Genomic DNA, 60,948 nt, shown 5'->3' on the forward strand with positions numbered 1-60,948 from the left:
TCCTAAAATTCGTATGCTTTCAATAATTGACCACTTCTATTTAAGTGGGAGAATGTGATACTCATGAGTTTGATTTTTACTGGTAGGAAAATAAAACATAATCAATTGACGATTTTTTTACTGGACTTTGTTCTTGATAAACTATGATGAGTTGTCTTGTTCAATTAATACCACATCAAAGATCATTGTCATATTTTTTTCTTCTTCTAACAAGCTAACAAAATATGAAAATCAATCTAATAGAGAGCAGTATTCTCTCATCTAATCTTTATTGTTCTCTAACACTATAATTATTTTGTGGGGGCCATTCAGGTATCAAGCTGAAATTTTTAATTCTCCCCAAGTATATGATACTTCCTCCGTTTATATATATAAACTCTCTTTTATCTTTTTCACATTTCTATTTAATATAAGTTAGTATTATTAACTAGGGTATGCTATACATCTTTTTTGGTGGTGTCTGAGGTATGAACCCCGAACCTTGCATATATTATGCATTGTCCTTACCAACTGAGCTAAGCTCACAAGAACATGAGTATGTCATGTCTTCTAGGTCCCTGAATGTTGTGTTTGCGAGAATTGGTTTTGCCATCCAAAAAGGTCTAGCGGCGTCTTATTGCCCGCTTGCCTTCTATTCAAGTGTAAATAATGGTTTATATAATTATATTTAGATACATAATTTTAGTCAAATATGTGCTTATATATAGACACGGAGAGAGTAATATAGAACGAGCCACAATCTAGCAGTAACTGTTTGATCTTGTTATACTATGTGGTCTATAGAATTTCAACAATTAAAACATTGTCAAAATTGCATAACTGTCATATCCAGAAAACCAAAACCCAATTAAACCAAAAAAGAATAAATTCAATAATCAAACGTGTTGTTAGTATTCATTCAATAAAGTATTCTTCTTTTTTGTTTTGGAAATTAATTCTTTGTTATGATTTTCAACTTGATTCTTCGAGCAGCAATGTTATAGCCCAACATGAGAAGTGGGTGGAGGAATCTGTTGATAATGATCATTACCTCTTTGACAGTCCCCCACAGGAATTGGCATAGGATGTACTTGTTGTTACCCGTGCTTTTAAATAATAAAATATAATAATATAATAATGTTCTTACTTTTGCATTAAAAAACAGATTATAACAAAAGTTAATGGAGAATGCTTATGGTAATCTTTAAGATGTTCTTACCCAAAAGAAAATCTTAAGATTTTGATTATGGAATCAAAAGATGCAAATTTATATAAAATATGGAGTATTGAAAAAGCTCAGATAAATTATTGTATTATGACTTTGATAATACTATAACGTCCAAGGAAATGGTAACAAGTGTTATTAAGATATTGTTTAAACAGTAAAAAATTAGAAATTTTAAATATAAAATTGTGTAATTTACGACCTATTTAGGATGGCCTCCGATACACTAGTTAAGAAAATTAATATAGAAATTTTACATTAAAAAATTGTGAAAAGTTGTTTTTTTTATTTCCTCCGATCTTATTTACAAGAGAAAGTTAAGTCAACAAAAGTTGATGTATCTAGTTCAAAACTCGGTCTAAATACATCAATTTTTGTTGACCAAACTTTTTTTTATAAATAGGACCGGAGAGACTACTTTCTTAACTAATGACTAGGATGCATCGGTTCCTGATAAAATGACCATGACACCATGATGATACCACAAATTTAACAAAGTTTTAATGGGTAACTTTTACCAAAATTATTAGACCCAAAGAAAGTGATTTTACCAAATTCAACAAGCATCCAAACAAACACCAACTTAGCACAAAAAATTTAGGATTAATTAAGTAAATGGTCCCTATAAATATTTAAAATTTTATTTTTAGTCCCTACAAAATAAAATAACACTTTTTAGTCCCTATAAAATTTTCCATCAACATTTTTAGTCCCTATAAAATTTTCCATCAGCATTTTTAGTCCCTATAAAAATTTTCCATCAGCATTTTTAGTCCCTAAAATGCTTAAGGAAAATGTCACAGGGACTAAAAAGTGTGATTTTATTTTGTAGGGACTAAAAACAAAATTGTGAATATTTATAGGGACTAAAAACTTAATTAATATTTAAGCATAAAGAATAGGTGGAGTCCACAATGAATAGCATCAAATGCTTATTGGGACTCGCACTGTTGCTGAATTCCAAGATCCACACCACAACCATCCATTATTATCTCACTCACTCACACTCACCTTTTTATACTTTCTTAATTTTATTTTAAAAACAAAACTTTGATTTTCCTTTTTCCCTTTCTCTGCTTCCTTATTGGTAGAGTTGTAACCCATCTCTTGTCTCTCTCTTTTGAGAGAGAGAGAGAAACACAACAAATAACATATGTGTGTGTGTGTGTCACAAAGCAAAACAACACAGAAAGTTGCAAACAAATGCCAAATTGTAGTGCAGTAATAGCATTGTATATAGTATAGTGATAGAAAGAGAAAAAAGAAACACTCTCAGCTCAACAACTTGGTCGGAAAGTTGCAAATAAGTAAAAAGGTTTCTCTTTCTCTCTCTCTCTTCCCTGTTGTTGTTCTGTTACGACACGTTTGATTTTGCTGTTATTAAGGCTTTTAATATCACTTTCCTTTGCTTTGTAGCATAGCATCATAACATAATTGACTCCTTAAAAACATCAACTTTTCATCTTTTTTCTTCAACACTGATTTTTGTTTTTCTGGGTTCTTCTCTTTCTTTTTTCTAGGCTCTTTCATTTTTGAGCTAATGTTTGGATTTTTAAGGGTTTTTCATCGTGGGGTTCTGCTAATTTCATCTGGGCCATGACCAAATTCCCTTGATTACCTATAGTTGCTTGAATAGAGTCCAAAGGGTTGATTTTGATTTTGATCTTGGTTGGATACACTGAATCAGTGAATTTGTGAAGAATTTTTGCTATTGGTATTGTTATATTTTTGTTTGGAAATGGTGGTTGGTGCTGTTTTTGGATTATAGGAAAATTGTTGATAGAAATAATAGGAAAAGGTGATAAAAGATGGAGGCAGAGTCAAACAGAGGGTTTCATAATGAAGATATAAATTCATCTATGAGTAGACATGCAATATCATTTCAGCACGGTGCTATGAATAATAGCATGTCAGAGATGGTCCCAATGGGTAATTATTTTGGGTTTAGTAGTTCTTCTGGGATGGTATATTCTGGAAATTCAACTTTCATGAACAACAACAACCATGTTGTAAGTCAAGGTGGTGCTGGTGGTAATTCAGCTGGGTCTTCTTCTCTTCTTGTTGATTCAGTTCCAGGGCTTAAGCATGACACAGGGTTGGCTGTTGAATGGTCTCTTGATGAACAGTACAGATTGGAAGAGGGTCTTGCCAAGTAAGTCATTTGTTTTTATTAATTTTATTTATTTATTTATTGCTAATTTGGCATCTATGTGTTGCCTATGAAGTGCTGAGACGAACGCTGACAAGTTGACACCGATAATAATTTAAGTGTGTCTTGCATGAATTGATTCTAGCTAAAAATCAGTTGAAATTTAAGTGTGTGTTTTGCAAGAATAGATTCTATAAAATTGATTCTGGCTAAAAATTAGTTGAATGTAAAGTGATCTATGCTTAGATACCTTCATATAAATGTAAGTTGAACAATAAATTTAAGGCTAAAATTCAATTTTAGCGGCAAAAACTCCAAACACTAGCTTCAAATTAGAATCAATTTTACTTGAAAACATTCAAACATGTCAAAAGAATTTTATACCTCTGAAATCAATTTTACCTCCTTAGAAAGTGGAACCAAACATAAACTAAGAAAATAAATTAATTGAATGTAACCACATGTGTTGTGCCAACATCAAACACGCCTTCAATCAGAAGTGTTGGTGCTACAGGGTTTACATTTGTCCACATGGCAACTTATTTTCTGTTTACTTTCCCATGAAAATAATTTAGGTTCTTTGAATCTGTGGATTAATTATGTTGTCTGTCTGCAAGTCTGATCAGGAAGCATGAGACCAACCTGTCTTTTTATCTGTGGACTACATGCAATGTTTTCTTACACTGACCACCTTGTTTTGCAATCAATTCCCACTTAAAAATACTACCTACCAAGTATTGTTTTCTTTGCTTGTATTCAATAATTTGATTGGTTTTATGCTACTATCTTCTTCTAGAGTTACTTATGTTTAAGTAATGACTCTGCTAAATTTGTTTTTCATGGTATACTTATACGTGCTAAAGCTGATATTTCTTTCTCATACTATAGTTTATATTTCAAGACCTTTTAATTTCATGATTGTTATGTTTTATGACTAGTTATGCCAATGAACCAAGTATCATGAAGTACATCAAAATTGCTGCTGCGTTGCCTGATAAAACTGTTCGCGATGTTGCTTTGAGGTGTAGGTGGTTGACAGTAAGCTCTTTTCCTTTCAACAATTTTCCCGATGTACATAGTTTAATGCTGCATCTCAACGATACCTGTGCTGTGTGCATGAATCCATTAAAGTCACTTGAATATGCTGCAAATAACAACTTGAAAGTTGAATATGCATAGTGGAACTTCCACTTTGAGTCCAGTACAAATTTGAATTCTAAAAGCATTAAAGCCACTTTAATATGTTGCAATTATGTACTTGCAAATTGAATATGCATAGTGGAACTTCCACTTTATAGTTTCTAAAGCATTCACTATTAAATTCTAAAAGTATCGAAGTCACTTTAATATGTTATAAGTTATGGTGATATCAGTGGTTAAAGGCAAGGTTTTAGGTTTCGGTTGTTATCACGGTAACAGTTCCAGCAATTGCAGAAAAATGAAGAAAATAAAGCTGATGGAACTTTCAATTGGGCTAGAATATGGTTGTGGCTGCAATCGCCGCTGCAGATCACAACTTGTAATCCTATTTAAAGGTTATGTTTCATCTCATAATCGCATAGACTCTTAATAAAATTAACCAAGATAACCTTCCTTGCCTTTTTTCCCCCATTTAAAATTGGAAATTTATCAGGGTCCAGTATAACATATTATCCACAAAAATGAAAATTGTGCACTTCATGAACATGATGCATTTTCACTTCTACACTTGTTTTCGGAAGATTAAAATACCGTTTAAACCATTTTTGCAGAGAAAGCGAAGGAAACCAGATGAACACAGTTTGGGAAAGAAGATCAATTACAGAAAAGTATGTAAAATTTTGGAAGCTTCTGTACACACTATTTTTCTTATAATGTAGTGTTTATTGAAGAGTTGTCTGGTTAATCATGATTCTCACCGATTCTCCTCCTAATGTTTTAAGTTGGTTCTGAATTTCAAATATATTTCCATAAAAAATTAAATATATTTTACCTCAGTTTTAAGATCTATGAAAAACTCTTTTTAAACACAGTGAGAGATCAACAAGCAAATTCTTACGCAATGTTGTTGATCTGATTGATACTGTTGTATGAAATCATTTGCGTTGAGTCTTCTCGATATGCTTGAATTTCTTGTCAAGGATATTGATAATACTCAAATGTTATGTTAATAACAAAATATGCTTATGTTGCATCCCATAAATGGGATTCCAGTTTTGATATATTGAATCAATTAATGTCTTTAGGATCTAATGTTGATTGAAGAACCAGTATTCTAAAGTCATGCTTCTTCAGGATAAGTCGTTGGAGTTTGCAGCACAGTCAAATTTGCATTCGGCGCTACCCCCAAGCATGGGGTCATATTCTCACATGTCACGCGTTATGGAACAAAGTCAACGGACACTATATGATGGTTAGTATATCCATTTTCTTAAGTTTTTTTAATTGTACTGTCAAGCTCTCATTATGTTTGCGGCTACATTATTTCGGAATTTTAAATTTTCTAGTCTGTTAAGACTGAAATTTAGTGTTTTGACTAGTAGTCTAAGATTTTGTTAGCAAATTTTAAGTGCGTCGTTTTTGTAAGTGGAACCAATTCCACATTTCATTAAATACTTGTGTATGTTCAGGAATTTGTGGGCCCATGAAGCAACTCATGGAGCAGAATGCTCAAGCTTTTAATCAAATCAATACCAATTTATCGACGTACAAGGTGATAAGCTCAACCATCATATGTTTCAGCTTTGTTTTTGTAAATATTGGTGCAGCTTTTGATTTTCGTCCTTTTACAAACTTGGAACATCTTAAGTATTTGTAACAACTAATTTAGTGGCTAAGTATAAATACATGCGGCATTTCACCTCTATAGATTGTCTAGTGGATGATTGATTCTTATCCTGTTTAGGAAATGTTCAAATTGTTAGACATAGAAGAAAGATATCATATTCACATTGGTTATCACATTACTGGACTCATGGTCTGAAATTCCATATAAATTAATGATCATATTGTCTGTCTAATTACTATGGTTAAACTTTTTAATTAATAGAAATAATGCTTAGATGAATTTCCAAATTTTCATCTTTCATTATAGTATGAAGTATTGCATTGAAATGGTTTCCCATATCAGTAGTTAACTAGGTTCTCTATTCACTTCATTGTACTCTGAATTTATTTATCTAAGTTCTTTCAGTTATGGTGTCATCATATTATTCTTTTATATATGATTTAGTTTTCAGTCTCTAAGCTTTTTAATAATGATCATGTTCTTTGATGAACAGTTGCAGGACAACATCGACCTCTTTTGCCACACAAGGCACAATATTAATTCCATTCTAAACGAGTATGTGGATTTTTAATGAAGTTTACTTGTATTTGGTTTTTATGTCTATGAACTTTGTGAAGATCACTAGTTAAGTTTGTGCAGCATGAGTGAGATGCCTGGCATTATGAGCCAAATGCCGCCACTGCCTGTTGCCATTAACGAGGATCTTGCAAGAAGCATTTTGCCTAATAGAACTTAGGTAAGTACTTGGTCAGATTTAACTGTTATCTTGCATTTTTATTTTGAATCTCTACAATCATGTTTCCATCTGTTTTGTTTTGTGTGTGCAAGTGCATTATTTAATGAAATTCATTGTCCAATTAACAATAGAATAGATTCAACCAACCACACTATGTTTCAATTTAATTGATTTACCTAATTAGTTTGGAAGTTTGAAGGAATCCTTGCTGTCACACCTCTCTATCCTTCCTAATAAGTTGAAATTAGTGAGGTTTTTCAATTTGGAAATGTTCAAGTGCACCCATATTTTTGGCTGCATGAGATAGTATGAGCTAATAATCATGGTTTCTATATATTAAGTGTAGTTGCCATCAGCCTGTCGCCACTCACCGAGCATCTTTCTCGACGGTGACGTCTTAATAATTCTCAACTTTTTTTAAAATGATTTGCATATTCATTATACATTTTGGCCATACACATTGTATCAGACTTTTTTCTTTGAAAAAATTATATAAGAAAACATGAATAATTTTGTCATTATAGTTGAATAGAATATCATATACAAATGTTGATTGGTTTATGTATTGCCAATTCAAGCATGCAAAGTGCTGACTTCATCAACATTGCCTTTCACAAATCGATGTACATCAATCGTTGTAGAGGGGATGGCATCATTCATCATTTGGAAGTCTTGGCTGCAACTGTTTTGGTGCTACATGCAATTGAGGAGTCAGGAAGTTACTCACAAATACATATATCATGACTTTCCAGAGATTCTAATCCATCTTTTGATCTTACTGTTCCATGGTTGATTATTTTCATTTGAAACAAAACTTGGAACTCCTGTTGTATAAATAAATCAATCTTATAGGAAAGCGATTAATATATCAATGGTTTGATCTGAATGCACATTTATAGATAACAGAATATTGATTGGTGTTTTACTACCATGTCATAGAAATAGTTGGAGATGTGTATGAGACTAGTTTGCTGTAAGATGTGAAGGGAACTCATTATGTACATAATTTCTCTGTTATAAATTAAGCTTATCTAAAATAAATAGTAGTTCATTTTGTAGGATAAAATAACATATTTAATGGTTTATATGACATGTGTACATAGTAATGTATGGATATGTTGAAATATCAACTGTCAATTTACACTTTAAAGAACTATTCATATTAAAAGTTAAGGAGCTAAATCTATTGATTATATACGAGAGGATCATGTTAGTGTTGATTGTGATTCTTTCTTTGGGTATGATAGCTTTTGCTTGGAGTGGTTATAATAATTCTGGAAAACTACCCGAAGGGTTGGTAACATGATTCTTTCTCGCAAAAATAACTTGAATTTGATTTTTGGAGTTTCTATTTGGGAGATAGATCAACTCCATATAAGGAAAAAGAGAAAGAGGAATTGATATTCCTCTACTGACTCGAGAATTAGTCTCATAGTGGATTCAAAGGATGCTAGTTGTGGGAATATCAGAAAAAATGATGATGCTTAATAAGACACTAATATTAACTGTTAGCCATGTTCTAATTTGGGAGTCTGCTTTCTCCCCTCTTAATATCAGTTTGGAAATATGAGAAAGGGAAGAAAAAAATGGCATGTCGTGACGCCTACTTTTGAAAACTTTGTGTAATCTGTGAATGTGAACTTTTAGAAAACATGGAATGCTTTTTTGTAGGACTAGTGAAGACCAGATACATAGTAGCACTTTTATGTCTCTAAGGTCTAGTTCAATTGACAATGATGATATTGTTAAGTTGAACACACACTTAAGTTTGAATCCAGAACTTTACTGTTGTATGTGTGAGTTTTAGATACTATTTATCACTTTGTTTATAGATCCCCAAAAATCAAAAGAAATGGATTATTATTTGCACTTCTGTTTTTTTTTTCTTTTCTAATACAACCAAGGCTTAACACATTTCAGGGTCATGCTAACCAATTTAGCATTTCCCAACCTATTTTCTCCAAGAAAATCGTTCGTTGCACTTCAAAAAGACCAAAATATACCTTCAACGACTTCGCTCATAAACTAAATGTTAAGGAGCGAACGGTAGTTAACTGTCGTTGAAGGTATTAAACGTATTTTAGTTGTCAGAGAGCAGTTTTGTTGGTGAGATGAGCAATCATCTTTCACCAAAATACTCTTCATAAAGTTTTAACTTTTGAACATTTTCCCCTTCCATTTTCCTTCCCCTGATACAACTTCCTCGTATTAAAATCAAGTCTGCACCCCCCCACCCTACATCAGTTCTGGTCAAATTGACCGATCCAACAGTGACTCTTTGAATGCACATGATATTCTACTGACAATCTTTGTCTGATAATAATGACATTGAAACGAAACCTTGTAATGGCCTCCAGCTCAACTGAATTGTTTTTCAAAATATTGATAAACAAAACCTGAAGAAAATTATATTCGGGCAAAAGAAAAATACTAACAACACATTATCCATCATATTTTATAATATTTGAGAGAGAATTTGTTGAAAATTATATGTTAAAAGTGTGATGTTAATACTCATTTTGCTAAAGTAATACAATTTTTAGATTATTGGTAGTACTATTATGTGATCTCACGCCTCTTAAACTTTTTCATTCTCTATTTACCAACAAAAAAAAAAAATCACAAATATTGTTTATGATTTGTTTAGTATGGCTAATTAATTGGTATAAATTAATCGTTTGACTACAGAAATTGATCAACTGGCCTGGCCTGCTTCAACTTTTGACTTATGAGTACGTATAACTTGTCTCCACATGCAAATTCTAGCTGATAAATTGGAAACTTGTCCAATAACAAGTAACTTTTGCATACGTACGTCTTTATTGAAAACAAATAATTCAAAACTTAAGAAAAATATCAAAATTATTCCATTATGAGTTTTGATATTATTAGTTTGATGTATTTTGAACTTTTTTTTTGGTTACAATGTATTTTGAACTTTTGATTAGTTGTACCTAATATATATATATATTATGTATACAATATTTGTATTCAAATGATACATAATGAACGAAAATTATTTATCATTAATCAGCCGGGGGAGCAAGTAACCAAAATATTGTCATTTATCAGCCGTTTCTGCAGATACACGGTTATATGAATTGAAGACGAGTTAGTAGAAAATGACATTAAGATAATAACAAATTTTGCAACACATTGAAGACAAAATAATTTTAAAATTGTAAAGACAGATCAACTACTAAAGGGAATTGCAACCATCTTAGTGCACTTTTGAGGGAATATTCTGTTGGAAAGCCTTGTTTTCTTTCGATACTTCCAAATAGTCAAACCTCAAAAGTGTAAATAAATCAAATATAATATGAGAGGGTCGAATTACAACATTTGAAAGAATAAGTTTTGTGTGATGGCAAGATTTAGACACAATATTTAAGCACACATACAAAAAAGTTAAAAAGTAGAGTAAAAAAGAATTGAATAATGCGTGTTTCTAAAATATTACATACTAATATGTAATTGTATGTGTGTCTAAATAATATTTATTTGGAGTTGTGACCAACTAAGTATTTCTTCATTTGGATAGCGTTTTACTGCTCAAATTTTTTTTCATAATATATTTTTACAAAATCATTCTTAAATTAAAAATTTATATCATATAGATAAGTTATGTATGTGTGTATATAAAAATAAAACTATTTGATATATGATGGATGTTGTTTGGTAAAAACACTTGACACGTTAATTTTGACATACCTCAATGACATTTCAAATGACTTCATATTTACTTGAAAATTTATAGAGATAATCTATGTGATATATATTTTCAATCCAACAATTAGTTTTTAAAAATATATATTAGATAAAAAGTTATAAAACGGTGTAACAATAACGATATTTAGATGTTACACCGGTTTAATTTGATGTGTCATGTTAACTCGTGCCCCGGGGGCACTAGTTAAGAAAGTGAAAAATAATTTTATTTACTTGAAAACAACAAACTTTTGACTTTTAAAAAGTTAAGCATACCACCTTTTAACAATTTTCAATATAAAATTTCTATATTAGTATCCTTAACTAGTGCCCGGGAACCCTAGTTGTAAATGAATTTAAAAACATGTGATTCTGTCATTATCCTTGATTATAAACTCACACCGATGCTCACTACAAGGATTCTCCCCTGCGTGGAATCAATATTATTTATGCATTTTAAAATTTGTAATTTGCAAAGTCAAAAGAGGAAAAAACATGTTTGAAGCCTTTTTCGTTCTTATTTGACAACTTCCCTTGTGTTGGTGACCTTTTCACACTATTTTTAGTATCCATGGTCTGTTGAGAGAGTCCCAAATCAATATCCAACTGACATTTGTCATGGTTTGGACAGCCTTAATTGTCCTAAGTGATTGTCCATTTCATGACTTTCTAGACCACCTTATACCTTAGTGCATCCATTCTCCAAATCCAACCTTATAAATGCACTCTCAACCTCAATCTCCAACACCTTTCATTCTACTTACCAAACAAACTTTAAACACTTCATAGCTAGCTCTCCCACTTTAACATACACAACAGCTAGGTGCAACAATGATTGACTCAAATCCACCACTCTTGAACCATTATGGAGCACTTTTGAGAAATTCAGCTGAACCTCAAAAGGCTAAAAGTTCCAATGGTCAAGATAATACTGTGGTGGAATGTGAACTACCATTGATAGACCTTAATGGTCTTAAAAGTTGTAATGTAAGAGAAAGATTAGCTTGCACTGCAGCAATATGCAAAGCAGCATCAGAATGGGGATTTTTCCAAGTGATAAACCATAGTATAAACCCTAACTTACTAAGAAATATGAGGGAGGAGCAAATGAAGTTGTTTAGGGTACCCTTTGAGAAGAAGGTCACTTGTGGACTTCTAAACAATCCATACAGGTGGGGGACACCATCAGCTACTAGTTCAAATCACTTTTCATGGTCAGAAGCTTTCCACATTCCTCTCACCATGATTTCAGAAGCAGCTTGTTGGGGTGAATTTAATACTTTAAGGTATATATCTATCTTAGTATTACACTTTAGTTTTGACTTAGTTTACTTCATTGAAAAATTTTAATAAAAAATTTAAAACATGAAAACAGAACAAAAACAAAGTCGAATGATGCAGAACAAAGACAGAGACATTTATTTGTGTAACCGATTTTGTCTTGGTGAGGAAGTCAGTCACCATCACAACCCTCTTTGGAGGTGTTATTTTCATTGTTCATTGTTTATAAAACATGTTTGCGTACATTAGGTCCCTTCAGGTGATTGTTTAATCTCAGGATTGAATCCTATCCAAGCCACTTCACTTATATTGACATCATAACCTGATTTATAGGCATGGCACTAACCATGATATAAAACATATTTATTCTATTTTTTATTTCTTTCTGAAGAAAATCATACTTGGCACTAAGATTTCCCTAAAACAGATAAACTCTATTGCCATTTGTCACTATTCATTCTTTAATTTTTCACTAGACTCTAACGGTTTCTATGGTCGCTGTACTAAGCAGTTGCTGTAGAGGATCAGTGTCTCCATGTCCTACAAGATAGGCACGCACATCCTTTCGAACTCCAAGGAACATTTTCTTTCTTTTTTTTGTTAATTGAAGTATGAATTTATGATAGTATCAACTTTAGGATAACTAAAATAAGAACCAAGCTGAATAATTATCGAATTCTGGATGACTAAAATGAGAGCCAAGCTAAATAATTATGTAGTAGCTGTCTCCTCTAAAGTGAGTTTAAGGATTAAAGTAAGACCAGGACATGTTAATCATTAACAAGAAAATGAACTAATATTTCAAGAACCCGTAATTTTTATGTATGTAATGTAATACAGACAACTAACACTTTTCATTAACTGTCCTAATTACTTACTTCACACTGAAGAAATATCAAATTATTTGAATATGGATAAAATGACCACTTGTTAGTTTATTATAGATCTTGACAGGTTGGCTTCTAGAATTTATGCTCAGACAAGCACTGACTAGTCCTTCTGAGCAAAATGTAGTTGTCTCTAGAACCAACCTGCCTCATTTGACAGGACAGTTATGTTGTGCATGCATGATTTCACCCTTAGAAAGAACAGCAAGTTAATTTGTTTCTAACCCTTTCTGCAGAGAAGCAATAAATGAGTTTGCAGCAGCTATGCTAGAAGTCTCTAGGCTACTGGCAGGAATTCTAGCAGAAAACTTGGGCCACCCAACAGATGCAGTTGAAAAACTCTGTGATGCCAGCACATGCTTTCTGAGATTGAATCACTATCCTTCCTGCCCAAAATCTAAAGAAGAAATTTTTGGATTAGTACCTCACACTGACAGTGATTTCCTCACAATCCTTTATCAAGATCAAGTTGGTGGACTCCAACTCATGAAAGATTCCAAATGGGTCGCTGTAAAACCAAATCCAGAGGCTCTTATTGTTAACATTGGAGACCTTTTCCAGGTAAAAGTTGGTCTCAATGTTAGTTGACAAATTAATTAGACATTATTGATAAAATTAAGTGACAATTGATTCACCATGAATGTATCATTTCTAACATCTACAGCCACTAATGGAGGAAGTAAATTGTAGTGCTAAAAATAATATGATGCATGCAGCATGCCAACTTTCAAAGGAATCTATTTAAACTATTCATAAGAAAATGAATATATTTAAACTAACAACCAATATGATGCATGCATCATGCCATTTTTTTTCTCCAAAGGAATGTGTTTTGCATGCAAATGAGACAACGAAACAATTTTTCATCCTTGTAAGTCAATAAAGTGGTTATTTGTAGCATGTTTCAACTAGAACTATGGTTCTTTTCATTGACTTCAAATGTTAAAAGTCAGCCCCCCTTTTCAGTCGTTAGCATTACAAAAATGATTAGTAAAGTGATGATCAAAGCAACTGCAGCAGCATTCAATTATTGACTCAACCACATAATCAGAGATGCATGTATCATCACATCATTTGTACTAAAATATCCTTTGACTACAGAAATAATTTAAAACTAGCCTGTTACGTTTATCAAATTACTGCCAATGGTTCATTCGCTAACAAGTTCTTTACTTTTGGAAAATCACAGGCCTGGAGTAATGATGAGTACAAAAGCGTAGAGCACAAGGTTGTGGCAAATGACAAAGTGGAAAGATACTCCATTGCATACTTCCTATGTCCTTCTTATACTACTATGATAAGTGGCTGCAAAGAACCTTCTACATATAAGAATTTCACCTTTGGAGAATATCGACATCAAATTCAAGAAGATGTCAAGAATATAGGACACAAAGTAGGACTGTCAAAATTTCTACGTAAAGACACATACACAACGACCATGGCTTAGTTAAACTGGAGCCACTAATAGTTAACACTATAATGATATTCTTTATTTCTGAAGAAAGTTTTTTTCAGTTCAGATATAATATGTAAAAGTCACTCGGATTATATGTAAGAGTAATGAGAATAAGAGATAAGCAACAAAAAAGATGGTGTTTACAATGCACCCACTTAGCAGCACCAGAATTTAAAAGGCTTTTATCCCCCCTACCCCAGTGGAGCTTTCTCCTTTCCTTTTTTTACTACTATTATGATTTCAGCTTCAATGGTAAAAAATATTGTTAAACAACTACCGATGTACGTTCTACCAAAGTACCAATTACTGATGATCACATAAGATTCCTCAAAACAGGCAGATTTTTCATAAGATTCCCCAAAACAGGAATTTTTTTATACCAAAGGCCGGACAAAATTCCGGTACCTGAAGGCCTGGTTGATCATGCTACGTAAGGGCAGTGGAGGTAGAGCTGGTAGATATGAAGTAAAAATGCACAAAGAGAAGGAAGCAGAATAAGCTATCCTTCTAGAAAGTTACTATAAAGAACATGCATTTATTCAAACAAATACACCAAAACAAATGAGCTATCTAGTCCCTCTTCACGCACATTAATGAAATTTGTAGAAACACAAGTGCTGAGCACCATATAAAAAGGGTGTGACTGTGAAATCATTTCTGAGAAACATGGCCAAGATTTAAAAAACATTCACATTTCATAAAATATTGTATGTTTATTATCCTTCATTCTGATAGGGACTTAGGTACTATGGGGTACCCAAAGTCCCACATCGATTAGGGATGCTCATTGGAGTATTTAAGTGGTTCGATTCAGCCCCCTTGATAGCTATCTTTTAAGGGAGGGTTCGCCAAGTGCTTAGATACTTATCAATTGGTACTAGAGCTGGTTGTCGGCAGCTTGGAAAGGGCTACCTACGGATTGGCTGACCAGAAAGGCTGATTAAAGCGTCTTTGGGTGCCAACCGCTGGGATGTCGGCTCTCAGGGGAAGTGCTGTGATAGGGACTTGGTTATTACGTGGTGCCCAGAGTCCCACATCGCGTAGTACAGGATACTAGTATTTGAGTGGCTTTGTTCTTCCCCCCCTGATAGCTAGCTTTCAAGGTAGGGATCTCCAAGTGCTTAGATACTTATCACATTCATCGTCATTATCAAAGACAAACTGAATCGCTCTAGATATCATGGAGATACAGGAGCTGAGATGTTAAGGTGATTTTTTCTTTCTCTTCTATAGATTATGCGATGAATCTTAAAAAAATAGCAATCTTTGATAAAGTTTTTCTATATGATACATCAATGAAATACCCCACCACTGTTGTGTAAAAGATGAGCATTCTCAAGCCTCCCTAGCAATGGGGTGATTTACATCCAATTTTGTCATGTCAGAATTCAATCTACAAATAACTAACACATCAAGTGTAGCAATTTTATTGAGGAACTTTGACCAACTAGGGTGAGATTACAACTATCTACAATAACTCCATCAAATACAGCAATTATTGTGTGTCATGCAATAACTAATTCATTTCCTTGCCACGGCATGTGCATTTTTGTTGATGAATCTACATATCTTACTCATGGAAATAGCCACCTTGTCTTTCGAAATGTTTTTCTTTACTTTATCAAGGGGTCATTTCTCCAACAAGTTCATTTTGACTTTCTCTAGTGAACTTGAAAATGAACTTGTGAGTAATCTCTAAACTTTCTAAGACAAAATTTCTCTTCTCCAGTTCTCCTCCTTCTCAAAGGTTTCTCAGTAATGGACCCAAGAACACGTCCAACATATCTTGAGCAGGATGACCTATTTGAGATGTGCTTGTAGGAATTACCTCCCCAGTTGTTGGAGAAGAATTATATAAAGCTTCCCTTACCGAACTAGACGGTTTTTTGTTCTCATGAAGGGAATCAAGCGTTGTTCCTGCTTCAGCTGTGGCCGGAAATTGCCAATTTGGCTCACACTGTCTGCTTGACGTTTCTTGCAGCTCTTTCTCCTCATAATCTTTGACATACTGCACACATACGACAAAATTGTTCAAGCGATTATAGGGTGAAATTAAAACCTCCATCACATCAACCATTGTCTTGGGAAGCAATATTTTAAATTCAATAGATCATATGATAATATGATGTATGATGATACAAAGAAATGCTATAGTGACAAACATTTCAATTCAGCTTATTCAAGCAAAGCAAAAGCTACCACTGACGCTTGAATTATCAGCTTATCGGAAAAATAAAATTACCTGTTCTGCAATGGCCATCAAATCTTCAACCGTCAACTCCATATCATCGTCACTAGACACATGAACTGGACATACATCATCACTACCACCACGGCTAAGATCCTCTAAATTTCCGCGTTTCTTTATAGAACGTCTAGGAGCTCTATCCTTCGATTTGATGGCTTTTTTCTTCTTATTTTCATTAACATCATCATCGCCCATTTCATTCCGTTGGTCTAAATTTGTTTTTCCCTTAACCTTAAATTTTGCACTAGAATTCGACTTCCTCTTTATCCTTTCCTTCTTGTTATCAATTTTCTTCACATCTGCTGCACTGATAGCTTCATTTTCCGTAGAGCGGTTAGCTTCAATAACATTGCCGGAGTCACTTTCATGGCTTGCATCATCGACCTTTGGCATCATCCATGATGGACCATAAGCGATGCCATCAATGACGCTGACGCTAACTGGCCTTTTCATCCATGATGGTAACTGGCGTTTTCTTCCCTCAACACAGTTATTCATTCCTATTGATAACATCAATCAAATTAAAGTTAAGTTACACTCTCAAGTGGAATCATGAAAACATATAACAATAATTTTTCAATTACATAACAAAGTTGATTTTTTTATTTTTAAAGAATTGGAAATTTGGAATGAATAGTTTAACGGATTTAATTGGGGTTAAAATTAGGGTTTAAGAGAAGAGGGTTAAATTGGTGAAAAGAGAAAGCGAATTCTAAACTAGCATAAAGAGATTGAGAAAATGGGAATTTGGATTCATACCTAGAATTATTGGGGTGCAATTCGACACACGCTAATTCAGTGTTGAATTTGAATATGAATGATAGGGAGTTTCAGATCAGAAGGGAAAAGAAGTGTTAATTGAAATTCAAGTTGAATTTATAAGAGTTAAAATGACTAACTTACCCTCTTCACCCGTTCATGTACAAGTGGTTCTAAAAAACCAACTTTGTTGTGTTTCTGTCTGGGCATGTTTGGAATAACCGTGAGTATTGTTGTTAAGTGGGATCGGCAATATGAATTAAATTAAATCAGGTTTATATTGGATTGCTGTAATTCCATCAAATTCAATATGAATTCAAACATATACTTATGTAATCTCTTTGTTATGTGTCTTGTTGCATGGGATGTCTCTAACTTTAGGTTAGCTTAAATAGAAAGATATACACGATGAATGATAAATGTTCTTTAATTTAGTTTAAGTAAATCGACACATGATGTATGATAAACGTTTTAAGAGTGCTTGCTTAGTTTCAAGAGCTAATGATGGTCGCCACAAAAATCCTCTTCATGCGATAACTGACTCAGTCCCTTGTATACTTTGCATATATGAGTCCATTAGAGTAAGTGTTTGATTTTGCGGCAACATAATTGTAGCTTCTTAAAAATCACGTTTGAAAAATGTAGTTCCATATATGTTAATTGTCAATTTGTGTTTTAAGGAGCCAAAAATATATTAGTGAGGGTGTGTTTGTTGTAAGGTAAGAAATTACATTTCCTTGGAATGATATTCCCATGGTAAAATTTTATATTATGTGTAAATGTTTCAAAAATTTATATAATTAGAAAAAACGTTTTATTAACAAGTGTCTTCGAGATACTCTTTAAGCATTTTAAATTAAGAAATTACTTATTCTATTAAAAAGTTAAATATTTCGACTTTCAATGTATTGAATACATAAATTTTCATAAAACTTATTGTTTACGATCTTTAAAGAGTGATTCGGAGACACTCGTTAGCATTCCTCTTAAAAAATGCAAATAAATGCGAGTGATAGACAATAGTGGGAATATAGAAAGTTGAGTTTTATTCTCATCCAAATGTTAGATTCCATATTTGAAAGCATGAGAATAACAATGAAAAGATCATGTGTAACTTCTCAACAAAAAAAAAATATCATGTGTAATTATGCTCAAATGGTAATGTGTTCCACAAAAAAAACATATTATTCACTCCGTTCCTTATTAGATGACCCAGTCCACTCTGACACACATATCAATGCATATTTTCTATTTTTAATATCTTTAATTATCTATTTAAAAAATTACAAAAATTTAATATTTTAAAAATATTCATCGAGACGAATTCAACAATATTTTATATGATTTGTCAAAAAAAAACAATATTTTATATGATATTATTTATCTTTGTATATTAGTATAAATATACTGTCAAAGTATCTTTGTATATTTGTATATTTATCTTTGTATGTCAGGTCAAAAATGTGAATTGTCAAACATGTCGTCTATGTATTCCAGATTACGTCTTGGTGGAACTCCAGATTAAGAGCACGTTGACAACAACAAAACACTCTAAAGATTCTATATTTTCCTTTGCCGCGCGCGCGACCACCAAACCATGCTATGGTTTTAGTTTCTCTGCGCAATGCAATTGCATCCTTTTCAAAGAACCGCCAAAACCTGAAACAATGGAATCAAATTCAATCCATCATAATCACTTCCGGTATCTACTCATTCCAAGACGCCATTTTCGTCACCAAACTCATCCATTGCGCACCACTCTCTCAACCTCAAACTTCATCTCTTCACCTTCTTCTCAACACAATCCACACTCCCAACACTCGTCTCTTCAACAAACTCATCGCATCTTTCCCTAAAACAACACTTCTTTCTTATGCCAAAATGCGAGAAATGGGTGTTCAACCAAATAAACACACCTTCCCTTTGCTTTTAAAGATTTTTTCAAAGAATGGTGTACCGAATGATCATGGCCCTTTTATGGTTTATGCTCAAATTTTTAAACTTGGGTTTGATTTTGATTGTTTTGTTTGTAATGGTTTGATTTCGGCTTTTGGGTGTTCTGGGTTTATGAAAAGTGCGTGTAAAGTGTTTGATCAAAGTCCTGAAAGGGATATTGTTGCTTGGACGGCTTTGATTAATGGGTATGTTAAAAATGGTGCTCCTGGTGAGGCGCTTAGGTGTTTTGTGGAGATGAGGTTGAAAGTTGTTGAAATTGATGGTTTCACTGTTGCTAGTGTTTTACGTGCTGCTGCCATGGTGGGTGATGATTGTTTTGGAAAGTGTGTTCATGGGTTTTATGTGGAAACTGGGAGAGTGGTTTTGGATGGTTCTGTTTATTGTGCTCTTGTGGATATGTACTTCAAGTGTGGTTATTATGAAGATGCGTGCAAAGTGTTTGATGAAATGCCTTACAGAGATGTGGTTGCTTGGACTGTGGTTCTGGGTGGTTTTGTTCAATGTAAAAAGTACCAAGATGCACTTAGTTTTTTCCGGAGAATGCTGTTAGATAATATTGTGCCGAATGATTTTACACTGACTAGTGTTCTTAGTGCTTGTGCTCACGCGGGGGCATTGGATCAAGGAAGGTTGGTGCATCGATACATAGAGCGTAATGATTGTAATTTGAACGCAGTGCTAGGGACGTCATTGGTAGATATGTATGCAAAATGCGGGTGCGTTGATGAAGCTTTAATGGTATTTGAAAACTTGCAAGTCAAGAATGTGCACACTTGGACGGCAATGATTAACGGGTTGGCTGTGCATGGGGATGCCTTAGGAGCATTGAATGTCTTTTCACGCATGTTGGAAAGTGGTCTTCGACCTAATGACATTACCTTCCTTGGTGTTCTTGGTGCATGTTCTCATGGAGGTTTTGTAGATGAGGGGAAAAGGTTATTTGAAATGATGAGACATACTTATCATTTGAAGCCAAACATGGAGCATTATGGATGCATGGTTGATATTCTTGGTCGAGCAGGATATTTGGAAGATGCAAAACAAATTATTGATAATATGCCAATGAAGCCTAGCCCTGGTGTCTTGGGAGCTTTATTAGGTGCCTGCGTGAGCCACAAAGATTTCGTAATGGGCGAACATATAGGGAACATTCTGGTTAATCTACAGCAGAACCACAACACTGGATATGCACTCCTGGCAAACTTGTATTCAACGTGTCAAAACTGGGAAGCAGTAGCGCGTGTCCGGAAGCTCATGAAAGGAACGCAGGTTGAAAAGACTCCGGGTTATAGTTGGATAGAAGTGGCCGGCTCAATTCACGAGTTTAAAGCATTTGATCATTCACATAGCGAATTTTCATGTGTTTATTTGATGTTGGAGAATTTAATATTGCAAATGAAAATGGTCGATCAAGCTCAATGGAACGAAGACGACCTTGTATCCAGCACCGATGTAGGTTAAGACTTGAGAATACCACAATGTCTTGAGTGATTTAATATTACAGCTCTCAATGCGTGATTTGGTTAGCTGTGAAGGAGCGGTTAATTCAATAAACAATTGGACAAGAGAGCATGAAGCATGCTGCATGCGGATGGCTTGATGAACTGGAAAGGTAAGTTACTTAGTTTCTAACGATTAAACAGCTGTGCACTACTATGTATTTGAACTAGTTGTTACATCTGAGCAGTTGTCCCAATTTTGCTTGCACAGTTAAAAGCAACATAATGATTAATCCACATTAAGTGTCCCTGATCATTTGCATTACCTCTAGGGGAAGAAAAATCTAGAGATTTTGAAGCCAGAAATCATTAACATAAACACCCTTAATACCCAAGGGAGTTAAAATTAAATGTTTTGGTGTGAAACCTGTGTATTCTCTTTTTCATTAAGTCAAACTAGAACAAAATTATGTTTCACCAAATACTTCTTCATCCTTTCTTGAGTATTGGTTCCAAGAATATCATTGACATGCTTTATTAATTATCACAGTTCAAGTATTTCTTCCATTTTTTGCTGTGGAAATAATCTTTGTTTCTGACTTTTCTTTCCCATTGTCGTTGGTGTGTGTTTCTGTGTGCATCATGTTGATTTCAGCATATTAGAAATGATTGGTTGTTTCAAAAAGGCTATGTTCCTGTCTGTCTCCTCGATTTCTAAGATAAAATGCGGCACATGACAACTTAGAGCTCTGTAATTATGTCCTGTTGAATAGTGTTAGAAGATACGAGTATATCTTATATCTTAAAATAGTGTCTTAGAGTATCCTAGACTAAACCACAATCATATTTCGAAGTCTAAACTTTCTCTTTGTTAAAGGACTAATAGTTATGGAATGCTTGAGTGAAATTCCACTCAGCTGATCTGGTTTATATACACTCTAGAGAGTAAATACAATATGGGAGTTACAAGAATATTAATCAGCTTTCTAGTTCCTAAGTACATGAATGTGATTTACTAGGCAGATAATTAACTATTGATCTTCTAGCTACATCAATAACTGTACATATTAATAAGGTATTTATTTTATAATTCCAACACTCCCCCTCAAGATGGAGCATATAGATCAAATGCTCCAAGCTTGGAACAAATACTTTGAATTCGCGGTCCCCTTAAGGATTTTGTGAAGATGTCTGCCAATTGATCGTTAGAGCTAACCGATTCGGTGATGATTTCTTTAGAAAGGACTTTCTCCCGGATGAAGTGACAATCAATCTCAATATGTTTAGTTCTTTCATGAAAGACTGGATTGGAAGCTATATGTAGGGCTGCTTGGTTATCACAACAAAGTTTCATTTGTTGAGTATCTCCAAATTTCAATTCAAGAAGAAGTTGTTTAATCCAAATGAGCTCACATGTAGCTACAGCCATAGCTCTATATTCAGCCTCTGCACTAGACCTGGCAACAACATTTTGCTTCTTGCTCTTCCATGATACAAGATTTCCTCCAATAGACACACAATACCCTGAAGTAGAACGCCTGTCGATGGGTGAACCTGCCCAATCTGCATCGCAAAATCCAACTATTTGAGTGCTTCCCTTGTCTTCATAAAGCAGTCCTTGTCCTGGTTGTTTTTTAATGTATTTCAGAATTCGAATTACTGCATCCCAATGATCTTTATGAGGGGATTGCATGAACTGACTTACCACTCCAACCGCAAAAGAAATATCTGGCCTTGTAATAGTGAGGTAGATGAGCTTTCCAACCAATCTCCGGTACCTTTCAGGATCGGAATAAGGCTCCCCTTGGTTGGGTAACAATTTTTGATTTGGATCCATAGGACTGTCAACTGGTCTACAGTCCAACATAGCAGTTTCTTTAAGTATATCTAATGCATAACTCCTTTGTGAAATGATAACCCCGTTCATTGACTGAGCAACTTCAATACCAAGAAAATATTTCAGCTTTCCTAGATCCTTGGTCTGAAAATGTCGGAATAAATGTTCCTTCAGTTGAGAAATTTTTTCTTCATCATTTCCAGTTATGACTATATCGTCTACATAAACCACCAAGTAAACACATCTATTAGGAGAGGTATGGCAATAAAACACTGAATGATCCGCTTCACTACGTTTCAATCCAAAAGCCTGAACCACTGAGCTGAATTTCCCAAACCAAGCTCGTGGGGATTGTTTGAGCCCATAGAGAGAGCGCCGCAATTTGCAAACCAACCTAGACTCCCCCTGAGCAACAAATCCAGGTGGTTGCTACATATAAATCTCCTCTTCTAAATCTCCATGTAGAAATGCATTTTTAATATCTAATTGATACAATGGCCAATGACGGATGGCAGCTATGGCAAGAAATAAACGAACAGAAGTAATTTTTGCCACAGGAGAGAAAGTATCACCATAATCGAGGCCATAAATCTGGGTATAACCTTTGGCCACCAAACGGGCTTTGAGACGATCAATCTGTCCATTAGGTCCAACTTTAACAGCATAGACCCATCGACACCCAACAGGTTTCTTTCCTGGAGGAAGAGGGACCAAATCCCAAGTGCCATTATGCCCCAAAGCTTGCATTTCATCAATCATGGCTTGTCGCCATCCTGGATGATCAAGTGCCTCACAAACATTTTTAGGAATAGAAATAGAGGATAAAGATGCTATAAAAGAATGATAAGAAGGAGAAAGACGGTGATAACTTAAGAAATTATAAATAGGATGAGGATTTCGAGTTGACCGATTACCTTTCCTAACCGCGATCGATAAATCAGGGATTTCGTCAATCAGGTCTGTAGTAGGGTTGACGCCTGGAGTAGGACATGATTCAGTTGGTCTTTCAGTGCCTTCCAATTCGGTATTAGGAACATGTGGTCGTCGTTGGTATGTAATGAGTGGTCTATGAGATGGTGCAGGTGGAGGAATAACTGGGGTTGAATCTGTAGCTGAAACTGATTCATGAAAAGGAGAAAATGATGGACCAAAATAGGGAATTGGAAAAACTTCTTGAGTGGTGTTAGATTCAACCGATGATGGTAAAAAATATGGTTTTTCTTCGAAGAAGGTTACATCTGCTGAAACATAATAACGGTTGTGAACTGGAGAATAACAACGATAACCTTTCTGCAACCTAGAGTATCCAAGAAAAACACACTTGATTGCTCGGGGGGACAACTTATCTAAACCTGGTGAAAGATCATGAACAAAACAAGTACTTCCAAAAACACGTGGATTAATATGAAACAAAGGTTCTTTAGGAAATAAGATGGAGTGAGGAACTTTGTTATTGATAGAAGAAGAGGGCATCCGATTAATCAAAAAAACAAGCGGTTAAAATTGCCTCACCCCAATGACGGACGGGTACATTTGCATGAAGTAACAATGTCCGGGCAGTCTCAACGAGATGTCTATTTTTCCTTTCAGCTATTCCATTCTGTTGAGGGGTATGAGGACAAGAAGATTGATGGAGAATTCCATGTGATGTCAAAAAAGAAGTAATAGCAGAAGAGAAATATTCTTTTGCATTATCACTTCTAAGAATACGAATTGTCTTATCAAATTGGGTTTTAATTTCATTAACAAAAGAAGTGAAGATGGACAAAATTTCAGATCGTTCTTTCATTAAGAAAACCCAAGTACATCTAGAAAATTCATCAATAAAGGTAACAAAATATCTATAACCCATAGAAGACACACGACTAGGACCCCATACATCTGAATGAATAACTGAAAAAGGTGAGTCGACACGACTTTCAACTTGTCTAACAAAAGAAGATCGAACATGTTTTCCTAATTGACAGGATTCACAAGAGAGTGTCTTTATTTTTTCAAGACCTGGAACCATTATTTTTAGTTTGGATAGGTGAGGATGTCCAAACCGTTCATGAATAAGTTTTGGTGAATTGGAGGCACTGCAAATCCAAGAAGAATCAGACTTTAGATAGTAAAGACCATGTGATTCATGTCCTACGCCAATCGTCCGACCCGTACCACATTCCTGTATAACAAATGAGTTAGCATCAAAGGTTACTGAACAATTATGAGAACGAGTAAGTTGACTGAGAGAAACCAAATTGAAAGGGCAACCAGGTATAAACAAGACAGAACTTAAGGACAGAGAAGTAGTGGGTGACACATGACCTATACCCTTTGCTGCAACTCTAGAACCATCGGCTAGAGTAATAAAATGAGGATTTTTGTTAGGAGAGATAGATGAAAATAATGAACCATTACCAGCAATGTGATCAGAGGCACCTGAATCAATTATCCAAGAACTTTGATCATGACCAGATTGAGAAATACAAGCAGTGGAGTTATGAGCAACTACAGCAGATGAGCTTGGAGATTCCTTGGCAGCTTTTAGCTGAAGGTATTCTTGATAGTCAGCTTCTGAAAATTTCATCTCTGATGTTTCAGACTTGGAAGTATTCGCAGATTTTCCAGGAAATCCATAAATAGAATAACAAGTGTCTTGTGTGTGGCCCATTCTTTTGCAATAAGAACATTGAGGTCGACCTCCTCTTCCACCTCGTCCTCCACGACTTCCACGGCCTCCTCGTCCCCCTCGGTTGGAAACCAAGGCAGAAGCTTCAACAACATCAACTGAATTTACTTCTGTTTTAGGCGAAGGGACTCGAAGGAGACGAGTTGTTAAATTTTCTAAAGAAGGAACTTCTTGTCCAGTTAGGACTTGATCACGAACATGATCAAAATCTGGGTGCATTCCTCTTAGAACCAACACCATATATAGATTATCAAGTTTTTTCTTCATTTCTTCAATTTTGTCGGCTTCCAAAGATAATTTTAACTCCTCTACCGCAGATTGAGCTTTGGAAACATAGGAAACCATGTCATGGTCTGTTTGCTTTAGAGTGGCCAATTTTTGTGCAGCATCATACAATTGTTGGATGTCATTAGCAAAGACACTTTGAGCCTTCTGCCAGAAAGAGTGGCAAGTTTTAAAGGCTCTAAAGTTCGTCAAGATGGTCGGCTCAACAGATTGCCATAGGAGAGAACAAAGCTGATAATCAAGCTTTTTCCATTCATCACGTTTTTCTGTTGAAATACTTTCTGATGATTGTTTCAGATGTTCCTCATAGCCTTGGCCAAGAAACCAAAGTTCTACAGAGGAAGACCAAGCTAAATAATTTTTTCCATTCAATTTTTCTGAAGTGATTGTTGGTGTTCCAGAGAAAGAGAAAGTAGGTCCATTATTTTTTTGAGAGCCTGAGGCCATTGTGAGAAAAGCAAGAAAGAACTAGAAACAAAGGACCCAAAAAAAAAAAAAAAATAAATAGATCCTGGAAACCAGAAACTGAGGACCACAAATGGAAGAGAGTGTGAGAGTGACTTTTGGACTAGTGGTACTGCAGGACCAGAGGCAGTGACCCTTCAAAGAGAACCTGCTCTAGATACCATGTTAAAGGACTAATAGTTATGGAATGCTTGAGTGAAATTCCACTCAGCTGATCTGGTTTATATACACTCTAGAGAGTAAATACAATATGGGAGTTACAAGAATATTAATCAGCTTTCTAGTTCCTAAGTACATGAATGTGATTTACTAGGCAGATAATTAACTATTGATCTTCTAGCTACATCAATAACTGTACATATTAATAAGGTATTTATTTTATAATTCCAACACTCTTCATTCTTTATCTAAAACCCTTGGAGATTTTTACAGTATCTGTCAGTCAGGTGACTACCAGTTTAACTGGACATCAGAAAAATATTAAAGCAAAAACTACAAAACTGAAAATCGGCCAGGATTTCCAATTGGATCTTGGCAATCGGATTTCTTGTTCAGAACTTACAAGTATGCATGTAGTTCAAATTCTAGTCATTGATTAGCCAGACCATGCATTATGCAATTTGTGTTGCATTTTTGTGTGTTTGGTTTGGTTTTGTCATTTGACCCATCTAATTTTTTTTCATTTTCACCTTGCAGCATGTCTGGACCTAAGAGGGGTATTTTTTAGCAGACTTTTCACCCGGCAGGTATTGACACCCAGCAAAGTTTATGAGAGATGGATAGAAATAAGGGCCAGTTGTAACTACATTCTTATGGTTTGGAAGGTTCATGTCAGATTGTGGAAGCCCTGACCTCATCCCTCATCTGCAATAGATTGTAATTCTTTACTTTTCACTTTCAAATGTGCACCTGAAGTGGGAAAGAAATTGAACAATACTTCTAAGTTTGCATTTGAATTTTTATCATTGTCTAAACTCTAAGATTGGATGTAAGCATATGGTCACGACTCACGAGTTCAATTATAGGTCCTAGCCTTTGCAGCTGATGTGGAGGATACCCTAGACAAAAAAAACTTAAATATAGATCAAGCGAAAGTTTAGATAGTTATTTTATTATTAATGTTATGATATATGTTTTATGTTCAAAAGTTATTATATTCAAATTTGGGGTGAGGGGACGGTGCTCCAGTATAAGACAGGAAAGACCTTCGGGTTCATAAAGCATTTACAAAGGCCTTTACATTTATCTCCCTCCAAGGGCACTAGCGGGTCTCGAGGTCCCAAGTTCGTAAATATAAATGCATTTGTAAGTGCTCAATGAGCCCGAAGGTCTTCCTTGCCTTTAATTGAGGCACCATCCCCTCACCCTATTTTTTTTCCATAAGAAAGTTATTATTGAAAAGGGAACAACGTTTTGCACCCTCATTTTTTGATACATTTTTGTTTAACTTTTTTTCTTTATGATTTTTCCCATTGTCCTAAAGTATATATCGGAAATTTGTTCGCAGTATGCCTCCCGTCCTTAAATATGCTCTTATTTTGTTACAATGGAGGCAATAAGATTTTAGTCTCTCAAACCCTATGAAGCTCGGATACTCCAAAATGGAGACGTACCTATATCGGATACCGATACTCCACGGATACTCGCTGATACGTACCCACGAAGTATCGGAATTAATTATTTAAATTTTTAAAAAATATTTTATCGGATACTTATATGATACTCTACAGATACGCAATAATACTTATAAGATACTTCACATATACGTATCCTAGAAAAAGAAGAAGGGTAAAAAAATGAGACAATGTTGTTAAAAATTCAATAAAGATGTAAATGATTCAATTTTAGATATGCATTGGTAGAATTGTTTTTCAATAAACCACTTAAAATTATACTTCTTGTGAATGAAGGTAACAAGAGAGGTGATTCACTTAATCAACTTATGTTGAGTTTTTATAATGATGCTTCTCACGACATCTCGCAACATATGAAAATATAACATGATTTATAAGAAAACTTTACATTTTTTTTTATTTTGATCACATGTATTATTTTTAAATAATTGTGATTATAATAATATAATAATGAAGAGTAATCAATGTTTATTTTTTTCAAGTATTTTGCATATATGTAAATTTTAGTATAAATTTTTTGTTAACGTATCTTAGTTGTATCGTATCCTAAATTTAAAAAAATTTGTGTATCCGCATACCTGTATCGTATCGTACCCGCATCGCATCTGTATCCGTATCAGGGCTTCATAGCTCAAACCCCTCGCCACTAGACCAATCCCAATAGCTTACAAGTATACTTTCAAATATATTAAAAACAATTGTTTTAAAAATTGTAACAAGTATGTCTCTATTTCATTGGATCTCACCATGTTTCAAACTGAGTACCTTATGGTGGAGGTGATAAACTTCCAATCAAGAGATCTTTATTTCATCTGCCTCTCTTTACATGATCGTTCACTCTAAATCTCACCATGTCTCTTTACACTAATTGAAAAGGGTAAGGAATCATGGTCCAACATACGTTAAGATCTGATAAAAGAATTATACTCGAGCGATAGAGATTATGTTGAACTATATAAGTTGATATATTGGTTAGAGGAGATCAAAATTGTTTTATGATCTACAAAAAGTGTTTTTCTCGCACCATATTCAAAGTTGATGACCTTTCTTTACATGAGGTTTTACTTTGTCGACAATATTATAGGTTTTGGCGGTTTTATTTTACAGGACCAAAAACAAAATTTTAAATATTTATAGGGACCATTTACTTAATTAACCCCATTTTTATTAGAAATTTGCAATACCCCATATTATTCCCACATGCTTATCTAGGAACAAATCACTCTCTTGCAAAAAGCAATGGTACTAGATAAATGTTTCCTTCCAAAAGTATACAATGAAATATAAGTTGGCGGAGTTTCCCCTCATATGATAATTGGATGAGTGTCACGATCAATGAAACATACGATCCAAATAACAAAAACTAAAAATTAGATCTAGAATGCCTTGTGTGACTTGGAACAAGAAATTTGATCTGGGTCTGGTTTGCGAGACAACAAGGATTTCTGGGTTGTTTCATGTGGAGGTGTTATTGTTGTTTGGATTGAGAACGACGATGCGTTCACAAAGGCGTGAAGGCATAAGTATATTCTAGGTTTTTGGTTTTATTTGTGATTAACATAATGAGCTATGTGAGACTCAGGGTATTTTCATCTTTCCAATATATTGTTGGTTTTATTGATTGATTCATGACGCTTAAAATGTTTCTTTCATCGGTTGTTGTGATTCAAACAAGTATACATATAACCTAAGTCATTGAAAACGTTAGTGTGATCAAGACCATCCAAGGTATCAATGAAATCATAAACAATTAGTATACTTTTTTTTTTATTCAAAACTATTAGTATACTAATACCTACATGCTTTGTCTAAAAATATACTTCCTAATAATAATAGTCTGTTTGGATACACATTTGACACTAATTTCTCGTTATAGTCGTGACTTTCTAACGCCAAATATCCTAATTTTGAGTCCTCATGCGTTTGGAAAAAATTTCACAGTAAAAACAAACAAATACTAAATCTTACTTTATTCTACTAGACAAATCCCATTTAATCTAGACAAGACAAAAAACAAAACAAAAATTAAAAACCTTATGTCTAATAGCAAAACTAGGGGTGCAAACAACAATCTTCAAAAAGAACAAAGGAAGCCCAAGCACTAGACCCAACAACAAGAGCCTAACCAAAACTAGGGTTTTATCTCAACAAAAAAACACACACAGAGGTTGTTTATTTGTAGGCATAAAAAGCTCACTGAAACAGAACAGACCCTTCTTGCCGCTTCCATAAACCCTAGTTGTTCACAGCCAAAACCCATTTCAAGGTTTTGTGGCTATGTCTTCCATCATGTCCCCATCTCTCTCTGAAGGCAAGAAGAAGAAGAAAAACACCGAAAAACATACAAAACCAGATGAACCACAAAACCAACAAGATTTCATGATCAAACCTGAAAAACTAACACCTACAATCGACACCTCAAACTGGCCCATTTTGTTGAAAAACTATGACCGCCTCAATGTCCGTACTGGTCACTATACCCCCCTTCCAGCTGGTCACTCACCTCTCAAACGACCCATTGCTGATTATCTGAAATATGGTGTTATCAATCTTGATAAGCCTGCTAACCCTAGCTCTCATGAGGTTGTTGCTTGGATCAAGCGTATTCTTCGTGTCGAGAAGACGGGTCATAGCGGTACTCTTGATCCTAAGGTTACTGGGAATTTGATTGTTTGTATTGACAGAGCAACGAGGTTGGTGAAGTCTCAACAAGGTGCTGGAAAAGAGTATGTTTGTATTGCTAGGCTTCATTCTGCTGTTCCTGATGTTGCTAAGGTAGCTCGTGCTCTTGAAACTTTAACTGGTGCTGTTTTTCAAAGACCACCTTTGATTTCTGCTGTTAAGAGACAACTTAGGATTAGAACTATTTATGAAAGTAAAATGCTTGAATATGATGCTGAGAAACATTTAGTTGTGTTTTGGATTTCGTGTGAGGCTGGTACTTACGTTAGGACTATGTGTGTTCATTTGGGTTTAGTTCTTGGTGTTGGTGGTCATATGCAAGAGCTTAGGAGGGTTAGGTCTGGGATTATGGGTGAGAAGGATAATATGGTTACTATGCATGATGTTATGGATGCTCAGTATGTTTATGATAAGGAGAAGAGCGATGAGACTTATTTGAGGAGGGTTGTTATGCCTTTGGAGGTTCTTTTGACTAGTTATAAGAGATTGGTCGTTAAGGATTCAGCTGTGAATGCTATTTGTTATGGTGCTAAGTTGATGATTCCGGGTTTGCTTAGGTTTGAGAATGATATTGAACCTGGTGAGGAGGTTGTGCTTATGACTACCAAGGGTGAAGCTATTGCCCTTGGTATTGCTGAGATGACTACTGCTGTTATGGCTACTTGTGATCATGGTATTGTTGCTAAGATCAAGAGGGTGGTTATGGATAGGGATACTTATCCGAGGAAATGGGGTTTGGGTCCTAGGGCTTCTATGAAGAAGAAGCTGATTGCTGCAGGGAAGCTGGATAAGCATGGGAAGCCGAATGAAAGTACTCCTCAAGAGTGGATGAGGAATGTTGTTTTACCTACTGGTGGGGACGCCGTGATTGCTGGTATGGCGGCTGCTACTGGGACTGAAGATGTGAAGAAAGAGGTTGCTGATGAAGAGGGTGAGAAGGTTAAGAAGGATGATGGGGAAGGGCGTAAGAGAAAGAAACATGAATCTGTCGATAGCCCTGCTCCTGCTAAGAAGTCCAAAGTTGCTGAAGTTGATGGTGAAGAAAAAGTGAAGACCAAGAAAGTAGATGAAGCGGCTGTGGAGGTTGAAGATGAGAAGAAAGAAAAGAAGAAGAAAAAGAAGAAGGATAAAGAGAATGGAGCTGCTGCATCTTCTGATGAGGAGAAGGTTGAAAAGGAGAAGAAAAAGAAGCACAAGGAAAAGGGTGAAGATGGTTCTCCTGAAGTGGAAAAGTCTGAGAAGAAGAAAAAGAAGCACAAGGAAACGAGTGAAGTCGGTTCGCCTGAGGGGGACAAGTCTGAGAAGAAGAAAAAGAAGAAAGAGAAAGAAGCCAAAGATAATGCTGCAGAGATCAGTAACGGAAAGGATGAGAGCAATGCTGATAGAAGTGAGAAGAAGCACAAGAAAAAGAAAAACAAAGATGCCCAAGAAGAATAGGTGAAGACATGGTTTTGTCGTTTTGGTTTAATGGACTAGACATGTAATGCTATTTCTTCTTTATTTATAATTTCACTCTGTTTAGTTTGTGGTTTTTTCTTTGAACTTTTATAGTTTAGCTCTTTTGCTCCTTTTCTACCCTCCTTAATTATCATGTTTTTAGTCCCTTGTAGTATGCCATCTATAAAAGACCTTTGCTAAAGATTGTTCTAGTAGTTTTAATGAGACACTGTATTAGCTACTCTTGGGTAGCCTGTGATCATTTACCCTTTTCATGATTTGGTGCATTTCTGTTATGTAAGAACTATATTGGGTCACTGACTAATAGAAATCTTTACATGTAAGAACTATATTGGGTCACTGACTAATAGAAATCTTTACAGAGGTTCAGCAACCATTCACAGTTAATCATTGAATATATGGTATTGCTTAGGTGTTTATCTTTAAGTTGCCATGGCAGGAAAACCAGTGAAATCATTCCTCATTTATAGAAGAGAAAAGATGACTATCTTGTGTTTTTTTTTTTTTTTTTTTGAAAGACTATCTTGTGTTCTATACAAGATACAAGATAGCCATTAAATTTTAACATTTTAGTTTTTATTTTTATTTAAAAAAAGTCAATGCTTGCCGATAAAGTGATGGATCACATTATCACAATGAACTTCTCTTCTGATTATGCAGTGCATTTACATATTAAAAAAAAAAAAACAAAACAAAGGGTTGATGCTTGACTTTACTTTACTTGCCTCTCAAACTCCAGTTACTAGGATCCCTTTCCCCTAGCCAGTATCAAGTACACATGTTGGCGCTTTTGCAAATTCAATCAGTTCACTTATCAATCAGTTACTATGTGATGTTACACAGAGAAGAATTGTTATGCAGCACAAGATTTGAAAGAACCGTTATCATCCCTGCCACCAGCGTTGTGTATTTTGTGATTGAACTTTTGCACATAACAAATGTTTTGAAAACACTTTCTCAGATGAATAATGAATTTTATATTGCTAACGCTAAAACATGAAGTTTATGAATTAACTTTAGAATCTGCATCTAAGTTGGTTGTATAGTAGTATTTTTGTCAAATATTAGAAGGTGGGAACGTAAAAATTGGGTAGTGTATGTAACATTGTTCAAGTTAATTCCAACTTCCAATCAGCTAACTCACACTAAATACAAGCTTATGTACAAAATTATTATATGATTTTTTTTTTTGAAAAAGTCAAAATGAAAAATATTAAACCCAACAAAGAATCTCAACCATGTGCAAGGATAAAATTCAAGTGCCTACAATCAAATAAAAATCACAACAATACAAAAAGAGGAATAGGTGATAAGTGATGAAACTCAAGCACATACCGAGACTAAACCACCATTCATGAAGATCAAAAGCAACAAATGCATCAAATGAATGTCTAATCATTGTTGAATAATAGACCAAATACTTCTAAATTGGATGGGATGATCAGAAAGATGCAACAAATGTGCCAAATGAATGTCTAACTATTGTCGAATAATAGACCAAATACTCTGAACAAAATTTCACGATCCAAAAATATTATATTACATGAATTTATTATTTTTTCAAAGATATATCTTATTGATACTACTAATTTATCTTAAAAGTTGAAAAGTTAAAGTTTGACACATCAATATACAAAAGATATTTTAAAAAGATCTACCCATAAAATGAACGCATTTAAATTTTCTACATATTTTCTTAATACTATATATTATTTTTTTTAAAAAGAATAAAAATAAAATGAAACTTTTATCACGAAATGAAAATAAAAATGTGTTTTTTTAATCAAAAAGTAAAATAAAATGAGTTTTTTTAGACATATATAAATATTTGTATCCCTTCAAAAAAACAAAATTAAATTATAGTGACGTCAGCCAGCTGCATCTCAAATCTTTGAATAATCGAACACGCATGTGATAATTGATGTGTATGTTATGTTAATGTATGTATGTATGTATTGATTGACATGGGATCTAAACTCTAACCGAGCTTCACCCAACAACAACAACAACAAAAAAACAAGAACATCCAGCATACGAGAGAGATCAGACAGACACAGCAATGGCATCTTCTTTCGTGAAGCTTGATGATTCTCCAATGTTCCAGAAACAGGTTCCTATCTTCATTTCAATTCACTTTCTCTTCAGATTCACTTTACTGTCTCAACATTATTTTTATTTTATTATTATATTATTATTATTATATATCACCATAGCCAACTTTTTTATTCCCCATTTTCCTTGATTTGATTGAAATTGAAATCAGCAACAAGGATTTAGTTACAATTAGCTGTGCCAATACCATTTTCTTTATGGCCTATGCAACACCAACGCTTTTGATCAAAGACATGTTTTTCAAATAATTAATTATTATCACGTGTCAGTGTTGTGCTTCATTTCATAGCTGCTCTAAAGTGATTCATGATTCTTAGAAATTGTGGTTGAGCTTAACACAACCTCGCAAAATAAGTTTGTGAGGCGAGGATTGCCCCCACTTATAAATACATTGTCACACCATCTATTATCCGACATGGGACTCTTTAACAGTGATGAGATTCAATAGACAAGCTTTTCCCTGGTGAATAAATTCTGTTCTTACTGTTAGTTTGATTGATCATTGTTTCTTTGTGTGTCCCCAACGACGATTCCTTGTTATCTACTTTTGTTTCTACCCGTGTGACTGTCCTTTTCAATTCCTATAACTGTTGCTATTTTCCCCTCAAACAAGCATGTGCATTTCTGTTATTTATACTTTTTGTTCCTATCTCATAGGAATCAATCGGGTAAAGTATCTACAAAAAGGAATGGAACTTGAATTCTTGCACAATGCATTTTTGTATTATGCGTTTAGTAGTTTTGTCGATATCCATCTGTCAAAATACCTTCATCAAAAAACAAAATCCAAAAATGAGATCCGTGCCCTTTTTCTTAATTGAGTTTAATAACTCTATACGGATGCAAACAAGTTTTACACAAACATCTAATCATATTTCACCATCTTTTCACTTTGTAAGATTTCTAGAAGAAATATAATGATATGGCAAGAATGTGAAGTATAGTTTTATGTATGTGCAAAATTTGTTTATATTGTCTGTGTAAATAGTACTATTTATATTGATCATTTATCTTAGATTTGTAGCTTTTTTGTTTTTGTTTTGGAAAACAAATAGTACCTTTTTTTTGGGTTACCATGATATTGGTACGAAGTTTTCACTGCCACATAGCAGTGACTAATCTCCGTCGGAGAACCTGTGGGGCACACTAGCTGGGTTCTCCCCTCCCAACTGGATTTTTCCGTACGCATGTGTCAGGAATTAAACCCTTGACCACATGCTTAAGGGGCCCAAGTCCCTTAACACTTGAACCAATCCATTTTTGGTGTAAAACAGATACTCCTTTACCAGATTAAGAATGATGGTACCTTGCAGTAATTTATTTATTTTCCATGGAACAGTTATTTTCTATTGAAGAAACAGCTGATGAGTTAAAGGATCGGTGTCAGAATCTATTCAAAGGGTGTAAGAAGTTTATGTAAGTGCCTGACGGTATTCCTATATAGAGTATTAGATGTAATTTTGAATTTACTAAATCAATCCTGGAATTTGAAGCTATTTATTTTTTATGAATATTTTACTTGGGTACAATAGAATGAAGTACATGGCTTATTTTTTGCCGGCTACTCCTGGTTGTTTCAAGGGGATTTCTATTATTGATAATTTGGACAGCCCTGTTGCATTTGTGTACAATTTGGCTCACTGTTAGTCTGTTACCTTTTCATTATACTTTTTAGGATAGTTTCTTATCTTACTCCAGTTGTAAACTTGTAATCTCCCCCTTTCTTTCTAATAGGATTATTTCATAATTTGTTGTTTTAATGTGGTTTTTGAAAAAATTAATTTGTTTAATCGAATACAAATGTGTTCAAATATAAAACAGTGTCAATGCCACTGTGCCACCAAACTAGACCTCGAAGTGGTGAATGTGGAATATCTAGATCTAGATATTAACGTTCTTCAAGTTTAATTAAATTAAAATAAAGCAGAGCTAATTTTTCATGGTAGTATGTCAATTTTGGGTCTAACTGTAGAAGTGTTGGCTAAAAGACACAGTTTTAAAGTTCAAACAAGCACCGCATTTTGGTTGATAACTTCACCAATCAATTTAGCTTATTAATTTTTAAACCATTTGTTGGAACCACACCAAGGGCAATTTATTAATGCTTTCTTCTATATCTCCTCAGGACAGCTATAGGGGAAGCATATAATGGAGAACTTGCCTTTGCTGATTCATTAGAAGCATTTGGAGGTGGCCATGACGATCCTGTTAGTGTATCGATTGGAGGTTGTTAAAAATTTATTGTAATATATTGTTTTACTTCCTCTTCGTACAAGTTGACAATTTCAAATGGCACTTCTTTTGTACTTACGGAAGAAATATATTTTCATTTTGTGTTAAAATTGTTATTGGTTTAGCATTTAAAACACCTAGTTTGTTTATCAACATGGTCCATTTTAGTTATTTGCAGCTTAATTTATTTTTCCTTGTTAAAGGTTTTAACTTCACAGAACTTTTCCCTAATTAGTGAATGGACTTTTGCCGGTTACATAATGGTATAGTTGATTTTTTTACCATATACTTGGGGACAGCTTTGTCACCATTCAAGCTGTGCATAAGCTGCTTTGTTATTTGATGTTAAGTGGGATATCTGATATCCACTAAAGATAGCCTTGACCATTACTAAGAGTTAAGTGTATTTTGCTTTCTAACCAGGACCCGTCATATCCAAGTTTATCACTGCACTACGTGAATTAGCTACTTTTAAAGAGCTTCTTCGCTCACAGGTGAGTCCTTGAACCAGAATGCTGTACTTTTATCGTGGAGTTTCAATAGATAGTAGTGACTGTGAGAATTACCTTAAGACATGATTTACCTTGAAAGCAATTTTGTTTGGTCCTTGTATTCAGCTTGTTCAAATTTACTAAAGCAAACATCAAGAAAACAATCTTTTTTATTTCTCTTTGATACTAAGTTTGACAGGGTAAGGCTTGACTCAACGGTAAAGTTGTTGTCACGTGACTGAAAGGTCATGGGTTCAAGTTCAGGAAACAGCCTCTTGTGTAAAAAACAAGGCAAGGCTGCGTACAATACACCAAATGGTGGGACCCCTTCCCGTACCCTGCATATGCAGGAGCTTTAGTGCACCAGGCTGCCCTTTAGTAAGTTTGACAGGCTAATGAGTTAGATTTGGGTATTCATGTACATATTTTGCTGATGATATTCAAATATCTTGCATAGAATGTGTATATTTTATACTTATCATTCATGTAGGAATAGAATGAAAATTGTTTGCAAGTCTCGGCTCAACTGGCAATGCCGAGATTGTTAGACTGGACATTTTTCGTGGTTACTCGGGTTCGAACTCGGGATCTCCTCTTTGTGTGTGTGAGTTTTCAGGTGGTGCTTGGCACTCCGTCTATAGACCCAAAAAAAAGAAAGAAAATTATTTGACTGGTTCTGTTTATCTCCATTGTGCTTTGTTGCGCACAAGTTCTGTTTGTCGAAAGACCTAACTTGAATGGGTAAAATAATATTCAGTTGCCATTTCGTTTAATCCACATAAATTAAAGTGGAACATAAACTATAATTTCCGCATCCAAAAACTTTGAAGTAGCGTGTAAATGACGACTTAACCTGTAGAAGTTCCTAGTTTACCTTTTCACTGGAAGAAGGAAAGTTTTGAAGGCTCCAATTTTTGTTTGATAAAAAATGAATTATAGTTTAAAGTTCCTTCCTGGTTTACGATCTTCTTTTCACGAATCCTTGCTCAGCGGGTTGGATTTATTAGGCTGTATACTAAAGGAATAGAGAGAGAGAAATAGTTGAAGAGCGACATTTTTGTACTTATTTATGGTTGGCATTTTCCAAAGACATATTCAGTCTTATTAATCATTTTTTTTTTTTTGTGGAGAAATTGACATATTTATTGTATAGGTAGAGCATGTATTGGTTGACCGGTTGACAGAGTTTATAAATGTTGATTTGCAAGATGCCAAGGTATTTATCTGTATTCCACTCTCAAGTTGGTGTTTCTTTTGTAAAAGTTCTTTGTTGCAATTTTTTATGCACATAATATGTTTAGTGAAATCTCTTAAACTTTCTCTCTTATGTTTCCATACATTTTTGCTTACATCAGGAATCTCGCCGTCGTTTTGACAAATCTGTGCATTCTTATGATCAGGTATTGAGAAATTATAATATAATCAGTAATTTTGGTAAATCAAATCGGCATTCATAAGTCAGTGTTATATTTTTCCTGTGTTTACAAGTTTAGATGTTCTTCTTACAAATCAGTTCTTGTGTTGAACATAGATTAACTGGTATTTTTTTTTTAACGCGTCTATTTTGGGTGTTCATCATATTTATTTGACTCTTTTTCCCTTTTTAAACCATTATTTACTGTTTAGCTTTTAGGATTTCTCAAAAGAGTTACTTGGATGCATTTAGTCTTTTGATGTGATGTTAAACTTGTCTTGTTTGTATTGTTGGTGCATAAGAATTTTTATCTCTTATGGTAATTGGCTGTTGTTTATTTGGACTTGCTTATTTTTGCAATTAATTCTCAACCCTTCACTTTATTTGTCTCTTCACTGAACTTGCAGTTATTAATGATAAATTATATTTTTATGAGAGCCTAGTTATTCCTGCAGTGGTAGCAATCCTTGATATTTTGAGATAAAATAAATTTTAGAAAATAAACCAAACTGCTATTTTAGCAATCAAAGTACTCGTGTAACCATCATGAAAAGACTTGCGTAAGTTCACAATGGCTTAAGTGCTGATTTAGATCATTTAGTTTTATCTATAAATGCATTACTACTTTGTGCATGAATGGAACTTTTGAAAGCAGTAATCTGCTTGCATCCTTGACTTCAATGTTATAGATCTTCCATTTATCTGATGTATTTTTCATTTTTGATTATTTTTAACCCATATACCCAGTTGCTTAAAATCGACATCAGTCGTGGTTTCTAACAGTATTTGTGTATCTCTTTCGTACAGTCACGAGAAAAATTTGTTTCTTTGAAGAAGAATACACCGGAAGATATTGTTGCTGAATTAGAAGAGGTTTGCCATATCAATTAGTAAATGATCAGTTGCTTCTCCCTTATATTGTGCTGTGCCATAGATACAGATTGCAGTGAAAAATTTGTCAGTTCTAAGAGTTATGAACGTGCACTTATTTTGCATGCTGGAGTTTATATCGAGATCTAGTCTAGAATGTATTCATCATTTTCCTGCTTAAATATAAATTTTTGCTGTTATGGTAATGAATGTTGAAGTGATTTTGTCCTCTGTCCCTCTGAAGGCTTAGTTTTGTATTTAGTGGTAAAAGGTTGAAAAAGTTTCATCACTTTTATTCTTTTCATCATCTGTCCTTTAAAATTAAAAAACCTTAATCTTCAATAGTTCATTATTCTTTCTTTAATAACAACTTCAAAGAGACAACCTTAAAATGATATTACTGAGATATATCTCTTAAGACTGAAAATATGTTTATTATATCATATTATGTGGGGAGAATGTACATTTATATAGGGCAGGAGTCTCCTAGTTAATCCCCAATTAATAGGGAAGATTAGTCAATACAACCAATACAATAAATAGTGAAGATAAAACTAGACAGTCACAACTTTCCAATATCTAAACAATATCTTCTGAAACCTTGATGCAATGATTGACGGTGCTTCTTTGTGACTAATAGCTCACAAGTTTGAGTTATGAAATCAGCTTCTTGCAAATGCAGGGGAAGACCGTCTATATTGATCTACAAGGGATTTGATTTTTTCTTGGACCTTGCCATGGAAAGATCTTTATAGCGCGCTACATTTCCCTTTTTAATATCCTGTGAATTCAGCAATAGCCAATAGGTCTTAGGAGCTTCCATATCATCTGGAGGAATTTTTTACCTTTCTGAATGGTCAATTTCTAATCTATAGCAGTTAGGTCGATACTGTCACACTCTCAGATCAGCATTCTTTTTGGAGAGCTTGGCATCCTGATATCTCCATTGGTTTTAAATCTGAAAATTAAATTGCAGTACTGGAAATATAATTTTTAAGGGATGGTATGACAAGACACATGCATGCCTTGTATTTCTAGTAAAAGCTACCTTGTGTTCTAAAGCCTCTACGTGGACACTGATAAAACTATAGGACAGACCATTAAGTGAGACATTGAGGAGTCTATCTGTAAACTTAATGGATGATAGGGATTTATGGTACCATTCAATCAATGTAGCCAACTCAACTAGTGTAATAAGGCTTGGCTCGGCTTGTTATTGTTGATATTGATTTATGGACGACTCTACACATTTGCTCACATTTATAATCCATTGCGTTTTTTCTTTAATTGAAATATTCTTTCATGGCTATTGATAAGTCCAATATTTAATCAAATATATGATACTCTGATTAATGGCAGGGTTTACAAAATTCGAAGTCATCATTTGAGAAAAGCCGCTTCAATCTAGTATGTATTTTACAATTATGGATGTTTTTTGCTGACAAGTCAACAACCTTATTTATGATATGAATTTGGCTATTGGGTTTTAAGGAGTGCAGGTACACTCTCTCATGAATATTGAAGTGAAAAAGAAGTACGAGTTCTTGGAATCCATAAGTGCAATAATGGATGCCCATCTGAGATACTTTAAACTGGTCTGTAAATTGGTTGCTAATTCTTCATGAGTGAACTTGAAGGTTTTTATTATTATTTTGGACTTAACAAGTCATCTTATGCTTTAGGGATACGACTTACTGAGCCAAATGGAGCCTTATATTCACCAGGTAACTAATAGTTTTGTTCAATTCTTACAAGGGAATATATTTTTAAGATATGATTATGAGTAATTTGATCATGTTAAGATTTAGTATAAAATTATTCATGTCTGTCTCTTTGCCTAAAAACTTAAGCTTTTAGGTTCTGGCTTGGTATTTACTTCCAATGTTACTTGTGGGTAGCTAAAAATATTGATTAACCCATGGCCAAACAAAAATTATTATATATCCGATTAACAAAGTTCGTGGATGTACTAAATAGAGGCATCATCATTATGCGTGCCCAGTGTTTTGTCTCTGTTCGAATTTCTTGCATTATTTATGTAATTTGAAACCTTTGAAGCTCGAGATGATATCTATTGCGAGTTGTTGTCTTATACTTTAACCAGGAATGCACTATTCTGCTCGTTTTGTTTATTCTATACTGTTGATTATTCTAACTGGCTTGGGGCACATTATAAATAATTTTAATTATACATTGTGACTGTTGAATATATAAACTTTGAGTAAATTTTATTTTAAACAATGATCAAATTTGAAGTAATCTCTTTAATATTTGATGATGGTGGCTTAGAACAACTCAAATCTAGATTGCTTCATGAAGAAAATTCACTATCTATTTTATTTTTGGTGACTGTCCTTAACTTAGGTGCTAACATATGCTCAACAATCTAAAGAACAAGCTAATATTGAGCAAGATAAGCTTGCAAAAAGGATACAGGAATACAGAACACAGGCAGAGCTGGAAAACATACGAGCTTCTAGCAGCAATACTGAACCTATGCTAGGTGCTGATGGCTCCCGTCCTTCAGGTTTGAAACCTTACAAAAGCTTTGAAGCAGGGATGCAGTCTGCAACCAAAGGCGAGGCAAGTAATTGGCGTTTACCGGTTAATATGTGATGATTCTACAGTTCAAGATACATTGTCTTTTATTTCTATTTTGATGATTTATTTTGTCTTGTAGTAAAAAAAAAATTTATCTCTGATTTTAGATTCAAACAGTTAAACAAGGCTATCTGTTAAAACGATCATCAAGGATGCGAGGAGATTGGAAAAGGAGGTTTTTTGTACTTGATAACCATGGGAGTTTATATTATTACAGATCAAAAGGACCCAAACCCGCGGTAGGAATACTTTTTTTATATTTGTTTCAACTCAAGCAATCTACTGATGTTTTTCTTTGAAATCTGTTTACAGGGATTTCAGTCATATAATTATAGTCGTTCTTCGGAACAAAATAGTGGCATGTTTGGTAGATTCCGTTCAAGGCATAATAGGGCAGTGTCACTAAATGAGGATATTTTGGGTTGTTGTCCAGTCGATCTGTGCACATCCACCATAAAGATGGATGCAGAGGATACAGATCTACGGCTTTGCTTCCGTATTATTTCTCCGTCAAAAACATATACGCTGCAGGTGACCAATGGACTTATTTTATATATTTGAATGAGTCATATAATCAACCTCTGTAATGTGTTAATTATCTTGGCGACATCCAACCAAACATAGTTTCTTATCGTGTACCGATCTCTCATTTGTTTGATATTTTTTCAAACGTAAATATTGAAAATGGACATCCTGTTTGTTAAAGTTGTCAAGGTTCCTTGTTAGATCTTTCGGATTATTTTTTGTTAGTTGATTCTTTAAAGTTGTTTCACCAGGCTGAAAACGAAGCTGATAGGATGGACTGGGTAAACAAAATTACTGGAGCTATCACCTCGCTTTTTAATTTTCAGTTTCTTCAACAGGTTATCTACTCAACTTTTTTGAAACATAAATTCTTGCCATTATGTCCACATTTGATGTCATGTCAACATTTTTCCGTTTGTAATTTTTGCAGCCACATTATGGTAAATTGCATTTAGAAAATAAAAACTCAGTGGGTTCTTCTTTGACAAGTCAACAAGAGGATAGTAATAAATCTTTGATGGACAATGCATTTTCCGAAGAAGCGGGTAGTGTCTCTAATATTTTAAGGGGAGTTCCTGGGAATGATAAGTGTGCTGAGTGCAGTGCTCCTGAACCAGACTGGGCATCTTTAAACCTTGGTATACTGTTGTGTATTGAATGCTCCGGAGTGCATCGCAATCTTGGAGTTCATATCTCAAAGGTGCATTCTTTCAGACAAATGCAAACCATTTCTTCTTTTGTGTTTATCATGTAGAAATGGTACTTTTTATTAACTGGATTGAAATTTGTTTTCATTTTTAACATTGAAGCATCCATGGGTTGAGATTTAAAATTTTAGTTCTAAGTTTTATTGTTCTAGGGTACTTATACAGTACAAATTGCTTACTGAATTTTCCAATTCTTATTTCATGGGTATAGGGCTTTCACTTTAAGAATCTTATTACTTTTCACTTTTAATAAATAATATGCACTTCTGTTTGTATTTATAGTTGAATTGAATCATTTTTCTTAAATAATGTGATTTCTCACTTAGTATTTGTGATCGTTATCCATTTCCTAAGGTCATTAAATTTTGTCTGCCAACTGCAGGTGAGATCTATAACATTAGATGTGAAGGTTTGGGAACCTACCATTTTGGAGTTATTCAATAATTTAGGTAATACTTATTGTAATTCTATTTGGGAGGGCTTGCTTCTACATCGTGATGAAAGGTATTCTTTTGGCTCTCTTTAAGGCAATGTACAGTATGCACTTCATCTCTTGTTGAGTTATTTCACTTATTTGGTAGTTGAGCTTGTAATCCTTTATTTTTGGGAACAATTATTTGCAGTGTAGGGGAATCAAATGTGCCTTCGAAACCATGCTTCACAGATCCCTCCCAATTCAAAGAAAAGTACATCCAAGCGAAGGTAAGCATTTTCAGTTCAATTTCACTTTTCTGTAGGGAAGTTTTCATGGTTTACTGCAATAAGGAAGCTTGATTATTGGTAATTATATTGTATTTAAGATATCTCACAATAAGACATGAGTGAGATAGTGTAATTATATTTTTTAATTTGTCCTTTAAATAAGGAATTTTTTTGCATTGTTTAATGATTCTTCTGGCCACTGAGGAATATTTTTTCTTAAAGGCTTAAATGCACTTTTGGTCCCCCCCCCCCCCCCCCCCCCCCCCTTTTTTTTTAAAAAAAAAAAAATGAAGTTTTGCTCCCCTCATTAAAAAACCTGTTTTTGGTCCCCCAATTTAACTTTTCTTTTTCTTTCTGAATTTTGGTCACTGGTCTCATTCTTGGGTAATTTTTTATGATGTGGCCTATTCATTTATGACGTGACAACGCTTATTATGCATAGTTTTGCTGACATGGATAATGATGGACATAATTATCATTTATCAACTATCAATTTTGAAGTTGTATGGTTTGGCCTTTCTTTGAAATTGAATAGCATTTTGTGGATTTGACTTCACCATTTTGGACATAATTACTGGTTTTCACTACTAATAGAATTAGCCATAGGACATTTGACAGTGTTGCTTTTATCGAGATTTTGTACCTGGATCACTGCTCTTAGGGAAAATAGAATTAGATTGGCAACCTATATAATCTAATTTATACTTTTGGTCTTGATTTTATTGATCCCTCTCTTTCTCTCATATATTTTGTCTCTTCTAATCATATGCCAGGTTTACGTCTTGACATTATGATTCCTGTGCTGTGTTATCTGATTATGAAGCCTCTGTTTTCTTCACTATTTTTCTGAGGTTGATATTGTTGTAACTCGTGTTTTCTTGATCAGTATGTAGAGAAATCACTAGTCATCCGGGAAGAGGATATACCCGAAAATCCTTCAGTTTTCACAAAAATCTGGCAAGCAGTCCAGGCTATAAACGTACGAGAAGTATATCGCCTTATTGTAACATCAACTTCAAATCCGATAAACACGAAATATGAAGATGTGGTTCCCCATGATGATACCGAAGGAGATCAGCATGATCCTGAAGCCTGTTTGAGGATTAAAGAGGCTAATGAAACAGAAAGTTGTTTCCGTGGTTGGTCTATATTACATCTGGCGTGTAATTCTGATAGTACATTAATGGTTGAGTTGTTGCTCCAATTTGGTGCTGATATAAACATGTGTGACTATCATGGAAGGACTCCATTGCACCACTGCATTTCCAGTGGGAAAAATCCATTGGCTAAGTTTTTACTAAGAAGGTAATGATTTATTTTAAACCAGTTTTTTTTACTAAGTTCTTTTGGTTCAGTAAGCAATCATACATTCTTCGTCTCTATCCTGCTCTTTTTTTTCCCTGTTAAAAAAAGGTGTTGGGAAGAATTTAGACAACGATGTCTGAACAGCATTTAAGGCATCCTTAATTACATTAAAATATTAAAACCGTTGGAGACAGCCATAACACCACAAAAAAGCTAGAAGTACAACTTTACCCCACTGAAATCCAAGGCAGGAATTGTTGATGAAGATGCTGGCAACCAAATGCAGTAGATAAGCATATAAATCAAGTCCTCTATCACACTCATGAGTTCATTTTTTTCAGACACGAGTTCCTTTATCATTTTGCTCCAATAAATGTCAATGGGCATCGTGCCGTCTTTAAGCTTTTACGAAGAAAGAGAAGGGTCTGATATCTGAGTATATTAAGTTACATCTGAACAAAATAACCAGTGCAGAAGGGTTCTGTCCATGTGCGTCTATCCTGTATTCCCTTGAAAAATCTTAATTCATAATTATCTCAAAAATACCATTCATTTTCCTTGGTAAAGCCTTACTAATTATACTGTCTATCAGTTCCTCAGATAACTTCTCATCAATGCACAGCCAGCTAAGGTTTTCTATATATCGTGAATTATTTTGCGTCATGTATCTCTTTCTACATTGTTTTATGCGTGAGAGACACACTTGTATTGCAGCGTGTGTCTCTGTCTAATACATACTACCAATTGAAGCATAAACTAACATGCCAATTTACCAGGGGCGCAAAACCGTCAGTTAAAGATGCTGCTGGACATACTGTGCTTGAAAGAGCCATGGAGATGGGAGCAATAACTGACGAAGAGCTATTTATCCTGCTTGTTGAATGCCAGTAAGGTGGAACCGGCATACATATTATACTATTTAGAACTGTGCAAAGGACAGGGAAATTATTGTTGATTGTAAGAGTTTATAGCATGGCTCCTGAAAATGAAGATCAAGGTCTGTTTCTACTGTTACACATGGTTGTTGTGCGCATGAGCTACACTTGTATTAAACAAATTTTTATAGAGAAATATTTGGATGAAGTGCAGAATTTGTATTGCCAAACATTTGAATGTGTTTATTATAGTGTTATTACGGATATTGTGGATAAGCTGTTGTTCAACAACATAAAGTTTGATGTATTAACTCTTAATTGTATCACGCCCAATTCACCAAAAGGTACTTCATTGACTTTTAAATTTATCTGGATCCATATTTCTTTCAATTAGAACCAAAGTTGTTATATTATTATCCACCAACAGAGTTTTTACAACGACAGCAAAACTCGTATTTAATAATTTTATGAGTTGAATCCTTACCAGCTAAACAAATTTATGTCGGAAAAAATTTTAATAAAATAATTTCATAAGACATCTAGGTTTGGGAGAACGTTTTATCTGGCACATACTCTACTAATGACGCATATAAGTGGCTATTCGAAACTTCTATTGACAGGCATGGTGTTATTGTAGCGAGATTATTCTTTGGAAGATTTGTTGTTCTAGAAATAAGTGTTTGTTTGAGGTTCTAAGCAGTTTAAGCCAGATCTCTCTGCTCCAGTTGTCATTATGCATTATCATGTTCGAACTACCTTTGAGGACACTAATTAGCTTCATACTCATGGTTTATAGCCATAAGTGTTTCCTGGAAGCCTCCCTTGGGTTGGTATCTCTTGTGTACGATAGAGTGTTTAAACCAAGTATGACAGGGTTTGACGATATCATAAGGGATCACAGGGTTTCATTTTTGTGTGGCTTATGTGGTAGTATTGACCACTGCTGTATTATCCATGAGATTCTTGCTTTGTATCATAGTATGAATTTTTGTTGGTCTACTGGTCATCGTTATGTTGTTTGCTATTCAAATTTCCTTCATGTGCTTTATTTGGTGTGGGATCCCTTGAATGTTTTTTTTATAGATTTGACTAGTTGATTAGTTTGATTAAGAAATTATTGAGTTAGGATTGATCCACTGAGTTTCTTCATAAACTCTAGGAAGGCAATGTTGTTGCTGATTGTTTGGCTAGATCGAGTGTTATGAGTTGTGAGAGTTTGGTGATCTTAGATGCATCCATTCCGGATTTGTCTTTTGTGTTGTTTGTTGATGTTCTAGGCGTTTTTTTTTTTTTTTTACATGAAAAATTTAGATGAGTTGAGTTTCGGAGGCTCACCAGGGTTAGGGCAGACTTAAGGGTTCAACGAGCGCTAACAAAGGTACTTACATATCATCCACTAAAGAGATTGTCACATCGACAACGAGAGTTGAACTCGTGACCGTACGGATAAGTTAACTTTTTACGAACTGAACCAATCTTCATTGGCTAGGAGTTTCTTTTGTCATGTTCCTTTTTCTTCTTTTTCTTTTTTTTTTTTGTTCCCACGTGTTACCAAAAACAATAAAGTTTCTAATAAGTAATTTTACATTAATTTATATTTTTATACTAGTATAATGATTTATTTTTTTATCGCTTTCAAATATATTTTATACCTACTTTACTATGTCCCAAATATATCTTTTTACTCAACATATGTATGAGATACTTCTCGTTGTGTTTCTATATAAATGTCTTTTTAAAGTTGTTTTTCACAAGTATGAAATTGCTTTCATTAACAAGCCGATTTCAAATATCTTTTGTAGGCCACTCGTTTTTCTCTCAAATAAGAATGCTTATGCAGTAGCAATGCCTAATAGGTTAAAGTTATCCCCCATTGTAGAAGGTCTAACACATCACAAAAGTGAAAGAAAAGCTATGTAAAACTTGTCATCTTATCCATTGTCTATTTCTAACACGAGAGATTTACTGGACAAGTGATATAGACATGTAATATGTAAGGTATTTTCCAAGTCTGTATCATATGCCATACAGATTTTTTTTAGACACATGTCATACAGATATATAACCTCACATGGCACACTCTTCTATTATGCAATATTGACCAAACTTGGTAAATAGTCTATGCAAGAATGCCAATGGAAAATGTTTATCTGAGTCCACATGTGACGGCCGTGTCATAAAAAATTGAGGCTTAGAGCACAATTTTTTTTAGGCTAAAGATGGAGTGCATAGAGGTCGTCTGCTATAACATCTGATCATGTATTAATGAGTCTAACTCAGTTGACAGTGACATGCATTATTATATATAAAGGTTGAGGTTCGAACCCCAACACCCCACTTATTCACTTTGAAAATTTTACCCACTAAACTAATTGGCAAAAAAATATATAAAGAGAAATTTGGGAAAAAGAAACTAAAACTCTCGGAAAATCAAAAACACAAAAGAAACACTAAAATAGATAGAATTGCCAAAAAATACAAGGGACAAACTTCGTTGAAAATATCTATCTTAAAACACAATTTATAATAATACAAAAAAAAAATTATTAATCATCTATATTTTTTTTAGGGGATTAATCATCTATATTTTTTAGCCGCAAAATTGTTTATCAAAATTTTATAATCAATTCTAACATTCCACTCTGAACATAGATAAGATAATACGACTAATTCATTTAATGTTAACGTTATTTTAATTTTTAAAAACTTCTTTCAGTAATACATATATTTGGTCTCAACTATATATTCTACAACAATTCACCTCAATTATTCAAAAGAAAGTGAAGATAAGAAGAAAAATAAGAGAAAAGTAATGGAATTGAAGGGAAAATAATGAAGCAAACATGTTGAATTGTGTGTGTATTGGGGTGTATCTTTAAATCAAACAAATTTCAATCCCTAAATAAAATTCAAATAAACTTTAAATCAAACAAATTTCAATCCCTAAATAAAATTCAAATTCAAATAAATGATGTCCAATTTAATTAAAATATAGTAAAGGAAAGAGAGATTGTCACAACTATTATTAATCATGTTTCAGTTTCACCCTCAAACTGAGAATCACATCTTTCTCCACTAATCAATTATTGGACATTGGTGACACACAACACAAGTATATATCTCCTAGCCAACACTATCTATACTTGCCTAGTATCTTAAGAAAACATTTCACCTAAGTGTTCCTTAACTAGCCTTTACCTAGATTATACTAATTTGCTAATGAAATACAACACAATTACTCTTAACATAATTACTCTCAAATAAAGTGAATATATAAAAGAATGCTTATGTGTTTTCTCTTAAGTCTTAAACAAACAAAGGATTGTAGGTATGAGCATTGAAAGAAAAATGAATAAAAAGTGTGGAAATAAATTATCACAGTTTTTAGAAAATATGTCTTTTGAACTTGTATAATATACATTATTTATCTTTACGAACACAATGAGTTAAGAAAAAGTTTCCACCGAAAAATGAAGTTAAGAAAACTTATTACAAAAAAGAAAAAAATCTACACGTGAAGCCATAAAAGAATATTATAAAATGTATGTATGTATGTGGGAGTGTTGACAGATTACTTATTTTATAGGTAAGATGTCCTTTGCTGAGGATTTGATTATTGAAAAAATGGATCCACTTGTTTGACATTGGTACGCAGAGCAGAGAGACCCGTGACTAATTATCAACTTAATAATAATTTGTAGCATGCTTCGGAGACAAGTATCTGCCCTTAAAATTAGAGGTCGTTTATATATGATGATAAAATTATTCTTATTTTCGCCAGCCGATTTATAAGCTAATGACTGATGATATTGTGTTGATACTGATTACCACATCTAATTATTCGTTAGCAAATTGAGTCCTGAGTTAGCTGCTGTTTGTGAAGTCCGGAAGGAGATTAAATTTGAATTCCCAGTAATGGACATTTTGTAATCAAGTAATTATTATTCATTCTATTAATTTCAATTAAACTGGGCCAAACTTTTTACTAATTGAGCTGAAAAAATACACAATAAAAGAAACTTTTCTATTAGTTATAGAATGTTAGGTGAGTTAGATTCGCGGGGCTTAAGAGGGTAATGAAAGGTCTCAAGGTTTAAAGAGCACTTACCGATGTAGTTACCAATCATCCATAAAAGATATTACTACCTCCGTCCCTATATATAAGACCTTTTTTCTAAAATCACAGGAATTAAGAAAGTGGATATTTGTAATAAAGTTGTTTGTAATTACTATTGTTTTTACACTTTCCTTAAGGGATAGAGTTAGTTTATGTTTTCCATATGTTATTTATTGCTGATTGAAGAAAAAATATATAATAAATAGGGGCATGTATGTAAAGAAATAATTAATGTAGTTGGAAATAACAAATGGGTCTTATAAAAAGATGAAATTCTCAAAAGGGTCTTATAATTAGGGACGGAGGTAGTATCTTTTTCTTTTTTGGTGAACCACATGCAATGTTAATCTATCTTAGACATTTAAAATTGTAAATTGACGGAATCAACCAATTTAACTAGCACAAGTACAATTAAAGGACGAAAACATAACAACAAATTGTTATAGGATCAAAGTGAACCAATGAATAAGAAAAAAGACTAAATATATAATTTAGCCTAAAACTTGTATTAACGTAGATACATACACATATCTTCTTTTAATAAAAAAAATTATGCAACATACATGTAATCGTTACCCATTACCACATTCATGCAACATAGGTCTCCGGTAAAAATGATTGTCCAAGTTCTTCTTAGATATTAATTACTGTCAAATGTTATGAGGTTTATATAGGAAGAGATAAAGTATGAAAATATGTTTATAAGTGATGGATAAAGTTGAGTTATATTCAACTCAATTTCTAAGATGATATAATTTATTCAAATTTTGTTGTGTCTCATGCTATCCAAACACTTGGATCACATAATAGATGTCTAACTTTGAGTATGAGAGAAAATATTAAGAGTCTTGTATTAAACGAGATAAGGTCGAAAAATGTATAAATAGTGGGTAATATTACATTATAAGAAGGTGTTTTTATAAACGTTGAGTTAAAATCAATCTAAATTCTATGATATAGCCCATGAATGTTTATATAAAATGCTTTAAAAAAAAAAATTGGCCTACAGCACCGACACCTCCATTTTCAAAAGTAAAGGAAAGAGAGTTTCCATAAAATAATGATTGAGTTTTTTCATTATTTATCTGCTATGCAAGATCATGCCAAAATTGCAATTAGGATTGTCATATAATAGGATTCTACAAAACTACAAAATGTATAAAATTTTACGTTTGAAAATTGAATATTGCAAATAATTTTGTAGTTTTTCTTTTTGGTTTTCAACATATTTTCTCCACAAGTGGTAAGCTTGTTCAAGACATGCGTCCATTAAATGTAAATATTTCTTTCAATGAGATTCAGTCATTAATTTGGATATTTCATAATCGGATTCAAATATTAAACTCCTTTACTAAACTTAACTGAGTTGGTTACTTAACTTTGTTGTTAGCCTAATATACCAACAACTCAAATATACAAAATTTATGCTACTACTTTTTCTCCCAAAGAAATTAAATTATTGAAAAACTTCTTAATCATGGTAGTAAATATATAGTAATATATACATTATCAAAAGTGAACCACATCTTAACGATACTTATAGAATCTCTACCTTCACGTGTACCTAAATTTGAATCACTCATTCAAAATAAGGTTAGCCAGAGAACCCTAGCTACATTACGTGACAGAGATATAAAATATTAACAAATAAGCTTTGAGTTTCCACTTCATTTCTCACAGACACTACTGTTTCCTACATGAAACTTCACAAAAGGTTCTGTTATTAGTCCTACCAACAGATATATGATTTAGTTCATAATTTATATTATTTCTTAAGATAGAAGAACAACAACTTGTTGGTTAAAAAGACAATAGGACAATTTTGCCAAATACATATTATGTAGGGTATTAGCTCCTGTGCCTCCACGTTTACAATAATCACAAAACTTGTCCTATATGGAACATATACATGGGATCTGTCATAAAATTGCCAAAATATTTAACATAATTAATACTGTACACTCACGGCAGAAAAACATATTCAATGACATAAACATATTTTCATTATTAGATTGAGAATAAATAAGAGATTAGAAACCATTCAATTTCAAATCAATGAGAAAGTGTCTAAATAGTTAGGGAAAACTTTAGCTGAAACTTCATATTTTAACCTGGACATCGACTGATAATAGGATATCTCTTCATCTAAAAGCAACATACCAAGAAGCAAAGAAAAAAATACTTCTTGTTTTCATTCAATGCAAAAGTAGCTATGGCAAAGTCTTGTGATTTGCAAATCAAAATTAATGGTCAACAGATATTCCTTTTGAAAGAGGTATGCATTAGTCTTCTTCATTGATTCTTTGTAGTATAATATAATATAGTTATTATATACATGATCTTATGTGTGAGTTGATTCTAGCTAGTTCATTTATTTTGCAGAAGATTATATCAAAATACTGTGGAAAGGTGAAGAAAATCTTGAATCATCAAAAGAGAAGATGTCATGTGAAGGAGATGGGAATTAGGATCAATGATTTCCCTGGAGGCTCAGATGGATTTGAGCTAGTTTCAAGGTTTTGTTACAACAATGGCAAAATATCAATTACTATAGACAATGTGTCTCTTCTCCATTGCTGTGCAATTTATCTTGGAATGACTGAGGAAGTCTTCAACAACAATCTTTTGCAACAAACAGAAACTTTTCTGAAGGGAATCCATTACTGGAAATGGAATGACATACTTGTAAGTCTAATGAGTTGCCAAATGTTTTATGAATATGCAGATTGCCGTGGTCTATTGGAGAAGATCATTAGTGCATTGTTAACAAAGATTGTCCAAAATTCAGATGCAAACCTCAACATTTCTTTTACCTCTTTATCGTCATCGTCACCATCATCGTCATCAACACCGTCTTCACCAGAAAGCAATTCTGCCAAGAGATTCTCTTCTTCGACACAAACTACACCAGAAAAAATCAAGTCAATTCTGCCAAGCAAGGCATGGTGGTTTGAGGATTTGGCGACTTTGCCTCCAAAGATAATTGAGAAACTATTTCAGTGTATTCAGTCATACAAAGCTGATAGCAACAACTTAATCTTTACAAGATTTCTGTTGCAATATCTGAAAACAGCTACTCAAACAAGAGCTGTTGATTGCAGAAGCAGCGGTGAATATGCCGCTCTTGCAGAAACAGCTGCTTATGGAGTCATATTTGTTGGTAAGAAAAACTTCACTTGCAGAGGACTTTTTTGGGTATTAAGGATTGTTTCTAGGTTTGGTTTGAGTAAAGGTTGCAGAACTGAACTGGAAAAATTGATTGGTGGGATGCTTGAACAAGCTACACTGGATGACCTTTTGGTCTCTGGACATGATATGGGAATTTATTATGATGTTAACTTGGTGATAAGATTGGTTAGACAATTTGTTGATACCAATGGCTCTGATGGAATGTCTTTGCAGAAAATGAAAAGGGTTGGTAGATTAATTGACAAGTATTTGAGAGAGATATCACCTGATCAGAACCTCAAGATCTCTAAATTTCTTGGAGTTGCAGAATGTTTGCCTGACTCTGCAAGGGATTGCTTTGATGGGGTCTATAGAGCTATTGATATCTATCTTGAGGTGAATTTCACATGCCCTTCTTCCATTGATTTTCATATGCATCATATTCTAAAGAATCATAAGAAATCGAAAGAGCAGATGCATAAATAACTTATTTTGCCATTCCAATGAATTCTTTCCTTTCTGAAATCAGCATTTTTTTGTAATGAGGTATATTCTTTTTTCAAGTTTTCCACACCCACACACACAAATTAATGTTTAAAGTTTTCCACACTCATATTTGTGTCATATATTTTGGGCTGAGGCCATTACAGTGAATAAAAAATTGCAGTTCATAAGTGCCATTGATATTAATATTGAACTTGACAACATTTACCAATTACTATAGCATAAGAGTAAAATTCTGTTGTCTTTCACAGCACCATTTAACTACTATGATAACATAATGCAAAATTTTCTAATTTCATGAACTAATAATGTTTTGCAGTCTCATACAAATGTCCCGTTTGAGGAAAGATCAAGATTGTGCAAATGTCTTAACTATGGTAAACTCAGCTTTGGAGCCAGTAAAGATCTGGCCAAGAACCCCAGAATACCTCCAGGGGTTGCAATGCAGGCGCTTATTTCTCAACAAACTAAAATTCCAACGAGCAACTTTGTAACAGAGACTCCAAGAAAAAGCCGTTCCCAAATAGTTTTGTATAATGAAGCCAGCATAGACAGCTTGTCCCAAGAGAAAAAACACATGAAACTAAACCTGGAGGTGTTGAAATATAAGGCAGTAGAACTGGAGAAATTCGAAGAAATGAACGGTCAGATTTCAAATATGTTTAGCCGCAATGTTTTGCTCAACTATGTCCGTGCCAGAGGTTTGCCGAGATATTGTTGAATACATTCCTCTTGTGTACCTGACTAACTGTCTATTATTATCTGTTATACATTGGTATTTCTTGTATTGTAAAAAGCTGTAATTTCATTGAGTTTATATTTTGCCTAGAATTTCAATGTGATAGAAGGAATGGTATAGAAAATATTCCATCATTGTAAATCTCAAACTTCTTGCTTACATGACAAATATTATTGGATAAAATACAAAAAATAAGGTATCTGAGGATAATAAAGTTTTGAACCATTGTATTATTGTGTCTTTTCTTTATAAATTTATTTGCAATTTACAATTAGTGAAATGCCAGCGGACATGAGTTATACATAGTACTTCAGGTCAAATACTAGGAACAGGACATAAAAGAGAGCAACAGCACGTTACTTTTTTGTGTGAATAAAAAACAGATGTTACTTAAAGCACACATTGACAGTACTTTGGAGAATGTATTTAGAGCTGGGATGAGCCATAATTGTGTTTCTTTCGTTTGCATCCAAAATTTGATCATTAGGCTTTAATTGGAATGGCAGAAGGGAAAAGAAAATAATGGATACTATGTAAAGGACAAAGGAGGGAAAGGAGAGATTGAGAAATTATTACTTCTCTTGTTTGGTACTTGTAGTATCATAAAATAAAATAAACAAGATAGAAAAGAAAAAAAAAGTATAAAATAAAATAGAAAGCTCAGTGAAACTTCAACCCCTTAAACTCTATCTTTTGCTACTTGCTAACGTTCTACCAAACATGGGACCAACTCTGTCCTTCCAACGTTTTCCTTTCTTTCCTAGAAAGACATTACCAAACAAAGCCTCAAAGCAATAGGCACATAACAGACTAGAAGCAATGCAATGATGACTGCCTAAAAAGAATTATAGGTTTTATTTTAGGAGTACACAAAATAATGATTGAGAAAGGCATTTCCTAATCAACGAACGTAAAATTTCTGTACAAACTACTCGTGATATTAAGCACCAGAATTTCAACTCAGGGATGGGTCACAAAAATAGTGGAGACACTGAAAAGTTACAGATATCAAGTACATAATCAAAATCACGAATAGAAAAGGAAGTGGGGGCAAATAGAATATAGCAATCAAGCATAACTGCTAGATGCTTTCCCTAAATCAGGTAGCAAAATTAGGTTATCTTTTTTATAAATGCCACATCTAAGATGGACTCTTGTGATGTAGGAGTACGAATCCTCTCACCAGTTCTAGTAGGTTTCTTTGTATGGCTGGATCTTGCCCAATAATTACACTTTGAATTTGAATGCTCGTTTCCTTAGCCTGAGATAATGCTCGGCATAATATCTTCAGCCAGTGCTACTATCCCACTGTACATGATCAAAAATTTGGTCAATCTTTCTGGAAAGCAGTTATGTATCACACTGACATTCCTCCGCAAACATGCTTCACGAATCGAGAAAAACTCCAGCCTACAAGTTCAACAAAAAGACAAAACTAAGTTCAATAAAAAGTCAAGAATTGATAACCTGAAGGTCCATTTGTTTTAAGAAAAACTTTGTTTTTATTTTTACTTTTAATTACAAAAATGTCACTAAGCTTTCGTTCTGTTTTGAGATTTCAAAATATCAGTGCAGGAAACAACGAAAAATGCTGTCTAAAAACCAAGATCTCCACATAAGTGTAATGTTCTTACATCTTTCACCACAATCCTGTCTGAAAAACTCAATCTTGGCAATAACCATTCCAACAAATAGAATGAGGAGTTCTGACAGTTGCTTGTAACAGAGTGATCATCTGAAAAAGGAAATATGCTGGAATCATGCCTGATAGCTAAAATCAATTTTCAATTGGTAATTAGTAGCAATGAAGTTCAAACCTGAAGAACGTATAAGTATTCTGTGTGTAACAAAAGACTGTGACAGTTGAAAGGACCAACATCAAATTAGAACCTTAATACAGTAAAAAAGATGCAGTGTGAATATCAGAAAAATACAAAACAAAACAGCATTTGAAACGGGCTTTTGCCCGCCTTTTTTCTATCTGAAGAAAAATAAAGGAGCCATAGCAAGTTCATAAGTTAGATTTTAGAACACAGCCACTTTTTTCAGTGGCATATTCAACCAAAATTATAGATTCTTTCTGTAAACAACTGCTTTACATTACGTACTTGAGAAGTACGATACGTGAAAAAAAAAATCCCTTACTTAATGATTTTCATATTGCAGAAGTCTTATTGAACATTCAAGTCCTATTAGAATTTATCTAATGCCGTATCTATTATACAAATAAAGATAACTTATAACAATGTGTGATGTTTCATGATGAAATTTTGCCAAAACATGTGCCTAAAGACCTTCAATTTACAACGCATGTTTTTTTCTGCAAATTAATAACAGGTATTAACTTCATTTTATATTAGAGAAAATTTTCAGATCATTACTTTCACATTCTCCACTTCTCTAATCTCTACTTCCATTACTGCCTAATGTCCATCCACTTTATAAATATTCAGATATAATACCATTTTTGGACCTTCCCCAAACAAATTAAGATTTTATAAGAGTTGGTCTTTGAATTACACATGTTGTTTTTGATGTACTACATGTTACCAGAGTAATAGTGACAAAATCTTTACCTGCCAGACAGAAGGCATGTACTCGCGATACTGCAAATGTTGACTGTTTCTTGTTACATTTCTTGAACTTCTTTCTTGCCAATTATTTTTCATGAAACTTCTGTAATAGGGTATCCCCATACGCAAAGTCAGGAAGTATATTAATATTGAGATTATAACAGAAAATAATATCTTAATCTGTTGAAGAGTTTCCAAATGACGAAACAAAAATAATTAATCATTGCAAATGCAAAAGACCTGAACAATCAGTAATCACTACTAAACCATGAATGCCAATCGGGATTCACTAAATTCTCCTTACTCTCGAGATAGAAAATAAGGCACAGACACACAATGGTGTTATTGTGTTAGAGATAGAAAGGTATAGAGGAAAGTTGACACTGAAAAGGTAAGAAGAAGCTAACATCACTCTAAGTCTAAGTCCATGGCCCCATGCCTGCTTTTATTCTAGAGGAAAGAGTATATAGTAGTGAGATTGTAAATTAGTTTCCCCTTGGGTCATCCTCCTAACATACAGCAATTTATCAACTAAAATGAATCCCCTATTACCTACCCCTGAAAAAAGAAATCTTCCTCAAAATGCAATTCTACTAAATAGTTTTCCCTACTCTTGGCATGCTGGAAGAAGGTTTTATCAAAATCAAACATGCACCAAATAAAAATATTGAACTTTTTCTTTGTACAAGATCACGGGTAGGATTCAAAAGCTTCTGAGGTTTCTCCATTATCTAGAAGATGAAGGCAACATGCTTAAATTTTCATAACCACTATAGAACTCACCCTTTGACCTCAATTGAAGCTGTGGAACTTTTATTCCAAAAAATCACCGACTTTGTAGCTATAACCAGCATTGGATGCACCTGAAGAAGTTTTTTGATATCCTGAACTACCGCTTCTGACACACTTTGAAGAAAAAGTGTTTTCCTGCAACACATAACACCTGAAAGTTAAAATCAACATATATAAGGACCAACGTTGCAGACGGATGCCATTATTAAGAGAACCTCCTCTAGTCTAAGTTTTCATTCTTCCATAAAAAAAGCGAAAAAGAGACCAATCAATCAATTGAGAATTCTGAATAGAAATCGGTCCTTTTAGAATAATATAAGAGGGAAAAAAGAGACATGCCATCTTCTAGAAAATATCAATATGAGTATCACTTACCTGCTGTTTTCTTTTAGAGACAGCAACATAGATGCACGATCCATCCAATGAAAAGCTCCAATACTGAAAAATACAGTTTGATCGGTCAAAGTTTACTTATTAGTTATTATATCAGATCATTTTCTAAGCAGCAGTGTTCAAAGAAACAGCTGGATGAAGTCATGTTGTAGGCTATAAAGAACACAAAAATTGTCATATATTCTACTTTTTTGAGGTAAGGTTCTTTCAAATCATTGTGGTTCTGGCATGAATCTGAGTTTTTATTTTTGCTAATAATGATTCATAGGATCTTCATGTCATTTGATTCATGTAGCTAACCACACGTAGTGAGAAAAGACTTTCATTTTGTTGTGGATTCTATTCGTATGGTCATCAATAGAAAATCTTATCAATAGGGTAAGGATAAATCACGTTACACGCAGATAAAAACTAGCATAGAATACATAAAACTTAAAGAATATCAAGTACAATTAAAAGAACTAGAAGCAAGAGGATCAAGAAAAACACTCCAAAAATCTTGTTAACTAATAAATCACCACTTAGTCTAAACTCTCATCCCATGTGTCTTCGTCAAAGATTGATTTTATCTTTGCTTTATAATATTGTTCCTTATCATACCTCAAGTTGTCAAAGAAACAATAAGAAACAGTATCTTCAAGAATAAGAAACAATAGTATCATCATATGTTTCCAGTGTTTTCTTCACTCAAATTATGAAAGATGGGGATGACAGATATCCCTCATCTTGGAAGCCTTGATGGCTGGCTTTATTTCAATGATCATCCAAAAAGAATAAAAACTCCAAGAGTGGGAAAGTTGGTCACTGAGCCACTGTACAAGTGTGAACAGTAGAGAAATAAAAAACCCCTATTCTAGCTTAAGTAAACTATTTCCCTAAAAAGTGAAATGAATGTTAATCAACAAATTCCCATTTATGCCAATTGTTTATGTTAAATATTTAAGCATCACTCACCCGACGTATACAAAATATCCTCAGCTCTTTAAAACCATCGTATTTAACATTGCATTATGTGGGTGAAATTCATGGAGTAGAAAGAGACTTTATTATAGTAAGGTGACCAGATTAAATAACAATATATTGGGACCTTGGAGTATGCTCCTCTCAAGGCCCCCACAAGTGGACGGTGGGATTGGACCCCTCGGATTAGTCGGCTTTTGGGCTGGATACCGAGTTTTCAAAATATATATAAATGGTAAAAAAAATATCGCACCTAAACCTTTGCAAATTCGAAACGCAACCAAAGAACAAGACCGGATTCATTACAGAAAAGCATATCAAATTATTGTTTTTTTATATTGGGTCTAACTCGTCCTTACAAAACCGATTTTATATCAAATTATTGATTTGGTCGTTCTCAACTAATCTAAAATTGCTAACTTTACCCAATATATTCTCCAACATATCAAGCTGTCAATAAAATGCCTAATTCAAGAAACTGCAAGAAGAAACCAACCTGTCAATCATGAGCAAGTGAACACTAACCCCGTGAATTTCTTTCTCCTTATCCAAGCGCCAATTTAATGTCTGTTACATAAGGAAAGGAATAAAATACATAGACAGGAGTTTAAAATTGTTAGATCAACTAGTGTGTATCACATTCCTTCTAAAGCACACATTAATATTATCAAAAAATTGTACTTAGACTTTCCTTGTTTGGATAAGCAACTTAATTAAGCGCTCATGTACAAGTTATTTCTATAGCAAAAGATAAAATCAAATCAAATCAAATTATTTCCATATAAGCTAAGCTATAAACTGCTTTCAGAAGCTACTTTGTAGGGCTTGTGGAAAAAAGATGAAATCAACTTATGAATAAGTTATAAGTTGTTTCCATGAGCTCTTCCAAACAGTCTTGCAAGTGCTCATAACAATAAATAAGTTCAGAGAAGTAAATCAAAACAATCCCAATAGCAAAAAATTTGATTTTCAAAATTGAGCATTAGAGAATATAATTTAACACCAAGTTAGTCTATGTTTGGGTTGCTGGTTAATTTGAAGGAATCATGGTGCAAGCATGATTTTGCCAAAAGCTACACTTTGGAGCTTCCATAAAATCACAAACCCACTATGATCTTGTCAAACTCACCGTAATTCCAAACATGCAGTTAAAAGATTCAAGACAGAGGGAATCTACCCTTCTCATCTTACCTTGAGAGTCTGAAGAAACTGAAAACTGTCGGAACAACGAACATACAAAAATCGAGACATACATAAATCATATAACTTTTTATCATAATCTCCACTACTTTGCCCTGTTCCATCACAAAAAAAAAAAAATAAATAAATAAATCAATAAATAACCATAACAAAACACGGTAACAAACACAAACCCAAATCAACCATAAAAAACAAAGAGAAAATGATTACCATAAGGTTCCATAATCCGATGAATAAGCATTTGAGAAAATCGCTGGATATCAAATCTGGAATCAAGATCAATAAATAGTACCAAATATTCAAATCCACCGTAGTTTATCCCCTTCCAGTCTTTGGGAAGAATGCAAGTGATTGCGGTTTGAATGAGGATTTGAGTTTTGGCGGATGGCGAAGGACCGACGAGTTCGAGGACGTTGCCGACGCGGAGAGGAACTCTGTGAAGCGGCTTAGGGAGGATGAAAGGTCGGACTCGCCATACTCTTTTCAGCATCTCGCTGCCGTTTTCGTCTCCCGTAATCCAGTTTTGGGGTTGTGGTCTCTCGTGATGATTCATTTCTCGGTTTCCGATTCCGATCTACACCACTCTCTTTCTTCCCGCGCAATTTCGATTAACCTAGGAGAACAATTTCAAATTTGAAATCAGGGTTAACTTCTCACACACACTCACTATGCTCTTTCATACACAGTTAAAGATTATTTTTTAGTCATCCGAGTATGATCATTTTCATTTTGATCCTAAAAAAGTAACTTAATTTCATAGCCAAAATGTTAACAAATGCTCTTAGGATCCTTTTTAAAACCATCAAATGGTTTTTTTTTTTTTTTTTTTTAAAATTAATGGTGTATTATCAATGTATTGAAAAATTGTAATATTTCCCTTAATTAATTTTAATTTTAGTGATATTTTTGGTCTTTATCTTTATGTCTTAAATAGAGGTCTTTTCAAATTTTTTTTTAACAAATCAAAATAAAATATATTGCTCAAACTGAAAGTGATTCTCCCCGCATAAGATGTGCAAAAGTGATGAATCACACAATATCTGTTA

The 60,948-nt window shown here is 33.9% G+C and overlaps 7 protein-coding genes and 1 pseudogene across 17 annotated transcripts; 6 read left to right on the forward strand and 2 right to left on the reverse strand.

The window, feature by feature from the left end:
- Positions 1-2,287: 2,287 nt before the first annotated feature.
- On the forward strand, positions 2,288-7,897 carry LOC146931333 (uncharacterized). 8 transcript variants are annotated; one of them, XM_085702810.1, is made up of 9 exons: positions 2,288-2,519; positions 2,725-3,356; positions 4,292-4,391; positions 5,105-5,161; positions 5,628-5,745; positions 5,963-6,045; positions 6,614-6,675; positions 6,751-6,856; positions 7,435-7,897. In XM_085702810.1, exons 2-8 carry the CDS (start codon positions 3,013-3,015, stop codon positions 6,854-6,856), a joined length of 870 nt encoding a protein of 289 aa, XP_085558936.1. In that variant the 5' UTR covers positions 2,288-2,519; positions 2,725-3,012; the 3' UTR covers positions 7,435-7,897. The 8 variants fall into 8 exon arrangements, with proteins under 8 accessions (XP_085558936.1, XP_085558938.1, XP_085558940.1 ...); XM_085702812.1 differs by having other exon boundaries at positions 7,498-7,897; XM_085702814.1 differs by having other exon boundaries at positions 6,760-6,856.
- A 3,377-nt stretch (positions 7,898-11,274) lies between these two features.
- On the forward strand, positions 11,275-14,358 carry LOC146931334 (gibberellin 2-beta-dioxygenase 6-like). The gene is made up of 3 exons (XM_085702817.1): positions 11,275-11,850; positions 12,969-13,293; positions 13,922-14,358. The coding sequence occupies exons 1-3, from the start codon at positions 11,396-11,398 to the stop codon at positions 14,177-14,179; spliced, it is 1,038 nt and encodes a 345-aa protein (XP_085558943.1). The 5' UTR covers positions 11,275-11,395; the 3' UTR covers positions 14,180-14,358.
- A 1,319-nt stretch (positions 14,359-15,677) lies between these two features.
- Positions 15,678-17,332, reverse strand: LOC146931335 (uncharacterized; annotated as a pseudogene). Its single transcript, XR_015006640.1, has 3 exons — positions 17,196-17,332; positions 16,431-16,936; positions 15,678-16,196 (listed from the first exon to the last, which is right to left on the reverse strand). The product of XR_015006640.1 is annotated as an uncharacterized LOC146931335 (transcript).
- A 1,259-nt stretch (positions 17,333-18,591) lies between these two features.
- On the forward strand, positions 18,592-26,995 carry LOC146931336 (Pentatricopeptide repeat (PPR) superfamily protein). Its single transcript, XM_085702819.1, has 2 exons — positions 18,592-20,763; positions 26,545-26,995. The coding sequence occupies exon 1, from the start codon at positions 18,798-18,800 to the stop codon at positions 20,610-20,612; it is 1,815 nt and encodes a 604-aa protein (XP_085558945.1). The 5' UTR covers positions 18,592-18,797; the 3' UTR covers positions 20,613-20,763; positions 26,545-26,995.
- Positions 26,996-29,652: 2,657 nt separating this feature from the next.
- Positions 29,653-31,876, forward strand: NAP57 (NAP57 homolog). The gene has a single exon (XM_085702820.1). It carries the CDS (start codon positions 29,760-29,762, stop codon positions 31,599-31,601), a length of 1,842 nt encoding a protein of 613 aa, XP_085558946.1. The 5' UTR covers positions 29,653-29,759; the 3' UTR covers positions 31,602-31,876.
- Positions 31,877-33,602: 1,726 nt separating this feature from the next.
- Positions 33,603-45,820, forward strand: LOC146931338 (ADP-ribosylation factor GTPase-activating protein AGD2-like). Its single transcript, XM_085702821.1, has 19 exons — positions 33,603-33,732; positions 35,074-35,150; positions 35,860-35,960; positions 36,390-36,460; positions 37,611-37,673; positions 37,813-37,857; positions 38,679-38,744; positions 40,101-40,148; positions 40,241-40,336; positions 40,424-40,465; positions 41,106-41,324; positions 41,450-41,581; positions 41,655-41,873; positions 42,119-42,205; positions 42,298-42,567; positions 42,957-43,078; positions 43,198-43,276; positions 44,163-44,581; positions 45,358-45,820. Exons 1-19 carry the CDS (start codon positions 33,682-33,684, stop codon positions 45,470-45,472), a joined length of 2,322 nt encoding a protein of 773 aa, XP_085558947.1. The 5' UTR covers positions 33,603-33,681; the 3' UTR covers positions 45,473-45,820.
- Positions 45,821-51,622: 5,802 nt separating this feature from the next.
- On the forward strand, positions 51,623-54,217 carry LOC146931339 (BTB/POZ domain-containing protein At1g50280-like). The gene is made up of 3 exons (XM_085702822.1): positions 51,623-51,848; positions 51,956-53,137; positions 53,565-54,217. The coding sequence occupies exons 1-3, from the start codon at positions 51,786-51,788 to the stop codon at positions 53,964-53,966; spliced, it is 1,647 nt and encodes a 548-aa protein (XP_085558948.1). The 5' UTR covers positions 51,623-51,785; the 3' UTR covers positions 53,967-54,217.
- Positions 54,218-54,900: 683 nt separating this feature from the next.
- XRCC2 (homolog of X-ray repair cross complementing 2 (XRCC2)) lies at positions 54,901-60,679 on the reverse strand. 3 transcript variants are annotated; one of them, XR_015006641.1, is made up of 9 exons: positions 60,113-60,679; positions 59,894-59,997; positions 59,199-59,269; positions 57,725-57,787; positions 57,341-57,484; positions 56,561-56,660; positions 55,802-55,874; positions 55,619-55,719; positions 54,901-55,394 (listed from the first exon to the last, which is right to left on the reverse strand). XR_015006641.1 is itself a non-coding variant. In XM_085702823.1 (9 exons), the coding sequence occupies exons 1-9, from the start codon at positions 60,453-60,455 to the stop codon at positions 55,371-55,373; spliced, it is 987 nt and encodes a 328-aa protein (XP_085558949.1). In that variant the 5' UTR covers positions 60,456-60,679; the 3' UTR covers positions 54,901-55,370. The 3 variants fall into 3 exon arrangements, 2 of the variants coding, with proteins under 2 accessions (XP_085558949.1, XP_085558950.1); XM_085702823.1 differs by having other exon boundaries at positions 55,802-55,838; XM_085702824.1 differs by lacking the exon at positions 55,802-55,874.
- Between the last annotated feature and the right edge of the window lie 269 nt (positions 60,680-60,948).

This window comes from Medicago sativa, chromosome 4, assembly GCF_051527215.1.
Source record: "Medicago sativa cultivar Bolivia chromosome 4, Bolivia_mono, whole genome shotgun sequence".
NCBI lineage: Eukaryota > Viridiplantae > Streptophyta > Magnoliopsida > Fabales > Fabaceae > Medicago > Medicago sativa.

What these genes read in the sequence shown, in the direction of transcription:
- LOC146931333 (XM_085702809.1), top strand. Translation starts at nt 3,013, where the DNA reads ATGGAGGCAGAGTCAAACAGAGGGTTTCATAATGAAGATATAAATTCA. An exon ending in TGAGGTGTAGGTGGTTGACA is followed by an intron (nt 4,392 to 5,104) that starts GTAAGCTCTTTT and finishes CCATTTTTGCAG; the next exon opens with AGAAAGCGAAGGAAACCAGA. An exon ending in AGAAGATCAATTACAGAAAA is followed by an intron (nt 5,162 to 5,627) that starts GTATGTAAAATT and finishes ATGCTTCTTCAG; the next exon opens with GATAAGTCGTTGGAGTTTGC.
- LOC146931334 (XM_085702817.1), top strand. Translation starts at nt 11,396, where the DNA reads ATGATTGACTCAAATCCACCACTCTTGAACCATTATGGAGCACTTTTG. An exon ending in GGTGAATTTAATACTTTAAG is followed by an intron (nt 11,851 to 12,968) that starts GTATATATCTAT and finishes CCCTTTCTGCAG; the next exon opens with AGAAGCAATAAATGAGTTTG. An exon ending in ACATTGGAGACCTTTTCCAG is followed by an intron (nt 13,294 to 13,921) that starts GTAAAAGTTGGT and finishes GGAAAATCACAG; the next exon opens with GCCTGGAGTAATGATGAGTA.
- LOC146931336 (XM_085702819.1), top strand. Translation starts at nt 18,798, where the DNA reads ATGGTTTTAGTTTCTCTGCGCAATGCAATTGCATCCTTTTCAAAGAAC.
- NAP57 (XM_085702820.1), top strand. Translation starts at nt 29,760, where the DNA reads ATGTCTTCCATCATGTCCCCATCTCTCTCTGAAGGCAAGAAGAAGAAG.
- LOC146931338 (XM_085702821.1), top strand. Translation starts at nt 33,682, where the DNA reads ATGGCATCTTCTTTCGTGAAGCTTGATGATTCTCCAATGTTCCAGAAA. An exon ending in AGTCTGCAACCAAAGGCGAG is followed by an intron (nt 41,325 to 41,449) that starts GCAAGTAATTGG and finishes CTCTGATTTTAG; the next exon opens with ATTCAAACAGTTAAACAAGG. An exon ending in ATTTTCAGTTTCTTCAACAG is followed by an intron (nt 42,206 to 42,297) that starts GTTATCTACTCA and finishes TAATTTTTGCAG; the next exon opens with CCACATTATGGTAAATTGCA.
- LOC146931339 (XM_085702822.1), top strand. Translation starts at nt 51,786, where the DNA reads ATGGCAAAGTCTTGTGATTTGCAAATCAAAATTAATGGTCAACAGATA. An exon ending in AGATATTCCTTTTGAAAGAG is followed by an intron (nt 51,849 to 51,955) that starts GTATGCATTAGT and finishes TTTATTTTGCAG; the next exon opens with AAGATTATATCAAAATACTG. An exon ending in CTATTGATATCTATCTTGAG is followed by an intron (nt 53,138 to 53,564) that starts GTGAATTTCACA and finishes AATGTTTTGCAG; the next exon opens with TCTCATACAAATGTCCCGTT.
- XRCC2 (XM_085702823.1), bottom strand. Translation starts at nt 60,455, where the DNA reads ATGAATCATCACGAGAGACCACAACCCCAAAACTGGATTACGGGAGAC. An exon ending in TCGGATTATGGAACCTTATG is followed by an intron (nt 59,998 to 60,112) that starts GTAATCATTTTC and finishes GTGATGGAACAG; the next exon opens with GGCAAAGTAGTGGAGATTAT. An exon ending in TCTCTAAAAGAAAACAGCAG is followed by an intron (nt 57,485 to 57,724) that starts GTAAGTGATACT and finishes TATGTGTTGCAG; the next exon opens with GAAAACACTTTTTCTTCAAA.